At 42.9% G+C, this 57,748-nt stretch overlaps 1 protein-coding gene across 1 annotated transcript; it reads right to left on the bottom strand.

Annotated features, from left to right (window-relative positions):
- Positions 1-1,533: 1,533 nt before the first annotated feature.
- LOC126139243 (trypsin-like) lies at positions 1,534-47,520 on the bottom strand. Its single transcript, XM_049915226.1, has 6 exons — positions 47,455-47,520; positions 44,443-44,531; positions 38,495-38,630; positions 29,168-29,284; positions 12,299-12,454; positions 1,534-1,695 (listed from the first exon to the last, which is right to left on the bottom strand). The coding sequence occupies exons 1-6, from the start codon at positions 47,518-47,520 to the stop codon at positions 1,534-1,536; spliced, it is 726 nt and encodes a 241-aa protein (XP_049771183.1).
- Positions 47,521-57,748: the final 10,228 nt, after the last annotated feature.

The following is a 57,748-nucleotide window of genomic DNA, read 5'->3' as shown; positions in this document are numbered from 1 at the left end:
TTTACTGTTCAATGATTTTAAATATTTGACCGTTTTTGGTAAAGATTTAAAGTAATAATTTCATTGTAGACTTATGCTCTTGTGGAATTAATTCTTGTATTTTTTATGATAGAGAATACGGTAATAAATACAGAAGGTTTCCTATATCTTGATAGGGCGCCCACTTCCCGAGGTTTTCGTACGGCAGTTTTCTGCCAGTTATGTGTATGCGCCGCAACTGTGCATTTGCACATCATAATAGGTATACATTTATCTTGACATGGTTACTGTATTTTTGGTAATACCGTTTTAACTCTCTGGTACGTAAATCTTGGAAAGATACGTTCTGTACTTTTGGCGTGCGCTTAATAATTTGCTAATAGCTGTGCTGTACATCACTGTAAATTTGTTTTCTGTCGTGTAGGGTGATTTGAGTATGGTCCCCGGCCAGAAACTGGTCATCAAGTAAGTAAAATAGTGAAATTTGCAACTTTGGCTGGTTTTCCGTTGTACTGATTAACAGAAGGTGCTGCCCTGCAGTCATTCCAGGATGCTGGAAGTTCGTAATTTTTTAGGCACATGTCGGCAGTTGTGGTACGGTTTGGAATTCCTGCGTCAAAATACCGCGTTATGATGCTAGAGGGCCCAGAACAAAATGGCGCATCCTGTTGACGAAGTCAGGTACGGTTTGGGAATCCTCTTTCTGCATTTCAAGGGGAACAGCACTGATTCAGTCCATCATGTTGAGTTGGTGGAAGTACCCAGTCATCATCTGGCAAGGTGATACTGTAGCTTTTCTCTACTTTTTCTTTTTCTTTTTGAGAGGGAGGCGGGGTGGCAGTCGTGGTTTGACGGTGTAGGATTATGCTCGTAAAACATCGCAAGAATGTTCTACTGAAATCTCGTGATGATATTACGTGTGGCTGTCAAGGAATGGTGCCAAACGGAAATTTTTTTTCCTCAACGAGAACGATCCGTCTTTTTCTGCACAGGACACCGTCAAACATGCTGATTCTTGCGGCTATCAAATTTTGCCTCAGCCTCTCCTTGGTATTCTCTCAACATGGTATGAACGTGGTATCTCCCTCACTCCTCAGACGAAGAAACAGTTGTGTGACAGGTATTTTCACCATGACAATGTGTACAATATCAAGGAAGAATATTTCAGGTACAGTCCAAGTGCACACTTCAACAACCAAGTTCTCTTCCACATCATCCCACCTTGGAAAAAATTGAAGAGTAAATAACTACATATTAACTGACGTCTTGATCACGTTTCATGATCGCAGCTTGATTTTTCGAGGTAATGGTTGAAACCAGACGACAGACGCTCGTAATTGGATTTTTACCAGTGTTGTGTATGTTTAGCGTTGAATGAGAAATATTGTAATGCAGGATTACGATTTCAGAATGAAAGTATCACAGAGTACAAGACTACCGCCGAACAGAATTTTATTTTCACTTATAGACATATGTTGACATTTATGACATATCGTAGTAACAGTAATTTTGATCAGTATTTGAAAACTGTGTTCAAATACATGTCCAACGGTGCTAGTGCGGCACCACTGATCCACTAGTGGTCTCGGTGATCCAGTTGACGTAGCTGGAGACTCGGGTGTTAATCGAGGGGTAGGGAGGGGTGGCACACCTGTAGCCCCACGACACCAGCCCCACAAGCTTTCCCTCGTAAACCAGCGGGCCGCCCGAATCACCCTGCGCAGATCGTTGGGTAAAGTCAGTTGCGCTGCGTGTAGAAACTCGTATTTTAAAAGGCATCATTCTTACCATTTTTATCAGAATACACATTTGTTTTCCAGTTACTTTAAAGTGTTTGTGGTCAGACTAAACTGTAATTAGTATCCTTAATTATAAACTCTCAGTATTTTAATCTCCACTTTGAAAACGTCTACATTTTATGCAACGATATTTATGGAAATGTTGTATAATGGCATAATTATAAGAAACTGTCAGTTCAGTTAATACTGCAGATTAATATAGACTTACATGTAAGCTACCTTTGCTACAACAAAAAATTGGAAATTTATGGTAGGGACTATGGGACCAAACTGCTGAGGTCATCGGTCCCTAGGCTTACGCACTACTTAATCTAACTTAAACTAACTTACGCTAAGGACAACACACACACCCATGTCCGAGGCAGGACTCGAGCCTCCGACGGGGGAAGCCGCGCGAACCGTGACAGGACGCCCCAGACCGCAGGGCTACCCCGCGCGTCTTGCTACAACGCCTTTTTCTAACAAAATGTATTGCATTTGCTCCAACTGATCATTATTCTATTTTATATAGCTTGCAGATGTTGTACAGTGGTCTAGGGGTAGCGTCTTTGATTAGTAATGAAAACATCGTCGGTCCTGGGTTCCAATCCCACCACAATATTGTGGATAAAAATCATCAGCAGTCGCGGCCGAAGACTTCTGGGGTAATAAGTCACCCTCATTCTGTCAACGGCTTTGTCAAAGAGGGTGGAGAAGCGGAGAGAGGGTCAGAGCACTCTCTTGCCCTTGGAATGGGAAACTGCATCTACATCGCGGAAGAATCAGCAATGATTAACGGCATCAGCATGCAGGAGGCAACGGAAACCACTGCATTTAAGACACATAATGTGCATCCACAGGACACGTCGTCTGTAATTGAAAAGGTGTCATGATGATCTCTCCATTGGAAAAAGGTTTCGGACTAGCCCACTCTTGGGATATTCGGAAGAGGACCACCAGGGGGGAAGTCGCAATGAGAAAAAGATTGAATAACAAACAAGAGAATAACGTTCTACGAGTCGGGGCGTGGAATGTCAGAAGTATGGTCATGGTAGGGAACTTAGAAAATCTGAAAAGGGAAATGCAAAAACTCAATCTAGATATAGTAAGGGTGAATGAAGAGAAGTGGAAAGAAGACAAGAATTTCTGAGCAGGTGAGTATAGGATAATTTCAACAGCAGAAGAAAATAGTATAACAGGAGTAGGATTCGTTGTGGATAGGAAAATACACTCCTGGAAATTGAAATAAGAACACCGTGAATTCATTGTCCCAGGAAGGGGAAACTTTACTGACACATTCCTGGGGTCAGATACATCACATGATCACACTGACAGAACCACAGGCACATAGACACAGGCAACAGAGCATGCACAATTTCGGCACTAGTACAGTGTATATCCACCTTTCGCAGCAATGCAGGCTGCTATTCTCCCATGAAGACGATCGTAGAGATGCTGGATGTAGTCCTGTGGAACGGCTTGCCATGCCATTTCCACCTGGCGCCTCAGTTGGACCAGCGTTCGTGCTGGACGTGCAGACCGCGTGAGACGACGCTTCATCCAGTCCCAAACATGCTCAATGGGGGACAGATCCGGAGATCTTGCTAGCCAGGGTAGTTGACTTACACCTTCTAGAGCACGTTGGGTGGCACGGGATACATGCGGACGTGCATTGTCCTGTTGGAACAGCAAGTTCCCTTGCCGGTCTAGGAATGGTAGAACGATGGGTTCGATGACGGTTTGGATGTACCGTGCACTATTCAGTGTCCCCTCGACGATCACCAGTGGTGTACGGCCAGTGTAGGAGATCGCTCCCCACACCATGATGCCGGGTGTTGGCCCTGTGTGCCTCGGTCGTATGCAGTCCTGATTGTGGCGCTCACCTGCACGGCGCCAAACACGCATACGACCATCATTGGCACCAAGGCAGAAGCGACTCTCATCGCTGAAGACGACACGTCTCCATTCGTCCCTCCATTCACGCCTGTCGCGACACCACTGGAGGCGGGCTGCACGATGTTGGGGCGCGAGCGGAAGACGGCCTAACGGTGTGCGGGACCGTAGCCCAGCTTCATGGAGACGGTTGCGAATGGTCCTCGCCGATACCCCAGGAGCAACAGTGTCCCTAATTTGCTGGGAAGTGGCGGTGCGGTCCCCTACGGCACTGCGTAGGATCCTACGGTCTTGGCGTGCATCCGTGCGTCGCTGCGGTCCGGTCGCAGGTCGACGGGCACGTGCACCTTCCGCCGACCACTGGCGACAACATCGATGTACTGTGGAGACCTCACGCCCCACCTGTTGAGCAATTCGGCGGTACGTCCACCCGGCCTCCCGCATGCCCACTATACGCCCTCGCTCAAAGTCCGTCAACTGCAGATACGGTTCACGTCCACGCTGTCGCGGCATGCTACCAGTGTTAAAGACTGCGATGGAGCTCCGTATGCCACGGCAAACTGGCTGACACTGACGGCGGCGGTGCACAAATGCTGCGCAGCTAGCGCCATTCGACGGCCAACACCGCGGTTCCTGGTGAGTCAGCTGTGCCGTGCGTGTGATCATTGCTTGTACAGCCCTCTCGCAGTGTCCGGAGCAAGTATGGTGGGTCTGATACACCGGTGTCAATGTGTTCTTTCTTCCATTTCCAGGAGTGTAGGTCAGAGAGAAAGTTACTGTGAGTAGTTCAGTGATGTGGGTGTTCTCATCAGAATCTGCCGCAAACCAACACCGACTACGATAACTCAGGTACACAGGCCGTCGTCGCAAGCTGAAGATGAAGAGATGTGAAATTATATGGGGATATAGAACGGGTAGTTCAATACGTAAAGGATGATAAAGGGTGATGGGGGACTGGAATGCGGTTGTAGGAGAAGGCGTAGAAGAAAGGGTTGCGGGATAATATGGACTTGGTACTAGGAATGAGAGAGGAGAATTACTAATGAGTCTGCAATGTATTTCAGACAGTAGTAGGAAATACTCTGCTCAGGAATCACAAGAGGAGGAGGTATACTTGGAAAAGGCCAAGAGATACGGGAAGATTTCAGTTACATTACATCATGGTCAGGCAGAGATTCCGAAATCAGATAGTTCATTTAAGGAGACGCAATTTAGTGATGATTAAGTGCAGGATGAAGTTTAAGAAACTAGTCAGGAACAATCAATGCGCAAAGAAGTGGGATACGGAAGTACTAGGAAATGAGGAGATATGCCTGAACTTCTCCAAGGATATAGATACTACAATAAGGAGAAGGCTAAGTAGGCAGATCAATTGAAGAGTAATGGACAACTCTCAAAAGGGCAATCGCAAACTGAAAACCGTAGGTACAAAGAAGAAATAATGTGTAACAGAAGAACTAGTTCAGTTAATCGATGAAAGAAGGGAGTACAAAAAAGTTTGTGTCAGTATATGTATACAAAAATATAAGTCACTTCGGAATTAAATAAATCAATGTGAATATAAGGCAAAATGTTTCCTTGGAAAGTCTGAAGAAATCGAAAAAGATATGATTGTCGGAAGGACTGACTCAAAACAACCTTCGATGAAATTAAAAGCAAAGGTTGTGACATTAAGAGTACAATGGGAATCTCACTGTTAAATGCGGCAGAGAGAGAGAGTGGATAGGTGTAAAGAGTACATTGTAGTCCTCTACGAGGAGGAAGACTTGTTTGATGTGATAGAAGAAGAAACAGGAGTCGATACAGAAGACGTAGGGGTTCTAGTATTAAAATCAGAATTTAAAAGAGCTTTGAGAGACTTAAGATCAAATAAGACAGAAGTGATAGATAACATTCCATCAGAATTAGATGTCGATCAGTTTGGCCTTAGGAAAGGTGAAGCCACCAGAGAGGCAATTCTGCCGTTGCGGTTGATAACTGAAGCGAGAATAAAGAAAAATCAAGACACGTCCATAGGATTTGTCGACGTGGAAAAAGCACTCGATAGTGTCAAATGGTGCAAGATGTCTGTAATTCTGAGAAAAAGAGGGAGAAGCTATAGGTAGAGACGGTTAATATGCAACTTGTGCATGTACCAAGAGGGGATAGTAAGAGCGGAAGACAAAGATCGAAATGCTCGGATCGGAAAGGGTGTAAGACCGGGACGTAGTCTTTCGCCTCTATTGTTCAATTAATACATCTACAAAGCAGTGACGGAAATAAAAGAAACGTTCAAGAGAGGAATTGAAATTGAGGATATGCTGAATGGAGTGAACAGTCTAATGAGTACAAATTATGGGCTGGGAGTAAATCGAAGAAAGTCGAAAGTAATGAGAAGTAGCAGGAATGAGAACTGCGAGAAACTTAACATCAGGATTGAGATCACGAAGTAGATGAAGTTAAGGAATTCTACTACCTAGGCAGCAAAATAAACAATGATGGACGGAGCAACGAGGACATAAAAAGCAGACTAGCACTGGCAGAAAAGGCAGTCCTGGCCAAGAGAAGTGTACTAGTCTCAAACATTGGTCTCAATCTGAGAATATACCTTTGGAGCACAGCACTGTACGCTAGTGAAACATGGGCTGTGGGTAAACAGGAGCAGAAGAGTATAGAAGCATTTGAGCTGTGGTGCTATAGACGAATGTCGAAAATTTCCTGGACTGATAAGATAACGAATGAGGAGGTTCTCTGCATAATCGGTGAGGAAAGGAATATATGGAAAACACAGGCAAGAAGAAGGAACAGTCTAACAGGACATGTGTTAAGGCAACAACGAATAACCTCCATGGTACTAATGGAAGCTTTAGAAGGAGAAACTGTAGAGGAAGAGAGAGATAGGAATACATCCAGGAAATAATTGAGGACGTAAGTTGCATGTGCTACTCTGAGATGAAGAAGTTGGCACAGGAGGTGAATTCATGTCGGGCCAAATCAAACGAGTCAGAAGACTGACGAATGAAAAAAAAGAAAAGTTCGCAATTTTCAAAAAAATTTTTTGTCGTTCTCTTTTTCCAAGATAGAGACAAAAGATAAAACTCTGACTTTCAAGCGATTTTGTTCATTACTTTAGCGTATTTCAGTAAGATGTATTGAAATGTTTGCTTCAATGTGTGAAAGTATATAAGAAGTGAAAATGTAGTTTAAGTAGAATACGCACTCATATATACTGAAGGAAAAAAACAATCACAAAATCAACAAGAAGTTGTGCGACATACACGAAAGCTGGTACGCGTGTTTCCACATGTGAAGTATGACGTCTGTTCAAATTTCGTGCCAGTCGCATAAGAGTGGCGCTAGTAGAGCCACTATGAGGATGCAAATCAGGTTTGTTTCAAATAAACGTTGTAAAGCACGCGAGCTTTAGTTAGCTTTGAGATTGGACGTGGTGAGTTGATGTTAATCAAAGAAGCCATTATCAGCATCTCACTGAGTTTGAACAAGGTCGCCTAATAGGGCTACGAGCGGTGATCACGAGAACGTACGGTGAGAAGAAGAACGGGCTCCAGACGACCACGTGGCACTGCCAAGAGGGAAGAGCATCTACATCTACATCTACATTTATACTCCGCAAGCCACCCAACGGTGTGTGGCGGAGGGCACTTTACGTGCCACTGTCATTACCTCCCTTTCCTGTTCCAGTCGCGTATGGTTCGCGGGAAGAACGACTGTCTGAAAGCCTCTGTGCGCGCTCTAATCTCTCTAATTTTACATTCGTGATCTCCTCGGGAGGTATAAGTAGGGGGAAGCAATATATTCGATACCTCATCCAGAAACGCACCCTCTCGAAACCTGGCGAGCAAGCTACACCGCGATGCAGAGCGCCTCTCTTGCAGAGTCTGCCACTTGAGTTTGTTAAACATCTCCGTAACGCTATCACGGTTACCAAATAACCCTGTGACGAAACGCGCCGCTCTTCTTTGGATCTTCTCTATCTCCTCCGTCAACCCGATCTGGTACGGATCCCACACTGATGAGCAATACTCAAGTATAGGTCGAACGAGTGTTTTGTAAGCCACCTCCTTTGTTGATGGACTACATTTTCTAAGGACTCTCCTAATGAATCTCAACCTGGTACCCGCCTTACCAACAATTAATTTTATATGATCATTCCACTTCAAATCGTTCCGCACGCATACTCCCAGATATTTTACAGAAGTAACTGCTACCAGTGTTTGTTCCGCTATCATATAATCATACAATAAAGGATCCTTCTTTCTATGTATTCTCAATACATTACATTTGTCTATGTTAAGGGTCAGTTGCCACTCCCTGCACCAAGTGCCTATCCGCTGCAGATCTTCCTGCATTTCGCTACAATTTTCTAATGCTGCAACTTCTCTGTATACTACAGCATCATCCGCGAAAAGCCGCATGGAACTTCCGACACTATCTACTAGGTCATTTATATATATTGTGAAAAGCAATGGTCCCATAACACTCCCCTGTGGCACGCCAGAGGTTACTTTAACGTCTGTAGACGTCTCTCCGTTGATAACAACATGCTGTGTTCTGTTTGCTAAAAACTCTTCAATCCAGCCACACAGCTGGTCTGATATTCCGTAGGCTCTTACTTTGTTTATCAGGCGACAGTGCGGAACTGTATCGAACGCCTTCCGGAAGTCAAGAAAAATAGCATCTACCTGGGAGCCTGTATCTAATATTTTCTGGGTCTCATGAACAAATAGAGCGAGTTGGGTCTCACACGATCGCTGTTTCCGGAATCCATGTTGATTCCTACATAGTAGATTCTGAGTTTCCAAAAACGACATGATACTCGAGCAAAAAACATGTTCTAAAATTCTACAACAGATCGACGTCAGAGATATAGGTCTATAGTTTTGTGCATCTGCTCGACGACCCTTCTTGAAGACTGGGACTACCTGTGCTCTTTTCCAATCATTTGGAACCTTCCGTTCCTCTAGAGACTTGCGGTACACGGCTGTTAGAAGGGGGGCATCGTGTTCGCCATATGATTCTGGCGCATCGTGCTGCATCTGCAGGAGCAATTTAAGCAACACTTGGTACCACAGTGACACAACGAGCTCTGACAAATCGGTTACTTCAAGGACAGCTCCGAGCCAGACGCCTTGTAGCGTGCATTCCATTGACCCCATACCACCGCCATTTAGACTGAAGTATTTTCAAGCGAGAGCTCATTGGAGAGTAGGCTGGAGGTCTATTGTGTTTTTTTGTGAAATCTAGTTCTTCTTCGGTGGTTGTGATGGCCGTTTGTCGGTTAGAAGGAGACCAGTTGGAGGCCTGCAATCAATCTGTCTGCCTGATAGACAAACTGGAGTTATGGTCTGGGTCACGATTTCGCATGAGACAAGGAGCACTCTCGTGGTTATCCCACCTGACTTCAAATTTGTGCGACAGTCTGGTGACCCGATCTGTTTTTCTGCCATTCGTGAACAGCATTCTAGCGAGTGTTTAACAAAAGGAGACCACTGGCCCACATACCGCTGTTGTAACCCAACATGTTTTATAGAGTGTCGACGTGTTGCCTTGGCTTGCTCGTTCACCAGATCTGTCTGCAGTCGAGCACGTTTGAGACGACTTCGGACGAGAACTCCAGCGTCATCTGAAAACACGAACAAAGTGCAAAAGGCATAGAAACTCATCCCACAAACAGACAACTGTCACCTGTACAACACATTGCATGCACGTTTGCATGCTTGCATTCAACACATTGGCCGTTACACTGGTTATTAACGTTCCAGCATTTCACATTTGCAACAGATTATCTCGCGATTACAGTAACTTGTGATCTTTTATGTTAATCAATCAAATACGTTACCTAGACAGATGTATTCCCAAAATTTCATTTTCCGTCTTTGTATTTTAGTATTTTTTGGATATTTATTAAAATCATACAACAAAACTCATAAAATGAAGGTTTTATCTATTTAATCGTATGGCTAGGGCCTCCCGTCGGGCAAACCGTGCGCCAGGTGCCGGTCTTTCAATCTGACGCCACTTCGGCGACCTGCAGTCGATGAGGATGATAGGATGACGATGAGGACAGCACAACACCCAGTCCCTCGGCGGAGAAAATTCCCCGACCCAGCCGGGAATCGAACCCGGGGCCAGAGGATTGACAATCCGTCACGCTGACTATTCAGCTACTGGGGACGGACATAAAAACGAATGTAGCTTTATGCCATAGAATTAGTGTCAAACTTAAGAAGGTATCCATCATGTAGATGCAGGAGAAAGGGGTATACTTCTTCACCGAGAATATTTATAAAAAGTCCTGGTTGATGTTTACAGTAAACTGTAAACATCAAACAGCCAGCCCTCCGCACCAATTAGTATCTTTTTACAATTATTGTTGTTTCCAAATACGATAGCTCATTTGTGCCATTCTGTCACGTCTCCATTTCACTAACGTGATTTTCGTTAGCAGAGGAATGTCTGGTACGGCCTAAACCATCTACAGTGGTCCAGAGCAAGCACAGTGCTCTTTCAAGCATAGAGACTACTATACTGTCCACTCAGCTTATTTAAACGTTGCGACCTAGTGTAACAGTATAATTAGTAAGAAGTCAATCGTCACAGTGAAACGCGTATGTATTCAGTGTATTCATTGACAGCGATGGCGAGGCATGACAGAATCTCTGACCAGAGAGTTATTTATCGTTGCTAGTCTGCGCTTGACCGTGCGAGAGTTCAGTTGCGTGTAGCGAGCTGGCAGGAACAGTTGTTGTACGTAGCGAGTTGCGAGATGTACAGGGTCGGAGTCGGCGGGCGTCGACATGGGTCTCTGGTCACCATTCAGGACGAGGTATATTATTAAATAAGGTAATGAAGCAGCATTGCGCTCAGCTAATAATGTATTGTAATTGTAATTAATTTGTTCAAGAAATGCCCCAATAATAATTCTGTTTTCAAAGCAATCGTTATTAAAAAGAAAAAAAATCATTACAATTGAATGTTCATTTGTCAATTTTTGTGTCGAGTTTACATTGGGCCATTATTTTTCAATATTTTTGTAGCGAAGGTACTGTCGCTTTTATTTCAATTTAACGATGTTTTGTGGGACCTCAACAACATTTGGGTCATTATTATTCAGTAATCTTGTGGGGAAATAACTTTTGGCACGTTTTCATTATCATAGACTTTTCCTTTTATTTTTTGCTGGGAAATCACACTTGGTTCTATTCACATTAACATTTGTATTATCTTGTAAGAATTTGCTGGGAAGTTACACTTTAACACGATTCCTATTAACATTTAATTATTGTCCTTTTCAAAATTTTGTGGGGATGTTACACTTAGTACGATGAGTATTCACATTTAAATATTTTCCTTTTTTATTATTTCTTGGGAGGTTACAACAGACAAAAATGCACACACTAAGGAGACGAAAGTCATGCGATACCTCCTAATATCGCGTCGGATCTCCTTTTGCCCAGAGTACCGCGCCACGGCACCTCGACGTGGCATGGACTCAACAACTCGTTGGAAGTCCACTGCAGAAATACTGAGCCCTGCTACGCCTACGGCTGTTCATAATTGCCAAAGTGTTGCCGGTGCAGGCTTTTGTACACGAATTGGCCCCTCGATTACTTCCCATAAATGTTCGATGGGATTCGTCTAGGGCGATCTGGGTAGCCAAATAATTCACAGGAATTGTTCAGAATGATCATCAATCCAAAGTCGAACAGTTGTGATTCGGCGACTTGACATCTTTGTTTGGGAACAGGAAGTCCATGAAAGGTTGCAAATACTCTCCAAGTAGCCGAACATAATCATTTCTGGTCAATGATCGGTTCAGATGGACCAAAGGGAACAGTCCATTCCATGTAAACACAGCCCACACAGTTATCGAACCATCACCAGCTCACACAATGCGTCGTTGACAACTTGGGTCCGCGGCTTCGTGGGGTCTGCACCGCACTGGAAGCCAACCATCAGCTCTTACCAGCTGAAATCGAGACGCATCTGACCAGACCACGGTTTTCCGGTCGACTAGGTTCCAGCCGATATGGTCACGAGCCCAGGAGACGCGTTGCAGGCGATGTTGTGCTGTTAATTAAGGCCCTTGCGTCGGTCGTTTACTGCCGTAGCCATTAAGGCGACATATTGCCGCACTGTCCTGTTCGTCGTACGTCCCACATTGACTTCTGCGGTTATTTCGCGCAGTGTTGCTTGTCTGTTAGCATCGACAACTATGAAAACGCCATTACCTTTGGTTATCAGGTGAAAGCCGTCAGTCACTGCGCTGTCCGTGGCGAGAGGTAAAGCTTGAAATTTCGTATTCTCGGCACACTGCCGACACTGTGGATTTCGCAATATTGAATTCCCTAACGATTTCCGAAATGGAAGGTCTCATTCTTCTAGCTCCAACTACTATTCCGTCTGCAAATTCTGTTAATTCTGGTCCTGAGACCATAATGACGTCGGAAACTTTTCACATGAATAACGTGAGTGCAAATGATAGCTCTGTCTTTTCAAATCTGTGTATGCGATACTACTGACATCTGTATATGTACATATCGCTATGGTTATCCCATCTTCGCGTATTTCTGCATAGGACTTTGAGCTGCCTAATGTGTGCTCCTCTCCCAGACAGACTTTTCACCACCAACTTGCTCTGTACTTACGGTGCAGGAGTCGTAGTTTATGTCTTCAAAACGAGTGACGCATAACTGCCTGTCGTAGATGGGGTCGTTCTCAGTAGCCCACACGGCCTGGCACTCCTCTTGGTTGACTGTCGTTAAGTCCACTTTGCGTAGGGAATATGGATGCGGCCCTCCAGCCTGTGAAAAAAAGAAAACAATCTTCTTTATGCCAGAGCTATGATAACATGTTCCACCCAGGATTTAACAAATGGAATAGGAGGGGATAGGCAAAAATATAGAAACACCGACAACACAACACACTGCCGTGCCTTGTACGACATGGGAAAACCGTTGTCATTCAAAAAGAGTTTCCAGTCGTTTAGGAATGGAAAAATACTGGTCCTGGGTGATTTTGAAAGGAATTTTGTATCATCCTTCTCGCAATATAATGTCAAATCAAGGTAACGACAACCTTCTGTCCAAAGTAGACCGCAAAGGTTCGTTGATACTGAGATCTTGTGACTGTGGTAGCCAGGAGATACGATAAAATTCATCATTTTGCCCATAAAGCCAGTCCTGGTTGATGTAAACTGTGTAAAAGGGGCCCTGTCTTCTTGGACACAGAATCACCTTTGGTGAACAAACGTTGTACCACGGCATTTGGAATTTTACCAGTATTTTCTCATACGGGGTGTTCAAAAAGTCTCTCCGCAGTGCCATAAGATAGTTAGCCGCGCGTGCCGTATGCCGCAGTAAATATACCGAAATTAAACTCAGCGAAATACAAGTTATTAATTTATTGAATATTCATTTTTACTTAAAAATTTTCACATTAAATGTTGAAAGTGTCCCCCTTGTGGTTGAATACACAATTCAATTCGTCTAATCATGTTTCCAAACACAAGCTGAAACATTTCTTCTGTAACAGAAGCACTGAAAGTGGATACTGCAATTTTCAATTCATCGATGGATATTGGACGGTTTTTATAGACAGTTACTTTCTCTGCACCCCACAAGAAAAAGTCAGGAGGTGTTGGGTCAGGCGATCGTGGAGGCCAAAGTCCATGTGAAATTATGCGGTCACCAAAAACATCAGCAAGCAGTAACATTGAAATACGAGCTGTATGCGCGGTTGCACCATCTTGTTGAAAATAGCTGTTCAGTATTTCACTTAACGCAAGTTCTCCTATGAATGGGTGTAGAATATCACTGCAGTATCGTTGTGCGTTTATTGTTTCGTTGAAAAATATTGGACCCACAATCCGACGTCTAGCAATTGCGATCCAAACTCCTATTTTCACAGAATGAAGTGGTTTCTCATGATTACGCAATGGATTTGCAGTACTCCACATACGATAATTTTGCGAGTTCATGTACCCGGATAAATGAAACCACGCCTCATCAATGAGAAACGTTTCATTAAGAATATCCCTTCCATTTGGTTGAACGAAATTTTTGAACCATTGACAATAATGCAGTCTCTTGCCATTATCAGCATTTTTCAGTTCTTGCACGACTGTAACTTTGTGTGGGAAAAGTTCTATTTTTTTCTTTACAGCTGTGTGCTCCGTTCCGACACTAACATCGATTTCCTGGGCGAGTTTTCTTACTGACTTCTTCGGACTCATGGACATTTTATTGGAAATATCCAGTAGTTTATCCTCAGACAAAACGCTAGGACGACCATTTCTCGGTACATCTGTCACTGAACCCATACTTCGAAATTTGTTAATCAAGTCTCGCACAGTATCGCGGGAAAACTGAATTAAATGTTTGATGAACTGAAACTGTGTATTTACTCCCAGCTTTGAACACTTCTTCGACGAAAAACAGACGTTCTTCAATGGTTAGCATTTTAACAGTGACAAAAACGAAACAAACGAACAAAGGAACCAAATTTAAACGTTCACGTCAACACGTAACGGCACACACCAACGATACTACTGACGCTGGCTGAGATAAACGAAACATTGGAATGTTGGGAGAGTCCACTTGAAAAGAAGGAATCCAGGAAGGCGAACAATCATACGGCACGCGCGACTAACAATCATACGGCACTGCGGAGAGACTTTTTGAACACCCCGTGCATGTGTTTTCAAATGTTATTGCACGACCTTTGTATATGACGTGAGTCATCTGTAACAACCACTCTTTTACACGTGCCACAAATTTTAACACAGTATAGACAGAAATAATATATAATATCATGAATTACAGTCTATTTTAAATCAGATATCATCTGACATTCAAGGTCTGAATTTGGAACGTTGTCGCAGTGAGTATCATCTGCAGGCAACCAACTAGGAACTCAGTTCTACAAGCGACAGAAAGTAGATTTTCTGGTTCCACAAATATAAATTGAAAAATCTGTAATTCAAATATGGAATACTTGCCTATAATGCCTCTAAGCATCCCAGATACCTATTCCTAGTTAGTTACATAAATGTTTTTGAAACACATGGAAATTTTCCTATCCGGATACCATTACAAAATTATCACGTCAGAATCGCGAAAACTAGTGAAATAACTGAAATAGTTAGTTTCATTGCGTACCAAATACCTCACTCGACGACAGATTTATCCGGGATTACAGATTGCACTCCCTTTGTTGTGTATAAGCTTCGGAAAATGGACTTTTTCCAATTTTTTCAGTTTTCTCGTACATGTATGAATTTTGAGATCTGTATCTCCTACAGCAATATCGTAGAAATTATGAAATTGACATATTGTGTTGTAGGGAAGCAGCCTACTCACGCCGTATAAAATTCACATCAGTCTTTCCATTGTGTGCCAGCCAGTCCACTGTAACTACCTCTGACGTCATAAATGTTGCGCAATACTTTAAAAATCAAGTAAATAACCTGAAACGTTTCTAGCATGTCAGGAGTAATACTACATCAATATGTGTTGGATATCAGTTGAATAACTTTAACCTTTTTCGAAATTTGGATGTTTTTCTGTAAAAATCATTGGTGCAACAGAAAAGAGCTAGAAACTAAAAAATTTATATTTAGATTCCTTTTTCATAATAATTTAGTAGAAACAGTATTCTGGATCTCACAAATTAAAATTTTAGTTGAAATTCATGATTTTCTGGTTTTTGTCTTAAAAATTAAGGAAGCAAGATAGATTAAGTAGGCGAATAAATAAAGCTAGGATGTTTAAATTTACGTAGAAGGGAGATCCGCTATAATCATAAAGATGTGAGACGTTTCAACTGAATAACTATAAAACTATAGCAATAGCGTATCTCCAAAGGGAAAGTTCAGAGCTCGTCTACTGCGTGTAGTGTAATTAAATTAATTCTCTCGCCCAAAATATTTGACTTAGCCACGTCAGACTTTAATTATGATTACTTACCTGTGTGCTGATTGCACATTTAAATTGAGAGCTTCATCGGCCATCAGCAAAGGAAGCAATGATTTATTCAATAACTTAAAGTGGTGCATTATTTGCCCAGCGGCTAGTCGGGAGAGCGGATTTGATCAGGCGTTCCCTTAGCCGTCCGCACCGCGGCTTTGTATATAAGAACGCTGCGCGAGAAAAAAAAGGCCCCAGTTCTCTCCAGACGCTGATTAGCGCACCACCTGTGCCGGTAGTCGCGTCGCGTCGGTATCATTGCTATAAAAAGCCTGGGATGCCGTAATAAGTTACTCGGGATACGCGTAACCATGAAATGGCTATATAAATGATTTGGGAGACAATCTGAGCAAACGTCTTGCGTTGTTTGCAGATGACGCTGTCGTTTACCGACTAATAAAGTCATCAGAAGATCAAAACAAACTGCAAAATGATTTATAAAAAATATCTGAATGGTGCGAAAAGTAGCAGTTGACCCTAAATAACGAAAAGTGTGAGGTCATTCACATGAGTGCTAAAAAGAACTCCTTAAACTTCGGTTACACAATAAATCAGTCTAATCTAAAAGCCGTAAATTCAACTAAGTACCTAGGTATTACAATTACGAACAACTTAAATTGGAAGGAACACATAGTAAATGTTATGTGCACGGCTAACCAAAGACTACGGTTTATTGGCAGGACACTTAAAAATGTAATAGACTTACTAAGGAGACTGCCTACAATACGCTTGTCTGTCCTCGTTTAGAATACTGCTGCGCGGTGTAGGATCCTTACCAGATACGACTGAGGGAGTACATCGAAAAAGTTCAAGGAAAGGCAGCACGTTTTGTATTATCGCGAAATATGGGAGAGAGTGTCACAGTAATGATACAGGATTTGGGCTGGACATCATTAAAAGAAGAGCGTTTTTCGTTGCGACAGAATCATCATCATCATCATTATCATAATCATCATTTAAGACTGATTATGCGTTTCAGCGTTCAGTCTGGAGCATAGCCCCCCTTATACAGTTCCTCCATGATCCCCTATTCAGTGCTAACAAAAAAAATGGTTCAAATGGCTCTGAGCACTATGGGACTTAACTTCTAAGGTCATCAGTCCCCGAGAACTCAGAACTACTTAAACCTAACTAACCTAAGGACATCACACACATCCATGCCCGAGGCAGGATTCGAGCCTGCGACCGTAGCGGCCACGCGGTTCCAGACTATAGCGCCTTTAACCGCCTGGCCACACCGGCCGGCAGAGTGCTAACATTGGTGCCTCTTCTGATGTCATACCTATTACTTCAAAATCAGTCTTAACCGAATCCAGGTACCTTCTCCTCGGTCTGCCCCGACTCCTCCTACCCTCTACTGCTGAATCCATGAGTCTCTTGGGTAACATTGCTTCTCCCATGCGTGTAACATGACCCCACCATCTAAGCCTGTTCGCCCTGACTGCTACATCTATAGAGTTCATTCCCAGTTTTTCTTTGATTTCCTCATTCTGGACACCCTCCTGCCATTGTTCCCATCTACTAGTACCTGCAATCATCCTAGCTACTTTCATATCCGTAACCTCAACCTTGTTGATAAGGTAACCTGAATCCACCCAGCTTTCGCTCCCATACAACGAAGTTGTGCACAGACAACTTAGTCTTGGTACTGCCTTCCTTCTTTCAGAAGAGAGTAGATCGTAGCTGAGCGGTCACTGCATTAGCTTTACTACACCTCGCTTCCAGTTCTTTCACTATGTTGCCATCCTGTGAGAATATGCATCCTAAGTACTTTAAACCGTCCACCTGTTCTAACTTTGTTCCTCCTATTTGGCACTCAATCTGTTTATATGTCTTTCCCACTGACATTACTTTCGTTTTGGAGATGCTGATCTTCATACCATAGTCCTTACATTTCTGATCTAGCTCTGAATTATTACTTTGCAAACTTTCAATCGAATCTGCCATCACAACTAAGTCATCTGCATATGCAAGACTGCTTATTTTGTGCTCACACATCTTAATCTCACCCAGCCAGTCTATTGTTTTCAACATATGATCCATAAATAATATGAACAACAGTGGAGACAGGTTGCAGCCTTGTCTTACCCCTGAAACTACTCTGAACCATGAAGTCAATTTACCGTCAACTCTAACTGCTGCCTGACTATCCATGTAAAGACCTTGAATTGCTTGCAAAAGTTTGCCTCCTATTCCATAATCTTGTAGAACAGACAATAACTTCCTCCTAGGAACCCGGTCATATGCCTTTTCTAGATCTATAAAGCATAGATACAATTCCCTGTTCCACTCATAACACTTCTCCATTATTTGCCGTAAGCTAAAGATCTGGTCCTGACAACCTCTAAGAGGCCTAAACCCGCACTGATTTTCATCCAATTGGTCCTCAACTAATACTCGCACTTTCCTTTCAACAATACCTGAGAAGATTTTTACCCACAACGCTGATTAAAGAGATACCTCTGTAGTTGTTACAATCTTTTCTGTTTCCATGTTTAAAGATTGGTGTGATTACTGCTTTTGTCCAGTCTGATGGAACCTGTCCCGACTCACAGGCCATTTCAATTATCCTATGTAGCCATTTAAGACCTGACAGTCCACTGTATTTGATGAGTTCCGACTTAATTTCATCCACCCCAGCCGCTTTATTGCACTGCAATCTACTGACCATTTTTTCCACTTCCTCAAATGTGATCCTATTTCCATCATCATTCCTGTCCCATTCTACCTCGAAATCTGAAACATTACTGATCGCATTTTCACCTACATTGGGCAACTCTTCAAAATATTCCCTCCATCTGCCCAAGGCATCCTCAGGATTCACCAGCAGTTTTCCTGACCTGTCCAAAATACTTGTCATTTCCTTCTTACCTCCCTTTCGAAGACAGCTAATTACACTCCAGAATGGTTTTCCAGCAGCTTGGCCCATAGTCTCCAACCTGTTTCCAAAGTCTTCCCACGATTTCTTCTTGGATGCTGCAATTATCTGTATGGCTTTATTTCTTTCTTCAACATAACTTTCTCTGTCTACCTGGGTTCTAGTATGTAGCCATTTTTGATACGCCTTCTTTTTCCTCTTACAGGCTGCCTTGACTGTATCATTCCACCAAGCTGTTTGCTTCATCCTACTTTTACACACTACTGTTCCAAGACATTCTTTAGCCACTTCTAGTACTGTGTCCCTGTACCTTGTCCATTCCTTTTCCAATGACTGTAATTGACTACATTCAACTAACTGGTACCTTTCTGAGATCGCTGTTATGTACTTGTGCCTGATTTCCTTATCCTGAAGTTTCTCCACTCTTATCCTCCTACATATGGACCTGACCTCCTGCACTTTCGGCCTCACAATCCCAATTTCGCTGCAGATTAAATAATGATCAGTGTCATCAAATAATCCCTTGAATACACGTGTGTCCCTCACAGCCTTCCTGAATTCCTGATCTGTTATTATATAGTCAATGACAGATCTGGTTCCCCTGCCTTCCCAAGTATACCGGTGAATGTTCTTATGTTTAAAAAAAGGAGTTTGTGATTACTAAGCCCATACTGGCACAGAAATCCAAGAGTTGTTTCCCGCTCCTGTTGGCCTCCATATCCTCTCCAAATTTACCCATAACCTTTTCTTACCCTTCTGTTCGATTTCCAATCCTGGCGTTAAAATCACCCACGAGGAGAACACTGTCCTTGTCCTTTACTCTAACAACTACATCACTGAGTGCCTCATAAAAACTACCCATCTCAGCTTGATCTGTCCCTTCACAATGCGAATATACTGACACAATCCTAATTTTCTTGCTAGACACTGTCAAATCTATCCACATCAGTCGTTCGTTTACATACCTTATTGCAACTACGCTGGGTTCCATTTCTTTCCTGATGTAAAGCCCTACACCCCATTGTGCTATTCCTGCTTTGACTCCCGACAGGTAGACCTTGTATTCTCCCACTTCCTCTTCTTTCTCACCCCTTACTCGAATGTCACTAACAGCTAAAACGTCCAGCCCCATCTTACTTGCAGCCTCTGCCAGCTCTACCTTCTTCCCAGAGTAGCCCCCATTGATATTAATAGCTCCCCATCTCATTACCATTTGTTTGCCAATTCGTATCTTAGGAGTCCCTGGTTTGTCAGTTAGAGGTGGGACTCCGTCACCTCCAAAGGTCCGAGGCATTTTGCTCTGATTGTTGCCAGCATCATATTTAAAGTACCAGGGAAGCAGGTTGCTAGCCTTACTTGCCCCGAGTCCCATTGGGTTTTACCCCTAACGGCTGAGGGACTAACCGGTGGAGTTGGTAGTCTTTGCCGTATGAGCACAAAGGTGACCACGACTCAGAATATGTCCGAGATGCCCAGCCTTATTCCAAAGTAACTGGTATCCCGACTGTCGGGACCACTTACTTGGCCACTCATACGTTGCCCGTGGTTCATGAACTAGGACATGACTACAGGAACCCACACCATGAACCACAAAATTCCAATCACCAACTTTCTTCTCCGAAAGCGAAAATATTTTGTTGAGGAACGATCACCATGATAAAATAAGGGAAACCAGAGCTCGTACGGAAAGATATAGGTGTTCATTCTTTCCGCGCGCTATACAAGATTGGAATAATAGGGAATTAAATGTGATTTGCAGAGATGTAGATGTAGCTATAGGAACACGTACAACAGTGACAGAAACTTAGCGTTTTCCTAATAGAACATAATAAATATGCGTGTGACATCAAAACGGCGATAGTGGAAGAGATAAGTGTTTCACTGTGTAAAAATAAAGGAACCGATTCAACAGCATAAAAGTCCGTAGGCAATACACTAATTAGCGGGATATTATATAAAGGTTTCCAGTCTCAACTGGACGAAGAGCGGAAAAATAGAATATGTTTCGTTGTATGCAGATGACAAATCGTTAAAGGAATCGTAAATATTAAACTACCGGCATAAATATCTAACAGTGTTACATGGTTTATCAAAATTAGACATAGTTGTCTCACTGGGAATTCCGCGATCGTTCATTAAGTAAAATATGGAGTTTCAGTCTTCGATTGCTATTCTTTATTTTCAATTACCGGTTTCGGGCTAGCTGCCCATCTTCAGATCATATGTTGTAGTTACAGAGTAACTTGTCCGTACAGAACACACAGTTCACTGTCACTGACTTATGACAGTGAACTGTGTGTTCTGTACGGACAAGTTACTCTGTAACCACAACATATGATCTGAAGATGGGCAGCTAGCCCGAAACCGGTAATTGAAAATAAAGAAAAGCGATCGAAGACTGAAACTCCATATTTTACTTAGTGTTACATGGGTTATGTAAACATCTGTATAGCTTTTTTTTCGAAATTTGCATTGTAGGCCTAATTTTCAATTGAGTATAGCTGTATAACATATACTGAGGCAACTCTTGACAAGTGTCTTTAGTAAAATGCGTAAACTACCATAACATTTGACGTCTAGTTATCGGTCCTTTGTATATTTAAATAGCTTTAAGCCAAAATTCATATAATCTCCATAAGATGTTAATGTGTAATAATAATTCATGTCTATTTCTATCAGGAAACTGCATGCCGCACGAGAGCATTTATGAGGTCCAAAATAGGACGAATTTTTTTCTCTCTCGCTCAGTAAGCGAATGGAGCCAGACAGAAAATCACTAAATTGACCTGCCATTCTCGCCAGTGGTTCGCGAAGTGTATTTATAGATATACACTCCTGGAAATGGAAAAAAGAACACAATGACACCGGTGTGTCAGACCCACCATACTTAGTCCGGACACTGCGAGAGGGCTGTACAAGCAATGATCACACGCACGGCACAGCGGACACACCAGGAACCACGGTGTTGGCCGTCGAATGGCGCTAGCTGCGCAGCATTTGTGCACCGCCGCCGTCAGTGTCAGCCAGTTTGCCGTGGCATACGGAGCTCCATCGCAGTCTTTAACACTGGTAGCATGCCGCGACAGCGTGGACGTGAACCGTATGTGCAGTTGACGGACTTTGAGCGAGGGCGTATAGTGGGCATGCGGGAGGCCGGGTGGACGTACCGCCGAATTGCTCAACACGTGGGGCGTGAGGTCTCCACAGTACATCGATGTTGTCGCCAGTGGTCGGCGGAAGGTGCACGTGCCCGTCGACCTGGGACCGGACCGCAGCGACGCACGGATGCACGCCAAGACCGTAGGATCCTACGCAGTGCCGTAAGGGACCGCACCGCCACTTCCCAGCAAATTAGGGACACTGTTGCTCCTGGGGTATCGGCGAGGACCATTCGCAACCGTCTCCATGAAGCTGGGCTACGGTCCCGCACACCGTTAGGCCGTCTTCCGCTCACGCCCCAACATCGTGCAGCCCACCTCCAGTGGTGTCGCGACAAGCGTGAATGGAGGGACGAATGGAGACGTGTTGTCTTCAGCGATGAGAGTCGCTTCTGCCTTGGTGCCAATGATGGTCGTATGCGTGTTTGGCGCCATGCAGGTGAGCGCCACAATCAGGACTGCATACGACCGAGGCACACAGGGTCAACACCCGGCATCATGGTGTGGGGAGCGATCTCCTACACTGGCCGTACACCACTGGTGATCGTCGAGGGGACACTGAATAGTGCACGGTACATCCAAACCGTCATCGAACCCATCGTTCTACCATTCCTAGACCGGCAAGGGAACTTGCTGTTCCAACAGGACAATGCACGTCCGCATGTATCCCGTGCCACCCAACGTGCTCTAGAAGGTGTAAGTCAACTACCCTGGCCAGCAAGATCTCCAGATCTGTCCCCCATAGAGCATGTTTGGGACTGGATGAAGCGTCATCTCACGCGGTCTGCACGTCCAGCACGAACGCTGGTCCAACTGAGGCGCCAGGTGGAAATGGCATGGCAAGCCGTTCCACAGGACTACATCCAGCATCTCTACGATCGTCTCCATGGGAGAATAGCAGCCTGCATTGCAGCGAAGGGTGGATATACACTGTACTAGTGCCGACATTGTGCATGCTCTGTTGCTTGTGTCTATGTGCCTGTGGTTCTGTCAGTGTGATCATGTGATGTATCTGACCTCAGGAATGTGTCAATAAAGTTTCCCCTTCCTGGGACAATGAATTCACGGTGTTCTTATTTCAATTTCCAGGAGTGTAGATATAATTATGAAGGTCTAGTTGCTTAATCAAACCATGTCGTTGGAAACACATGTATTTCCACATCCACCAAATTTTAAGCAACAGGAAAAGCAGCAGATTTAGTGTGCAACATTAGAGAAAAATTCCACTGTTTGATTATTATTTTTTTACCCAAACACTTTTCACTGATTTCTGTGCTTTCGTCAGTTGATTTCGATTATTTTCATTCTGGAAACTATTATAACAGGATGGGAGTAAAGGCAGCATCGGTCGTAAATTTTTAATCTTTTATTGCAGGTCGTTATCAACTAGGTCGTTTTCGACTACTGTGTAGCTATCTTCAGTGCACTTATATCCGAAATCATTGTGACTCATTGTAAATATAATCGCACGTGGAACCACATTGCCATTACAAATAACAAACGGTTGAGTTTAACTGTGAGTTTAACTGTGAGTTTAAATGTTTGTTATCATCGGCCGACAGCCTGGTCATAGTGCATCCGATCTCCTTCGTCCGTTTATGGCGGGATCAAGGAGGTTAGGTTAGCTTAGGTTAGAATCTATTCCATGTATAAAGTAGGTTCGATTTTAACCTCTTAGGATGGGATGCTCACCACTAAGTCTGTGTGCTTAGAAACGAGTGTTGCACACCGGCTTTTGATATTAAAAAGAAGCGGACTGCGTGTGAATCAGCTTTTCTGCCTCGAAGAGAACATGGCGAGTACTGTACACTCTGTCCACAGTTGCCGGAATAACCAGATGAGTTTTATGAATATATGAGACGACGGAAGAAACGTTCTGCTACATACTCGAGATAGTTCGTGGTGAGCTTGAAAAGCAGGTTACAAACACTCTGCTTCGCTGTATTTATTTAAGGTTGTGAAGACATACGTCAAGTTAACTTGAATGACTGTCAGTCAGCATGCGTGTGAAAGGCAAGCATAAAGTTAAGCATAAGGTATCCTGAACTCCTAAACTCAACAGAACCAGCACCAGTAAGCATTACTAATAATCTGTAGACAACTAAAGCCAATCTACCACCAAAAAAAGTCCAGTACAGTAGCTGTAAGCATATAAGATACACCATCCGTCTCACTTCAACAAATTATTTTTTGAATTTGTAATCTCTGTCTGTGGTTCATGGTGTGGGTTCCTGTAGTCATGTCCTAGTTCATGAACCACGGGCAACGTATAAGTGGCCAAGTAAGTGGTCCCGACAGTCGGGATACCAGTTACTTTGGAATAAGGCTGGGCATCTCGGACATATTCTGAGTCGTGGTCACCTTTGTGCTCATACGGCAAAGACTACCAAATCCACCGGTTAGTCCCTCAGCCGTTAGGGGTAAAACCCAATGGGACTCGGGGCAAGTAAGGCTAGCAACCTGCTTCCCTGGTACTTTAAATATGATGCTGGCAACAATCAGAGCAAAATGCCTCGGACCTTTGGAGGTGACGGAGACCCACCTCTAACTGACAAACCAGGGACTCCTAAGATACGAATTGGCAAACAAATGGTAATGAGATGGGGAGCTATTAATATCAATGGGGGCTACTCTGGGAAGAAGGTAGAGCTGGCAGAGGCTGCAAGTAAGATGGGGCTGGACGTTTTAGCTGTTAGTGACATTCGGGTAAGGGGTGAGAAAGAAGAGGAAGTGGGAGAATACAAGGTCTACCTGTCGGGAGTCAAAGCAGGAATAGCACAATGGGGTGTAGGGCTTTACATCAGGAAAGAAATGGAACCCAGCGTAGTTGCAATAAGGTATGTAAACGAACGACTGATGTGGATAGATTTGACAGTGTCTAGCAAGAAAATTAGGATTGTGTCAGTATATTCGCATTGTGAAGGGACAGATCAAGATAAAATGGGTAGTTTTTATGAGGCACTCAGTGATGTAGTTGTTAGAGTAAAGGACAAGGACAGTGTTCTGCTCATGGGTGATTTTAACGCCAGGACTGGAAATCGAACAGAAGGGTATGAAAAGGTTATGGGTAAATTTGGAGAGGATATGGAGGCCAACGGGAACGGGAAACAACTCTTGGATTTCTGTGCCAGTATGGGCTTAGTAATCACAAACTCCTTTTTAAACATAAGAACATTCACCGGTATACTTGGGAAGGCAGGGGAACCAGATCTGTCATTGACTATATAATAACAGATCAGGAATTCAGGAAGGCTGTGAGGGACACACGTGTATTCAGGGGATTATTTGATGTCACTGATCATTATTTAATCTGCAGCGAAATTGGGATTGTGAGGCCGAAAGTGCAGGAGGTCAGGTCCATATGTAGGAGGATAAGAGTGGAGAAACTTCAGGATAAGGAAATCAGGCACAAGTACATAACAGCGATCTCAGAAAGGTACCAGTTAGTTGAATGTCGTCAATTACAGTCATTGGAAAAGGAATGGACAAGGTACAGGGACACAGTACTAGAAGTGGCTAAAGAATGTCTTGGAACAGTAGTGTGTAAAAGTAGGATGAAGCAAACAGCTTGGTGGAATGATACAGTCAAGGCAGCCTATAAAAGGAAAAAGAAGGCGTATCAAAAATGGCTACATACTAGAACCCAGATAGACAGAGAAAGTTATGTTGAAGAAAGAAATAAAGCCATACAGATAATTGCAGCATCCAAGAAGAAATCGTGGGAAGACTTTGGAAACAGGTTGGAGACTATGGGTCAAGCTGCTGGAAAACCATTCTGGAGTGTAATTAGCTGTCTTCGAAAGGGAGGTAAGAAGGAAATGACAAGTATTTTGGACAGGTCAGGAAAACTGCTGGTGAATCCTGAGGATGCCTTGGGCAGATGGAGGGAATATTTTGAAGAGTTGCCCAATGTAGGTGAAAATGCGATCAGTAATGTTTCAGATTTCGAGGTAGAATGGGACAGGAATGATGATGGAAATAGGATCACATTTGAGGAAGTGGAAAAAATGGTCAGTAGATTGCAGTGCAATAAAGCGGCTGGGGTGGATGAAATTAAGTCGGAACTCATCAAATACAGTGGACTGTCAGGTCTTAAATGGCTACATAGGATAATTGAAATGGCCTGTGAGTCGGGACAGGTTCCATCAGACTGGACAAAAGCAGTAATCACACCAATCTTTAAACATGGAAACAGAAAAGATTGTAACAACTACAGAGGTATCTCTTTAATCAGCGTTGTGGGTAAAAATCTTCTCAGGTATTGTTGAAAGGAAAGTGCGAGTATTAGTTGAGGACCAATTGGATGAAAATCAGTGCGGGTTTAGGCCTCTTAGAGGTTGTCAGGACCAGATCTTTAGCTTACGGCAAATAATGGAGAAGTGTTATGAGTGGAACAGGGAATTGTATCTATGCTTTATAGATCTAGAAAAGGCATATGACCGGGTTCCTAGGAGGAAGTTATTGTCTGTTCTACAAGATTATGGAATAGGAGGCAAACTTTTGCAAGCAATTCAAGGTCTTTACATGGATAGTCAGGCAGCAGTTAGAGTTGACGGTAAATTGACTTCATGGTTCAGAGTAGTTTCAGGGGTAAGACAAGGCTGCAACCTGTCTCCACTGTTGTTCATATTATTTATGGATCATATGTTGAAAACAATAGACTGGCTGGGTGAGATTAAGATGTGTGAGCACAAAATAAGCAGTCTTGCATATGCAGATGACTTAGTTGTGATGGCAGATTCGATTGAAAGTTTGCAAAGTAATAATTCAGAGCTAGATCAGAAATGTAAGGACTATGGTATGAAGATCAGCATCTCCAAAACGAAAGTAATGTCAGTGGGAAAGACATATAAACAGATTGAGTGCCAAATAGGAGGAACAAAGTTAGAACAGGTGGACGGTTTAAAGTACTTAGGATGCATATTCTCACAGGATGGCAACATAGTGAAAGAACTGGAAGCGAGGTGTAGCAAAGCTAATGCAGTGACCGCTCAGCTACGATCTACTCTCTTCTGCAAGAAGGAAGTCAGTACCAAGACTAAGTTATCTGTGCACCGTTCAATCTCTCGACCAGCTTTGTTGTATGGGAGCGAAAGCTGGGTGGATTCAGGTTACCTTATCAACAAGGTTGAGGTTACGGATATGAAAGTAACTAGGATGACTGCAGGTACCTGTAGATGGAAACAATGGCAGGAGGTTGTCCACAATGAGGAAATCAAAGAAAAACTGGGAATGAATTCTATAGATGTAGCAGTCAGGGCGAACAGGCTTAGATGGTGGGGTCATGTTACACACATGGGAGAAGCAAGGTTACCCAAGATACTAATGGATTCAGCAGTAGAGGGTAGGAGGAGTCGGGGCAGACCGAGGAGAAGGTAAGATTCGGTTAAGAATGATTTTGAAGTAATAGGTATAACATCAGAAGAGGTACCAATGTTAGCACTGAATAGGGGATCATGGAGGAACTGTATAAGGGGGGTTATGCTCCAGACTGAACGCTGAAAGGCATAATGTCTTAAATGATGATGATGATGATGATGATGATGATGATGATGATGATCTCTGTCTAAGATTTCCAATAAAGATTTTGCCTGCTTGTGATTTTCAGCAAACCTATGATTTTAGTCCATAGATTCCGAAGTATGTCCCGGTTATGATATTTTCGTTCTCAAGATGCCACAAATACACTCTTTCTTAGACTAAACTTATCAGTTTCTCACACTCCATATTTTTCGTGTGACAACGTCGGTCGATTTGAATGGGCTCTAGGCACTATGGGACTTAAAATCTGAGGTCATCAGTGCCCTAGACTTAGAACTACGTAAACGTAACTAACCTAAGCACATCACACACATCCCTGCCCGAGGCAGGATTCGAACCTGCGACCGTAGCAACCGCGTGGTTCCAGACTGAAGCACCTAGAACCGCTCGACCACGGCGGCCGGCCCTCGGTGGATTTGAACGAAGAAAACAAACTGATATGAATTTCACCGATTGTTGTCCGAAGTCTGTATGTTCTGACTATAACATCGGTTACAGTGTGGCTGCGCAAGTAATGGCGTACTGATTCGAAAAGATCGGCGGTCTTGACCGATGTCGGTCGTCGCCGGAATCCAGCGATATCGGTGCTACTGCGACAGTAGCCTTAAACTACCAGTGGAACATTCGTCGCATCGTCGCTCTGTCGAGTTTATGGCGGACTTGTATTTTCAGTGTGTTCAGTTGTGTGTAACGGAAAGTGTTTGTAGTAAATGCACTTAAACCTCTCGAGTGCAAGACCTACAGGTGTGCCTTAACATACAGCTCAGAGTCTTCGATTGCTTCTGTGTTTACATTGGAAATAAAGAGTTATATTGGTACAAAATTCCAGGGTTTCTCACGTCAGTCACAGCAGGGGAGAGCTCTAAAGATGTGTGTCATTAAGAACTAAATAAAGACTTGTTTTATCTGACTGTAGTTGTTAATCGAGTGTTCTCCTTTCCACCTGGGTATTGTAATGAATCCTGCCTCCTCAGAACTTCCGTACTTCAATTGAAATGTTCGATTCCGTATAAATTTCGGCCTGACTAAATGAGTCAAAAGGCGCTTTGCACTGAAACTAATATTATTGTGCTTTATTTTTCATGTAAAAAATTCTCTTTTCATTTCTATTTTGTCTAATTTTATTGTCAATAGTTCAATCAACTATTATACAAAGACTGAAAGCTGATAATTATATAAATAATTATTTCCAGACAACATTATGCAAATTTTACCTGAAAAGTTATTTCAGATAAGACTTTCATCTGGAAAGAATGTACTTAATACTTACAGAAATTTTAGGGCCCATAATAGTTTCAGTTAGTGTCGCCATTGGTCAATGTAACTGTCAAGTTCCTTGTGCTGTGTTGTAATGTTGCAAAATTCATTCTCTTAACAGGCGCTGTTGTAGAAAGTGGCCGGCCGCGGTGGCCAAGCGGTTCTAGGCGCTTCAGTCCGGAACCGCGCGACTGGTGCGGTCGCAGGTTCGAATCCTGCCTCTGGCATGGATGTGTGTGATGTCCTTAGGTTAGTTAGGTTTAAGTAGTTCTAAGTTCTAGGGGACTGATGACCTCCGATGTTTAGTCCCATAGTGCTCTGAGCCGTTTGAACCATTGTAGAAAGTGTCAAGAATTTATGATGATGTCAAAAAGCAATAATATTCGTGGGGATTTTACTGAGACAAAAACCTCCCACCCAATTGTTTGGAAATCATCAATAGAAACCGGTAACTTAGACAACAAGGCAGCCGTAGGAAGATAAGTAACACTTGTCTGCTAATATGTGTAATGTTTCTGCCCTTATGAAAGTATATGAACGTTGAAAACACTAGAGTAGTTAGTAACAACGCAGGATATTTACTTTCTGTACTTCTACGAACATTTTGATAGTAAGGGATACGTAATATTATAGCATGTAAAGGAGAAGACAATAGAAAATATTGGATTTTATGATAAGTTGATAGCAGGAAATATAGATTAGGTAGACGGTACTTACCCAGAGATCTCCCCAGCGCATGACAGTGATGTTGACGCCATCTGGAAGCAGTTCCCCCTGCTCTGGCAGCGGTATTGGCGCCACTGTCTCGCCATCAAATTGAAAATCTGGCGTCACCTGCAAGAGCATGAACAGTAATACTTAGTTGAAAAGGGATTTTTGTAAATAAACGTAACGAAATGCACTTGTATTAAATCAGGCAATTAATTTAGAAAAGGAGACACTAGGAACAGTAGACGAGTTTTACTATTTGGGCAGAAAAATTACTGGCTATAGCGGAAGTGCAGAGGATATAAGGTGTATATTGACAATAGCAAAAAATAAGTTTTTGATTAAAAAAGAAAATATACTTTTAATGTAAGAGAAATGTAAGTGTTCGGAAGTGAATTCTGAAAATATTTGTCTTGAGCAGAGATGCCCAGACGGAGGCGTTCCCCTACTCGACATTCGTTATTGTAATTGTTTTATTTCGTTCCCTCCCAGAAAGAAGAGGATGGGTCCTTGTAGAACTTAGTTCTTTTGAGAATGCAGTGTTTCAACTGTATGTGTGGAAAAAAGTGAATATTTGGAAAACAAATAATTCGAAGTAATTGTACACTACTTCCCTCGTATAGTCATAGTAAGGGCTTTGCGGCCCTTTGTACCAGCAAGTCTATACGGCCCTGTCTAGAGTATAGTCTTATATGGAAGTGAAAATTGGACGGTAACAGCATAGACAGTAGTAAAATATAACTTGTGATATATGATGCCACAGCAAAGTGATCAAGATTAGATGGGTAGGTCGGGTAACTCATGAACAGGTACTGAATACAGAAAATAGGCGGGAGAACTTGAATAAAAGGAAATATTGCTTGATGAGACACATTCTGAGACATTAAGAAATGTCGAGGCAAAAATTGTAGGCATCATTAAGTGGTCGATTGTTGTGAGGTGTCTCATGAATGGAGAATGCAGGGGTGCTTGAGAAATATCATGAAAAGCCAGGATCACCAACAAATCGGACACTGTCATTGTAGTAACAGCAACTTTATTCCGTTTCTCAAAAACAAATAAATATAATTTTTGGAAATTTGTGGTAAGGTCTATGGGGCTAAACTGCTGAGCTCATCGGTCCCTAGACTTACACACTACTTACACTAAATTAAACTAACTTACGCTAAGGGCGACACGCACACCCATGCCCGAGGGAGGACTCGAACCTCCGACGAGGGGGAGTCGCGCGAACGGTGGTAAGACGCCTCAGACCGCACAGCTAGCCCGCGCGGCGAAATAAATAAAAGAAGTAGTGAAGTCACATGAAGATAGAGAAAAAAGGGCAATACTTCATAATTTAGAATGTTGATAAAAAAAGCAAACTTCATGTTAACGATAATCTGAGTGAGCGAAGTCATAGTCCAAAAGATCACAGGCCGCATCCAGTGTGAACAACATCATCCACACACTGCGGGTTAGAGCCTCATCTGGCTGTTGATGAACTCGCCTCCCAATCCTAACTTGTACTTTACACTAAACTATTATGATTGGAGCCTATGCAGTTAGTGAAGATGAACCAGATGATATCAAATATACCTTCTTCAACAAATTTAATGACATAGTAGAAGACATAGGAAACAACAGAGAAATTTTATTGTTGATTTAAATAGTAGAGCAGGCAGGCAAGTATGAAATAGTCAACGGCCGTGCTGAGGTGGGCAGCAGGGTTTCCGTCAGTTCACCGACATTAAGCATCATCGGGCGTCGCCAGTACTTGGATGGTGACCCTCCAGGTATGCCGCGTCCTGTTGCCATTTGCCCCTTTGCCATTGTGGTAGAGGTGGCAGGAGGGGTTGTGGCGTGGGATCCCTGATTTGCGCCAAATGTCCTGGATTAAATTCCAAACCTCTCCACAGAGATTCATGAAGTGAGAGTATGCGATCTGTTGACGATGATCCGTCTGTCGGATGGGGAAGTTAAGCTCTGTGAAACCCCTGGTGCTATTCGAGAGGAGTAGGTCAAGTGCCAGCAGTGGGTTTCACCTTTTCCCTTCTCCCATCGCCTCCAGTATGAACATGACACTAGATTAAACACACACACACACACAAACCTGCCACAATCACCTACCCTTACCAGATATGTACGTAGCTCTCATGTTTCATGAAGAAAGGTGTCTACAAATGTGAAGGATAGGGAAAAACTTTCCAAATGGGCGGCTTAATCTGCCCTTCACGGTCTTCCAGTCATTCACGCCATATGACTTCCCTTTACTTTAGATGGAAATAAAACAGAAAAACCTCATAGAGAAAATACGAGGGCTATTCGGAAAATAAGTTCCGATCGGTCGCGTGATGGATACCTCAGATAAATCTGAAGAAACTTTGCACAGATGTGTTGGGCAGTGTCTCCAGTATGCTCATTGGTCACGTCAAGTCGCTCTTTTCAGTTCGGAGCCCACAGTGAGCACGTAAAGATGCTTAGAACAGTAGTATCTCCCGCCAAGTACGAGGGCATGCTGAGAAATTTCGCTGGAAGCTATGCAGCCCGCATAGCGTAACTGTCATGCGTTTCCTTCTTCAAGACGATTCTCAGCCGCATTCTGCAGGGGCAGTGAAGATGCTCCTGCAGCGTTCTCGATGGGAAGTGTTCCATCACTCACATTACAGTTCCTAAATGGCTCCATCCACACCTCGTCTGTGTTCACATGAGCCGCTGGCTATGAAGACAACATTTTGGCACAGGCAACGAACTGTAGACCAGCGTAGAGAACTGGCAGAAAGCACAAGCGGCCGCCGTGACGAGGGTGTTGAAAGTTGGTACAACGCTACGAAAAATGGCTAAGGCGGATCAGCGACTATGTAAATAAGTAGCTGGAAGTTGTAGCTAACTGTTGCAAATAAAACATTTTTCACAGTGGTTTTCATTTCGCGGCCGATCGGAATTTACTATCCGAATACTCCTTGTATAATAAATGTAATGGCGTTGGATCAATTAATATAAATGAACAAAGCAGACCATTATTGTTAAATCCCTATAAATATCAGTAATAACCCCTATAGAAAATGAATGAAATGTGGATTTTCGAGGTTACATGTTTTTAGTTTCAACAAAATTGTTATGTACAGAAACTAGTCAGGTGACGATCGCTGATTTGGTATTTTAATGACAAGTGTGCAGCGAATTGGAATATTGTTGCTGCTAGACACAGTAAAATCTCTAGCATGTGTGATTGGAATAAATTTGAGACTTTGTGGCAGATTAAAACTGTGCCGGATCGAGACTCGAACTCGGGAGCTTTACCTTTCGCGGGCAATTGCTCTACCAAAGCATACCAAAGCACGACGACTTACTGGCAGAATTAATAGCAGTGAGAAGAGGTCGTGAGTCGTGCTTGGGTATCTCAGATGGTAGAGCACTTGCCGGCAAAAGGTAGAGGTCCCGAGTTCGAGTCTCGGTCTGGCACACAGTTTTAATCCGTCAGGAAGTATCATATCAGCGCACACTCCACTGTAGAGTGAAAATCGCATTCAGGAATAAAATTATTTGATACATTTACATCGACGATTAAGGAGATAACTGGCCAGTAGTCTTTAATAATCATCAGCATTTAGGTCCCGTGACATGTTTATGTAATATATCGAATAAATATTTACTGTGGTAGTAACATTCTCTTAGCAGGTAAGAACACAAAGCTTTGCTGTTGTGGCATGTTGAGTTCACTTTGCTCACAGCTTGTGCGAGATAACCTGGCCCCTGCACAGAAACACACTCTCGTTCTCAGCGGTCGTTGAGTCCACCCCTCTTTTCTGAAGGGATGGCGGCTTAAGTTTGCCGTCGCCTTCTGATATGTCTACTTCATCTGCTAAGACCCAGACAGTCCCTTTCTGCCTTGGCTACAGTGTGGGAACGGAGGGGTGTGCACAGCGGCTACAGTGCAGCATTTCTTACACGGTTTCAAGAAACTATTCAGTACGAAATTTTGACTCTCTCACATATCATAGCCTCATCACCAGCTTCAGGAGGAACCACGTATCACTTCGTTAATGGTCATATTTACTGTGATATTTCTATATTAAGCAAGGCACTGCGCGATATTCGAATAGTTTGCAGTGAAAAATTGGGGCTGCTATGATTTTACGCTTGATAGATAATAAGTAATACATTTCAGCATACGGAGTGTAGATAACCTAATAAATTTCTCTTTGAACTTGAGTCGAGATCTATATCTATCTTCAGTCTTGAGAAACTGGATCGTATGTAGTGCACTCACTTCAAATCGCTTACGCAAACGATACAGTGAGAGTAAAATGTATGTAACATTCTTCATGTCCAAAAGAACACATACCATTTTGATTCAGCAGTCACTATGAGTTAAGACAAAAATGAATTACACACATTAGCTGCGAGCTCACATTGATTTAAATCAGTGAGGAAAGTTGAAGATTTGTGCGAGACGGTATTCGAATCCAGGTCTCCTGTATGCAGATGCGCTGACTAATGGGCCATCTGGACACAGTGATCATCCCAACTGCACGGACTATCCTAGCGCCCCTAACGTCAGACCCAAAGTCTAAACTTATCCATACAATACTAATGTAGGGCCCTTCTCCACTAATATCATTACTCGTGGCATTTCACCAATCCCCCTAAGAGTTCGATCCGGATGTACATCTGCACTGGAGAGATCATTGACTCCAGGCTTTATATATATATATATATATATATATATATATATATATATATATATATATATGTGTGTGTGTGTGTGTGTGTGTGTGTGTGTGGTGGGAAAGTTGAAAATCTGTGATCAGTAGTGTGTGGATAAGGTGAGAATTTGGGTCTGATAGGAGGCGTGCTATAATAGTTCGTACAGATGCCATGATCACTGCTGTATCCCACAGTGGTCGTGAATCTGCCCAGTAAGCAGGAGACCTGGTTTCGAATCTCGGTCTGGCAGAAATTTTCAACTTCCTTCGCTGACTTAAGCCAATGTCTGTATTTCCTTTATGTCATATTTTATATCTCGCAAATGGTTAGAGGTACCGAAACGAGTTTTTGTCAACTGACAGCATGCAAAGTGGAGAGTATTTTTCCATGTAATTAATATGCAGAACTTTCATACCTACTGTGATACACAACGAATTACAATTGACTCAATGAAATAATGTCATTATTTTAAAGGTCATCGACAGGTAGGGGAATGAAAGTTAGTATGGATTTGTAATAATGTAAGTGAATGAATCATACTTTTATTTTTATATGGAGCATGTGATTTTCATAAGCTATTGACTTAACTTCTCCCCTATAGTGTATTTAATATTTGGCTGTTCCAGGAGTCTGTCACAATTCCAATTGCTTTAGCAAGCTACCTGGCTGAAATTGAGTAAACCCCACAATTCCTTTTTTTTTTTTTTTTTTTTTTTTTTTTTTTGCAAGGCAGTCAAATTTAACATGGCAACAAGAGGAAAAAAGTTTGCAAATCAGGAGAAAAAAATTGCTCCTTCTCTCCCGTTTTAGAGTAATTAAATTATCCATTGTGTTTTCAATAACACACAGTTGACTAGTCGATTTGCCGGCCGGTGTGACCGTGCGGTTCTAGGCGCTGCAGTCTGGAACCGAGCGACCGCTACGGTCGCAGGTTCGAATCCTGCCTCGGTTATGGATGTGTTTGATGTCCTTAGGTTAGTTAGGTTTAATTAGTTCTAAGTTCTAGGCGACTGATGACCTCAGAAGTTAAGTCGCATAGTGCTCAGAGCCATTTGAACCATTTGAACTTGTCGAATTATTGGTCATTTTGCCGTAACCTGTTAATATTATCGTTTGCAGACTCGCTAGCTGTAGCTTAGAAGTTGTCCAAGATAGGCGTTTGTGTGAGGGCTCAAGATGCAGAACTACACCTCCCCAACCGCGCTGTTCTGTCGGCAAGGGCGCTCGCAGCACTTCCGTTGTCCGCTCCCTTACCGCGCTACCTTCGCAGCTAGGCACCAGGTGATATACATGTACTCTCCTAGAAGTTCTTTTTTAGAGTCAGCAGTCTTCTGACTGGTTTCATGGGGCCGTCACGAATTCCTCTTCTGTGTCAATCTCTTAATCTCAGAGTAGGACTTGAGGCCTACTTCCTAAATTATTCGCTGGATGTATTCTAGTTTCTATCTTCTTCTACATTTACCCTCTAAATTAGTACAATGAAAGTTAGTCCCTCATGTCTTAACAGATGTCTTGGTGTCCTGCCCCTTCTTCTTGTCAGTCTTTTCCATATATTCCTTTCCTCACAGACTCTCTGGAGAACCTCCTCATTCTTTACCTTATCAGTCCACCTCTTTCACACTGCTTGGAACTGGCATCCAAACTCTCTCGTGTGGATGGGTAGACGCTAACACATTCGCAACCAGTGAACTTTGCAAACGCGAAACCACCGTGAAACAACAAGACAACTTCCAACAACTGCCGGGGGCTCAAGTGCAGCGCATCAATACAAAGGGCTCGAGGACCACCGTCAATCTAACTGGAAAGGAACTGGACGAAGCAGCAACATCCGTGCTGTCAAAAGGATTAAATGACATTACCTAAATGGGAGGTCATCAGTAGCGTCGACCAGGCTACCAGCGGGTTTCCCTCTGACACCACCAAAGACGTCAGAAGGGAGACATACAGACTCATGGAAAAAGCAAAAACGCGGGAAACCAACACCTCCATGGTAGAACGCAGGGCAATGCACAACTTGCGACAAGACGAAGATACGGTCGCCCTAGTGGCGGACAAAGGCAGTGCGACGATACTGTTGTGATCAGTTGACCACAGGCAGAAGATAGATGCCTTTCTAAGATCCAAATGAAATACGATCCTACATCAGCTGTGACGAGTAAGACCATCTCACTGCTAAAGAACTCAGGAATGGACAAGTATATGGTTCGAATGCTGAACCCCAGAGCACTGATACCACCACACTTTCATGGACATCCGAAGTCACACAAGAAGGGAGTTTCATTACATGCAATAGAGGACGCAAAACATTTGTCAACTTATAGAATAGCCAGACACGTGGTGCAGCTATTGAACCTCTCGTGGGTCATTGTCCTCACCCTGTGAAAAACAGTACGGACTTTGTGAAGATACTTCGAGGGACATCTTTGATGTTACGTCCTTCTTCACACGGCTACCTTCTGAGGACTCCTTGAATTTACTAAGGGACCACTTCGACGAAGAAACAGCGGAACTCTTCCGCCACACAGTGACTACCACTTACTTCCAATGTGGTGGTAAATTCTACCGACAGGTAGACGGAGTTACCACGAAGAAGTTTGACAGAAGAGAGGAATTCATGGCAGACTGCAATGAACCACTCATATGATTCATGACTCAAAGAAAAGCAACCTAAAGTTTCATCAGTCAATTTTATTCCTGTTTCCCTTGTAGTTCCTTTCTCCTGCAGCGCTTCTCATTTGTCAATTTTTTGTCAGTATGGATTTCTGGTTGACATATCTGGGGAATTTGTCTTGGAACTTAACTGATTTATTTTATTTATGGAATATATATTTCAGTCGTTCCGTGTATGTTAAAAATTTTTGTTGAAGTCTTGTTGATGGAAGTCTCTGGAGATGTCCATAAAATTTAAATCTAATTTTTGGGATGTCTAACAAGAGGTGGGAAAATTCTTCTGTTGTTTCTAGGGTTTTAGTTTGCAGCCATCTTCTGTTCTATTTGAACCAAAAATCTTTCTCATAATCTTGCGTTCCTCTTTTAGAATATTTTCCATCTCATCTTTTATGTGAAGTGTGATAGGTTCATTATCTTACAAGGCTTCTGGTTCGAGTAGTTACCGTTGGTATGGCAGTCTCTCGATTTCATCATACTTGTGGACAGTTTTTGACTGTCGTGTTCTGCACACATGAATTGAGTAATAAGGATAAAATTTGAAATGATAATGTTATTACTGTAGGTTTAATTATTTTGATGTGCTTTCAAGCCTGCCCGTAGCTGTCTCCTACGTCTTACAGGCTTCTGGAGTCTTTTCAGTAGTCTGACCACCCTTAAGTCAGCTGTCTCCAGTGGGGGACCATGGCCCCACACGAAACGAAAGGTTGGAAATTTTGTCCTTAATTAATATATTCTGAAACTTAGGTGAACAAGTATCACTGCCAAGCCCATGCTAGTCTAACACTGTCACTCATAATCCATTTCACTCACGTTAGCAAGTTTATGGTGTTGCGTTTCCAGAAAACGTAATAGCTACAAAAATACGGATTGTTTTTGACTGAGAATACTCGACAAATATCAAGTCTGTCGGTACCTAATGCAGTCACAGTTTTTAGCCACCAACCTACTCAATACACGACGCGGAATTTATGTCTTTCTCGTCCAAAATTCACTTAAAAATTCCGAAATTTCTACACACCCATCGGAATAATTATGCCGTCACTTTACAACACTTTTGATGTATGAAACACTTCTAGATCCGGCAACTTATCATTTCCATTGGAACTACTACTACACACGTCCGAACTGTTTCATGGCTAGGCTCCGACTCCTCTCTAGAATGCTCTAAGTCTTCTCTACCAGCAGAGAAAGGTGCGCGAAGAATATTGCTTTGCCATTGGTCAGTTTACTCAACAGCCAATAGCAAAACAACATTCTGCCGCGTCAGTCCGCGATTTTCAACAATAACCAATCGCAAAATAGTAAACCTAACGACTGCACTTTTTACCGACGTAATTGTCTAATATGCTGAAGTTTTGTTTATTCATAAAGTAATTTACTATTGTTATTTATACCTGAATTACCTTTCCCTTTACCATAAACTTACTTTACAAATCTTTTCTGCAAAAATCCCCTTTGTCCACATCCATACTTCTTCGAAATGTTCCCACACTAAATCCAACTACATAACTCGTTAAACAGTTATCTTCATATTAACCTTAAACCACACTCACGCATCATTCATACTGCTAAAACACATTTATAACATTTTACCTACACAAAAAGACATAATAACACTTTATGAAAATACTAGAACAATTTATGAAAAACATTCTATTACTTTTGTGCACTCTAGTGGGCACAATAGAAACTAAATGACAGTTTCCTATTCAGTACTGTCCTCTATCGGCTGATACATAAACTACATGCGCGTTCAGTTTCGCTTCACCATCTGTCACTATCCAGCTCTGAGACACATTTCCCACTTAACCACCCCCAAGGCAGGATCGGTATACGGCGCTACGCCTCACCTTCTCAGTTTCACATTTTTCTACGTCTCTGTGTGCTGAATCTTTGAATCTGTCCAGTTTGAATATTTTCGAAATTTATTGAGCACTCATGACATGAATCACACTACAAAAAATGTGTAGTACTTACCCTGAATACCCCTATATCATTGACATAGGAATCAGAGGCGTTATAATCTGCATGAATGTAGATCTCTGTCACGTTGTGTCTCGTGCCCCCTTCTTTCAGTTGGATGGTACCAGCCAGCACCCCGTATGGGTTGACCCTATAGCCAAAAGAAAACAAAACTGTATCAGAAATATTCAGAATAGAAATAGGTGCAACCTGTTACCGTTACATAGAGCTATTTTCAAGTGTACAGCACTTAGAGAGATGTGTTGTCGGTTAATATAACAACATACAGTATTTCATGTAAGTATTTCATACAAATAGCGACTAAAACTAAATCTGTTAACGAGAAGGTTCGTTTGAACACCACAGACATTTACCAAGTACTAGCGCATACGCTCTTGACTCACTGCGACTATTAACATTTACCTCGTCACTGTTCGGAAGTGTAATATTCAATTTAATCTTTCACCAGATGCACGTAACTTCTCCTATTGGAACTTGTAATTAATTGTGGGGACTATACTTGCCAGTTTCATTGGCTGTGAATAGTATAAATGTGCAGTTTTATTTGATGTGATTGGCAAAAATTTATTACAGGTTGCAAAAGGTAAGATTGTGATTACTCATGGTCTCTGTTCTACAGAAGAAGAGAATTATTGCTACGTGCGTTCAATGTTGCTCATATCTGAGATCTCATTTATTACTTGTATTGCTGCGCGTGGTTATATTGTGCTAAAGTTCTGTTTCTTCATTCAGTGATCTTGAGAGAACTGCGGGCACAGTGTACTCTAATCAGTGTAAACGCAATCAGTTGATTTCTTGTGTTGATCTGATGTTGAGAGAAGAGTGGAGAGTTTGGTCAGTAATTATTAATACTGAAAATAATAGAATCAACCATTTTTTTGTGTGCTTGCAAAGTTAATGCCTCTGTCTCTAGTAGTTCATGTAGGAACTGGGATTGTTCTCGGAACAGTTGAATGGTTAATTTTAATTTCATTTGTGTGCTACAATGGAGGTAATCCTCCATTAATTCCGTGCAAGTATTGTGATTTGAAGCTTCACAGCTGAGTGCATTAACACATTCTCTTATTTATTAGATCTTTCGATCTGAAATTAAGGCTGAAATAAATGAAACTGTAATTTGAGAATTAGCTTATGATATCTTAATGCTTTATTATAGTTTTGAATGTATAAAAAAAGGAATAATACTTGTCCGTTGCTGCTCTTATACACTCAGTTGCTGTTGAATTTTGAAACGCAGAGTTGAGACTGTTTGAAACACCTCTGCAGTTTGTTTTTTCAGTGTGAAGGTTATGAAGTGTGACTGGATTAGTATACAGGGTGCCCCATTTATCTTGACCACCATAAATAACTGTTTATCGAGATGCAAATTACAAATTTTTTCAAGCAAATGTTCTTTAGCTGTCAGGGGGACATCAATCAGCATGATTGCCTTCGTTGTAGCTTTGTTTTTACAAAGATATGAACAGCGGTATGACTTTTTTTATATGGCACCAGCCCTAACGTCGGTATGCAGCAAGATTTTGGAACATATATTGTGTTCGAACATTATGAATTATCTGGAAGGGAACGGTCTATTGACACATAGTCAACACGGATTCAGAAAACATCGTTCTTGTGAAACACAAGCTCTTTACACAGACGAAGTGGTGAGTGCTCTTTAGAAGGGATTTCAAATCGATTCCTTATTTCCATCCATTTCTAAAATTTATTCCAAAATGTATCACTTAAGACGCTTGTAGAATATGCAATATAGTTTCAATTATGTGACTGTATTCGTGATTTCCTGTCAGAGAGGTCACGGTTCGTATTAAGTGATGGAAAGTCATCGAATAAAACAGAAGTGGTTTCTGGCGTTGGCAAAAGTAGTCTTATGGGCCCCTTGCTGTTCCTTATCTATTTAAACGATTTAGTAGACGATCTGAGCAGCCGTCATAGGTTGTTTGGAGACGATGCTGTCGTTTATCATCCAGTAAAGTCATCAGAAGATCAAAACGAATTGCAAAACGATTAGGGAAGATATCTGTATGGTGCAAAAATTGGCAATTGACCCTAAATAACGGAATGTGTGAGGTCATCCACGTGAGTGCTAAAAGGAATTCGTTAAACTTCGGTTACATGACAAATCTGTCGAATCTCAAGGCCGCAAATTCAACTAAATACCTAGGAATTAGAATCATGAAAAATTTTAAATTGGACAGTACACATAGAAAATATTGTGGGTGAAGCAAACCAAAGACTGTTTTATTGTCAGAATCATTAGGAAATGTAACAGAGCTACTAAAGAGACTAGGCTAGTCCGTCCTCTTTTGGAGTATTGTACTCGGTATGGGATCCTTATCAGTTAGGATTAACAGAGTACATCGAGAAAATTCAAAGAACACCAAAACGTTCTGTACTATCGTGAAATATGGGAGTGAGTGTCATGGACATGATAGGGGGTTTGGGATGGACATAATTAAAACAAAGGCGTTTTTCATTGCGGCGGAATCCTCTCACGAAATTTCAGTCACCAACTTTCTCCTCCGAAAGCGAAAATATTTTGGTCACGCCGACCTACATAGGGAGAAATGATCATCATAATAAAGTAAGGGAAAGCAGAGATCGCATGGAAAGATACACGTGTTCGTTCTTTACGCCCCCTGTACGAGAGTGGAATAATAGAGAATTATTGTAAAGGTGAGTCGATGAAACCTTTGCCAGGCATTTATGTTTAATCTATTTAGATGTAGATGTAGATGAGTTGTTAATGGGATATGAAGTGAATGACATTGATTTACGTATTTTAAAGTCGAAAACAGTGATGTTCTTCAGTATTCAAATGATTGTGTTGTGAGATTACTGTTGATTAAGACCCTGAATGTTTCGTGTATTTTTTCCCTTTACATTGATAAACTGAAAGAACCAGAGGTTGTAGAGAGTTTCAGGGAGAGCATAAGGGAACAATTGACAGGAATGGGGGAAAGAAATACAGTAGAAGAAGAATGGGTAGCTCTGAGGGATGAAGTAGTGAAGGCAGCAGAGGATCAAGTAGGTAAAAAGACGAGGGCTAATAGAAATCCTTGGGTAACAGAAGAAATATTGAATTTAATTGATGAAAGGAGAAAATATAAAAATGCAGTAAATGAAGCAGGCAAAAAGGAATACAAACGTCTCAAAAATGAGATCGACAGGAAGTGCAAAATGGCTAAGCAGGGATGGCTAGAGGACAAATGTAAGGATGTAGAGGCTTGTCTCACTAGGGGTAAGATAGATACTGCCTACAGGAAAATTAAAGAGACCTTTGGAGAGAAGAGAACCACATGTATGAATATCAAGAGCTCAGATGGCAACCCAGTTCTAAGCAAAGAAGGGAAGGCAGAAAGGTGGAAGGAGTATATAGAGGGTTTATACAAGGGCGATGTACTTGAGGACAATATTATGGAAATGGAAGAGGATGTAGATGAAGACGAAATGGGAGATAAGATACTGCGTGAAGAGTTTGACAGAGCACTGAAAGACCTGAGTCGAAACAAGGCCCCGGGAGTAGACAACATTCCATTTGAACTACTGATGGCCTCGGGAGAGCCAGTCATGAAAAAACTCTACCATCTGGTGAGCACGATGTATGAGACAGGCGAAATACCCTCAGACTTCAAGAAGAATATAATAATTCCAATCCCAAAGAAAGCAGGTGTTGACAGATGTGAAAATTACCGAACTATCAGTTTAATAAGTCACAGCTGCAAAATACTAACGCAAATTCTTTACAGACGAATGGAAAAACTGGTAGAAGCCGACCTCGGGGAAGATCAGTTTGGATTCCGTAGAAATGTTGGAACACGTGAGGCAATACTGACCTTACGACTTATCTTAGAAGAAAGATTAAGAAAAGGCAAACCTACATTTCTAGCATTTGTAGACTTAGAGAAAGCTTTTGACAATGTTAACTGGAATACTCTCTTTCAAATTCTGAAGATGGCAGGGGTAAAATACAGGGAGCGAAAGGCTATTTACAGTTTGTACAGAAACCAGATGGCAGTTATAAGAGTCGAGGGGCATGAAAGGGAAGCAGTGGTTGGGAAAGGAGTAAGACAGGGTTGTAGCCTCTCCCCGATGTTATTCAATCTGTATATTGAGCAAGCAGTAAAGGAAACAAAAGAAAAATTCGGAGTAGGTATTAAAGTTCATGGAGAAGAAGTAAAAACTTTGAGGTTCGCCGATGACATTGTAATTCTGTCAGAGACAGCAAAGGACTTGGAAGAGCAGTTGAACGGAATGGACAGTGTCTTGAAAGGAGGATATAAGATGAACATCAACAAAAGCAAAACGAGGGTAATGGAATGTAGTCAAATTAAGTCGGGTGATGCTGAGGGAATTATATTAGGAAATGAGACACTTAAAGTAGTAAAGGAGTTTTGCTATTTAGGGAGTAAAATAACCGATGATGGTCGAAGTAGAGAGGATATAAAATGTAGACTGGCAATGGCAAGGAAAGCGTTTCTCAAGAAGAGGAATTTGTTAACATCGAGTATAGATTTAAGTGTCAGGAAGTCGTTTCTGAAAGTATTTGTATGGAGTGTAGCCATGTATGGAAGTGAAACATGGACGATAACTAGTTTGGACAAGAAGAGAATAGAAGCTTTCGAAATGTGGTGCTACAGAAGAATGCTGAAGATAAGGTGGGTAGATCACGTAACTAATGAGGAGGTTTTGAATAGGATTGGGGAGAAGAGAAGTTTGTGGCACAACTTGACTAGAAGAAGGGATCGGTTGGTAGGACATGTTTTGAGGCATCAAGGGATCACAAATTTAGCATTGGAGGGCAGTGTGGAGGGTAAAAATCGTAGAGGGAGACCAAGAGATGAATACACTAAGCAGATTCAGAAGGATGTAGGTTGCAGTAGATACTGGGAGATGAAGAAGCTTGCACAGGATAGAGTAGCATGGAGAGCTGCATCAAACCAGTCTCAGGACTGAAGACCACAACAACAACAACATTGATGTATTCACGAATTGATGTAAACTATTAACTAATTTCTTTTTTAACTAGTAAATCGATGTATTTACGTGTTAGAACTAAGATTAATATAGTCGTGGTTAATATATAATAACTCTTCTTCCAGAGGTGTTGCCTTGGTGACTGTTGTATTATATTTGTATACCCCAGTAACAGTTTATTTTTTATTGTGTTTGTAGTAGATGATGAAGATGTATCGAAGAGGTGCCCAGGATAAGTTATTGTACTTTGTAATTGCTAATTGCCTTATAACTTCTATTTGACAGTAATTTTTGAATGATATATACTGTGAATTAATACACAGGATGTGACGTTTTGTAACTGTTTCTTTCCTTCCGTCAGATGGAACTGTTTATTGTTTCTTTGCTTGTATTTTTCGCTACATAAAGCAGATGTAACACATATTGCCTCACTGATAAATGTTTACAGATTGCTGGTTTGAAGTAGACATGTTTGAAAACAATTATCCTTTCTGTCTAACTTGAGCTAATGCTTTTCTCAACAGATTGAGGAATGGTTTATGTTTGACGACCTATGTAAGATGGCATGAACTTGTGTTTCAGGTCGAATGTCTGACGAATAATAAGTGCATCACATGAAGAGTAGTACTCGAACTTCACGCCAAAAGAGTGGCCTAGATCAGTCGTACTGTGGCATACTGCAGTTGGTCTTGTGTAGTTTGAGTATGTTCAATAGCATTCAGTAGCTTCGATGTTGATCAGTGATTAATATGGGTTACTGTGGAAAAAAGTGGATGTTGCGTGCCAGACATTTCTGAAATGGCAACAAAAGGTCCGCTCGTGTATCTATGGAGAAACATTAACATAACATGACACCATACCAATTGTCGTACCCACTCTGTCGTTATTGTATCGCCTTACTTAGACGTGTTAACTGACTAGTTCTATCATCTGCCACAGACGACCGTAATGCCACAATTACTCACTGTTTGAGACAGTGGGCTGCGGTGATCCCCCACTGCTCGTTCAAGATGGAGGCGCCGCACCAGTGAGCCTCACCCTGCTGCAGCGACAGCTGAAACACGACACAGTACTGCTGAGTCCCCACTGCTGCGGACATCCAAAAACTCGTCTGATCTACATCACACTCAGCAAGCCACCTAACAGCGTGTGGCGGAAGGTTTCCTCCCCCTGTACTGTGAGCCATACGGGCTGCGTCTGCTATTAATTTCACCCATCGTTACAATCTTTGTCTGAATAACTGTAGAAGCGTGCATGTGGCGTTATCGTTGGGGACAAAAGCCACTAAGCGACAAAGTTTTGGTCAGTGAGTGTGTGGTGTGCGGAGGGAGTCGGCTGGGGGAACAAGATGTTTGGAGTTCTGGACGGTACACGAGAGAGCCAATCGGCTCCTCTGAAGGCACCGAGCCTGATTTTGACTGTGGGTTATCACCTGCCCAGCGCGTCGGTTTCCTTGATTGGGCATGATATTTTGGGAAACACACCAGCGACTGGGAGGTTATACGGCCTGTTCGACGCTAGTGAAGGTCCCTTCCAGGCTTAAGGAGTGGACGGACAGCGGCCATCCTGTCCAATGTAAGTAAATTCCATGTATGTACTTACATCTCGCTCTTCCCGCCACCCGACCCCCCACCGCGACCCCCTGCGGGGCTTATGCAACCACCATTTATAATTAATAGCAGCTGTTTAAAGGTCATTTGGTTAAAAACTGATCAGTGTGTTGTGGATACCTGTAGCTGCCTGTTCAGTGACTGTTAATTGTTTTGATAATTCTGTAATTAGCATTTGTACAGAAAGACAGGGTTTCAAAATTAATAGCAACTCTTTTTTAAAAAATTATTTGTATAATCTGATCAGTGAATTTTTCATAACTTTAGTTACTTATTCAGCGACTGTTAATTGTTTTTTTTAATTCCGTTTTGATGTCTACTGAATGACAGCCGGTTTATAATTAATAACAGCTATTTAAAAATCACTTGCTTAAAATCTGATCAGGGAATTTTGGTTAACTGTAGCTAACTATTCAGTGACTGCTAATTGTTTTGATAACGCTATAATTAGCATAATACTAAATGAAAAGCATCAAACAATATTACTTTTGAAACTTCCTGGCAGATTAAAACTGTGTGCCCGACCGAGACTCGAACTCGGGACCTTTGCCTCTCGGTCGGGCACACAGTTTTAATCTGCCAGGAAGTTTCATATCAGCGCACACTCCGCTGCCGAGTGAAAATCTCATTCTGGAAATATTACTTTTATTGTTAACCGGTTTTCGGCTTACAAGGCCATCTTCAGACATTTACTATAATTAGCCTGTGTACAGAATGATGGTGGCTTCAAACTTAATAGCAGCTGTTCGATAATGCTTGAATCAGGGAACTTCTGTTAACTGTAGCTAACTATTCGATGACTGTTAATTGTTTTTAGGATTCTGTACTTTTGGTGTATAGTCCAAGGATATTAAAGGCTCCGAACGCTGAAGCAGCTATGTGTGAACCCCAGTCCTTCCATTAGTTTTACCATATCCGAAACCCTTCCACCTAAATTCCTAGCTATCAACTGCTAACCCAGAGCGTAGTTATTTTTCTTTTTCTAGAAAGGGGCAGGGGGAGGGCGGGGTCGCCATCCTTTCCTTCAGACCAGCTGGTGCCATGCTCACAGCAACAGCTTTGCCAACTGCCGCCATCACCTGAGAGGAGATGCAGTGCTCTATCCTTCCAACTGCCCGCTGCTGACGTCAGCACGCCTCACCAGCTGAGACCACCAACGTCACAGAGGGCACTGGCCGCCTGCTCAGTTCTTCCTTCGCCGATGTACTTGTTATGAAATAAACGGATTACTCAACCAGTACCGTTTCCATGAAGGGTCACCGTCCGATACCTGCCACTACACCGCTGCAGTCAGTCCTCAGGTACTGAACTGCAAGACATACTGACCTAATTCAGCCAGCCTCACCTCCTCGTAGCGTCGAGGTCACACTCCAGGCCTCTACATCTTATAACATAGGTACACATTAATGTTATCATACCTTTATGGTCGCCGGAACCCTCCTCCACGATAGCGAATCCGAAATGTTGACCTCATGAGTTAGTTCTCTGTCTTCTCGAAATAATAATCGGACAAAACATTCAGAATAATCTCAGAAAAATCACTCTCCCATTCTATAGCTCGTAATATTTCAATATAATGATCGGGAAATTTGTTCAAGTTCCACTTCAAAGTTTCCCTGTAATGCTCCGCCAGTGACGATTCTCAGCCGGCCCTCCTGTTGACACTGTATGAAGCGTAACGTATGCTTCTGCACAGATAGTGTGACTGTGACGGGCGGTTTTTCTTGTCTCGCTATGGAGAAATATGGAAGGCAAAGAAAGGGAGAGCCTTGAGCTGCTGGATCATAGCCAGCTTCTCTCAAATAAGGCTAATGGCGTCTGTATTTGGCGTCTCCATCCGATGGCTGAACCACCATAAACGATTACACATATCCTAGCTCCATGAAATTCTGCCGAGTGCATCCATCGACTGCCTGAGAGTATGCCATTGTACACAGCTTCTCGTAGCGTGTACACCTACATTAAAAATAACCTCTAAAAGTATTAGGAGTTCTTTGTGAACCTCTGCTAACATCTATAAATAGGGTAAAATTTCTGGTCCCTTGAAATCTCACTTATCGTGGTTTGCCTGTATTGGATACGAGTCCATACCAATGATTTCCTGTTATTTTGTTACATTCGGTTTCCTACTTCAGAGTATATAAACGAGGAAAACAATACTGAAGTTCCAGAGATATCTTACTGTAAAAGACCTACAGCAATAGGCAGGTACCTGAAGAATCCTTTTCTCCTTTCCCCTGTAAAGGACTCATTAATGTGTAGAGAGTTACTGGAGGGCAAAATAACTAAACCTGATCGTCACCATATGATTTTCCTCTTTTTAGTGAGTGAAATTTACACCGTCAAGCTTTTTTTTGTAGTACTTACCATGAAAGGAAATTCGCCTGGTTCGGCTTCTTCGCCGTTGACTATGCGTCCCTGTGGTACCGACATCTTTCGCTGCACTGCGCCACCTATAGAAGGTCGTATATTTACCGTGGATGCTTCGTACAATGATCCTACAGGCATTGTTGACAGTCATAGGAACCAGGATTTATCACTAAGAATCAGCAACACTTATTCTGTATTATACGAATGGTCACTCGTGCGGCGGTTACCATGTCACATCAGTGAAACCTGTTTTTGGAAAATATTTCCGCGACACTATTGTCAGTACTCTGCTCTGTGAGATATCTGGTACCAGATCAAGGTAATCAGAGCCTCACTTTTTACATTCCTTCTTTAGTGCCTGCTAGCCACCCACTTTAAGTTGCGGAAAGTGTGTCCCTGTAAAGATACGTTTGATTCTTCCTACTCTTTCCCTTCTTAACTAAAGCCTGACCCTAACGAATTCCACGTTTCTAGTACTTCATAGTGTCTGACGACGTTCACAGCATCGTCGTCCCACGAGAAAATGGATTCATGTGTGGTCTCCTCCGTCAGGAAAATCACTTGGAACTTGATCAGAATCATATGGCGGTTTCTCCAGCAGCTCAAAAAAAGGATTTAGAATTCACTGTATTTTTCCAGTTGTACAAAAACAGGCATTTTCCTAAAGCAAATCTAAACGTTGGAAAGCTTCCCTCTCGTTTCCCGCTATAATTTTCGGTTCAAGATCTCGTAGTAGCTATCACTGTGAAATGTGACAATGTGCTGTGCACGAATGACCATGCTTCAGAGAAAGTTTTAACAACTTCATTCGATAGCTAAGAATTTGAGGTTGCTTCAGAAAGAAACCCGGTTGTTGTACGGGCGATGCAAGTAAAGTTCTAGCCCTTTTAATTAAGCGAGCGTCGATTAGAATGCAGCGGGATGGCAGACAGACGGACGGCAAGAGTACAGGTAGCGTGCCGAAGAGTTACGATAAGAGCCGAGTCGGGTGCAGTAGGCCAGCACGGTGACTTGCAAGAACATGAAGGTGGAAGGACACAGAAAAGACAGGGGTAGCTTAGAAATACGACGCAGCATCCACAGGCGGACACCCCTTGGGCGTGGAGAAGGTGGACTGGTCCGACCAGAGGCTGCCAAAGGGTAAAAAAGTAGTTAGTTTGAAAAAAAAAACTTTAAATTACAGCAGAGGGCCAGGGTGTAAATCAAAAGTGTATAAGCGCAGAAAGCAGTAGTGAAAGTATAAAGTGAAATGTGTCTGTTTCAAGGCAAACGAGGGTGTTGATGTCAAACGATTTAGTGGGGGAGAAGGGGAGCACGGCACGCCATTGTTGACGACTAGCTGTTCGACCGGAGAGTCGACAGTTGCGCTGCCGCAAGATTACGAACTAAGCTTTGATTTTTAGCTAAATCTGAGTAACACCGTGACAAAGTAACGTTCGCGTAGGTGGTGAAGTTATTTTGACTGTGAATGGCCGGCCGGAGTGGCCGAGCGGTTCTAGGCGCTACAATCTGGAGCCGCGCGACCGCTACGGTAGCAGGTTCGAATCCTGCCTCGGGCATGGATGTGTGTGATGTCCTTAGGTTAGTTAGGTTTAAGTAGTTCTAAGTTCTAGGGGACTGATGACCACAGCAGTTAAGTCCCATAGTGCTCAGAGCCATTTGAACCATTTGACTGTGAATGAATATTTATCTTAATATGTGACAATTACCGAGACACAGACGCAAATAGTTGATTGGGCAAAGCTTAGTGCATACAAAACACGACTGTCATTGAACACTGTAAGTCAGCTACTGTGCTCGCTCCTGCTGTTTCAATTCTGTTTTTGTTTTCTGACAATGATCCTTATGACCGATTGGTTATGATCATGCTTATTTTTATGTGAGGTATCAAGTGTAAGAAAACACCGAGTTCCGTGGCATCCAGTAATACAAGATCGTGGCCTTTTGCATTAAAAGACCCACGTGGCAGCTGAGAGAATTATATTAATACGATCACAGCTGAGATTAGCCTGATTGAGACAACCACCAAATGAAATTAGTATCCGACAGCGGTCTTAAACCCACCTAGAGGGGCAATTCCGTTTGACCGCTATCTGGCTGGATTCTGGCGTGAAAATTACGATTTTGCAATTTGTTTGTAATAAATTGTATCAAAGGATTTTGAGGCCAATGTGTCTCTAGAATATAATTACTTTTATCAGAGCTACGTTGCATTATTAAGTAGCACCGGAATTCCTCTCCAAAACCTTAGTTCTACGTACTTGCTAAGTCCAAAACCCACAGGGTGCCGGATAACGTACGAGCGGCTGAACTGCAGGTAAGGGCAGGTAAGATTACAGGTCGAGAAAGAGCAGAGGCTGACTACGCTGCCACTGTGCAGGTAAGTCACAAAGAGGACCTGCCACATACCCGTGTAAATCTACCGCTTACCGTACCAGACAGTCAGAGGGGTCCATTACGTTATACGTTAGGGTTTGTCATTCTGCAGAGGGGATATTACAAGGTGATACATCGGCCTCAGAATGTTCGACCTGTAGGAGTGTGTTGAATCAGCAGTGGACATTTAATATCCTAAAGTACCGCCATCATCGTCTTGCTTGGAGAAGTTAGGCTTCTGAATTTTTCTGCTGTAGGTGAAGATGAATAGATGAATGTTTCTAAGCCATGCTTCCGCCATTTTTATAATTTGTGCTGATGCATGCACATGTCGTCAACGGTTACTATTGTTGTGTATGAGTCTGTACACAACGGTAAGGAGAGGTGGGTTACAGGGTGGTATGGCAACTGTCGTCGTAGGAAAGCTGGACTGGAGAGAAATGATTAGTTAACAAGTTAATACAGCAAACACAACATCTGCTTAACTTTTATTTCCCCAAACATACGAAGACTCCTTCTAATACGAAGACTCATTACAAATGATGCAACAAGAAATAGAGTCCGGCTAGCACAGTGTTAGAAGGAAGATGCTCCAAGCGTGTGTGGGGCTGAGTCGTGCCACCGGCCCTCCTGTGTTGCTGGGGCAGAGGGCGCTCGTGGCACAGAGCAGCCAGGGGTGTGGCCCAGCGGGCATGTTCCACTGGGTCCACTGGATCCCCCACGACCGCTATCGGCGTCTTACGGAAACTTGCAAGGCCGTTGCTATGACGCCCATGGGGTAGTATCGACATGTGATGCCACAATTAAGCGAGTGAGAAAGTCTTCAACTCTCTCTGGAAAATGTCTTAAATCTGATTATGAGTTTCAAAATGTTCCTGTGTGTGTTTATTTGTCAGTTGATGTGATATATGATGAGCACAAACTTTCGGGTTATTTAGAAATTCAAGGATATTGCAAATTCTGAAACCGTGGCTACATCTACATCCTTACTATATTAGCCACCATGAAGTGGTCGGTAGAGGGTAATTCCCATTGCACCAGCTGTCACGCCGGCCGCGGTGGTCTAGCCGTTCTGGCGCTGCAGTCCGGAACCGCGGGACTGCTACGGTCGCAGCTTCGAATCCTGCCTCGGGCATGGGTGTGTGTGATGTCCTTAGGTTAGTTAGGTTTAAGTAGTTCTAAGTTCTATGGGACTTATGACCTAAGATGTTCAGTCCCATAGTGCTCAGAGCCATTTGAACAATTTTTTGCACCAACTGTCAGGGCTTCTTCCCATTCAATTCTCGTATGCAGCATGGGTTGGTTGATTGGTTTAAGGATTAAAGGGACCAAACTGCAGAGGTCATCGGTCCCTATGGAGCATGAGAGATGACTGCTTAGATGCCTCTGTGGGAGCTGTAATTTTATAATCCTGTTTTCTCGATCCTTGCAGGAGCGATATTTGGGGCATTTTAATATAGTCTGGTATTCATCACTTATAACTGGTTCCTGAAAATTACTGTAGTTTTCACAGGGTGGTTTCCGTCTGTCTTCAGCCATTTGTCCGTTCAGTTTTTTCAGCGTCTCCATGACACTCTCTTACATGTCGAAAAATTTTATTGCCCTTCGTGCTGTCTTCCTCTATATATGTTAATATACCCCGGTACTCCTATCTCGTACGAGTATCACACATTTAAAAATTGGTTCAAATGGCTCTGAGCGCTATGGTACTTAACATCTGAGGTCATCGGTCCTCTAGAACTTAGAGCTACTTAAACCTAACCAACCTAAGGACATCACACACATCCATGCCCGAGGCAGGATTCGAACCTACGACGGTAGCGGTCGCGAGGTTCAAGACTGTAGCGCCCAGAACCGTTCGGCCACCAGCGGCCGGCTCATACTTTTAGCGGTATTCTTGGTCTCACGAGTCTTTCATAAGCAATCATCTTTGTAGACTGATTGCATTTCCTTAGAATTTGCCAATGAATCGAAGTCTACCATCTGATTTACCTACAATTGAACCTATGCGAGTGCTCTATCTGCTATTCGTACGAACTATTACACCTAGGTATTTGGATGAGTGGACTGATTACAACTATGATTTATTGATATCGTAGACATAATTTCGTTTTTTTTTTTTCCTTTTTTGGTAATGTGCTAAGTTTTTCATCTCTGGGCATTTAATCCACTTTAAAATATTAACTGGGATGGATTGAAAATTGATGTTTCTTTTAGACTAGTTAAAAATGGATAAATGTAACCACACTCAAGTCGTAACCCAAAAGTAGGATCGTCAGTGAAATACAACGCTTACAGCTGAAAGGACGTTCGTCATGAACACCAGCGTACACGCCGGAACGGAACTAATCTGCCGGACGTAGAGCGCAACTCGCGGTACCCAGTATGTTCCAAAACGCAGCGCATTTTTTTCCCTGGAATCATACCTCAAGTTTTATTGGCGATAGAATGGTAGAGTCAAGTGTTCTGGATAGCCTTTGAGGTAGGAACCACTTGTATATCCAACATTCTTCAATGCAGTGCCAAAATTTGAAAATTTCACACTTCCTCCAGCTTAGCGTGAGATGTAGTCTGTCGTGCGCCTTAAGGGGTGCACCATTTAGTTCGTGGAAGGTTCCTGAGGAAACCCGAAAGACGTAGTTTTTGGGTAGCAAAACCCAGAGCCCCGAATTCCAAGAGGCTTGTGCACAGCAGATGGCTGAAGTTTTTACGGGGAGGAGGAGATTAGTGTTTAACGTCCCGTCGACAACGAGGTCATTAGAGACGGAGCGCAAGCTCGGGTAAGGGAAGAATGGGGATGGAAATCGGCCGTGCCCTTTCAAAGGAACCATCCCGGCATTTGCCTGAAGCGATTTAGGGAAATCACGGAAAACCTAAATCAGGATGGCAGGAGACGGGATTGAACCGTCGTCCTCCCGAATAAGTTTTTACAATCTGTTCCTAAGATACCGATCTCGAATAATGATGAAAATTTCCTTGATATCCTTATTCGTTTCCGACGTACAGAGGTTCAAAGCTACCCTACTTGCACCCGTAATATGCACACGTGAGGTGAAAGCTAAATAGTAAATAACCACAGAAAATTGCTGAAATTTTGACGGTATACCACTATTCTCTAGGTGTCATCTTCCAGTTCTCAAAAATTGTTATCTGTTATCGAGAAACACCTCAAAAACAGGTTTTGGGTACCAAGATCGAGTCACGGATTTCAAGACAGCTATGCTCAGCAAATGACTGTAATATTTACGATATATTCCTAAATTCCCGATTTCGAACAACGCTGAAAATTTTTTTCGTATCCTTATCCGTTCCCGAGATACAGATTTTCGAAGATACCCTACTTGTACACTGAAAATACGGCCTTAAAATCCGGTGTGAAGCGAAAACGTACCTTATGAAATGACGTAACGCGGAGCAATATGCTGTAAAGTGTCCCCATTATCATCAGAAGGGTTCCGCGAACCCCATGTTGTGGTACTGAAGCAAATCGAAAATTTTTCGGCACGTGGAGCCTGGTCTGTGGTGTAAAATTAGTTTAGGTTATTTCAGTGTCATATACGTGAACTATCAGCATATTACTAGAAGAGACAGAAGTAGTGGGAAGAAAGGAATTTCGCAGTAGCAATGACAGAGAGCGAGAGGAACACAGTGTCAGTGGGGGGAAGACAGCAGTGGTGGGGCAGAACGATGGAGACTGTTGCTGTGATACATGGTATAGACACACAAAGAGGAAATAGCAATGGATTGGGCTCAATGAGTGAGTAAGAATGAGCTGATGGGAGTGGATGGGTATGAGAGAGTTACAGCTATTGATTACGGCGTAAGGGAAGCTTGTGTGAGTGAGAGATGAGGTTCGGGTTGGAACTGGTGACACGCGGCACACCAACAAGCGACACCACCCGTTACTCCACAAGACAAGCAACACAACTAGCAGCGCCGCTCCCTCTGCTGGAGAAACAGCAACAAGCTTTTCCGGAATTTCGCACTGGAGCAGACTATACCACCCTGCATCCGGATGTTGTCAATAGTGTTGTGGACTGGCAAGACAGCCAATCCACTAGGAGGAAGCCGAAAGGCACGCGTTTAAGCTCACGCAGGCTGGCGTGAGGTCTGGAACAGTTAAAGGAATAGAGACTAGTAAAAAAGGTACGTAGCTTCTGGAATACTTAACTTTAATCCATAATTGGTGAACATCGCTCTTGACGGTACATGTTTTACAGCATCAATAGTAACTGGTAATGGCGCCTTGCTAGGTCGTAGCAAATGACGTAGCTGAAGGCTATGCTAACTATCGTCTCGGCAAATGACAGCGTAATTTGTCAGTGAACCATCGCTAGCAAAGTCGGTTGTACAACTGGGGCGAGTGCTAGGAAGTCTCTCTAGACCTGCCGTGTGGCGGCGCTCGGTCTGCAGTCACTCTGGCGACACGCGGGTCCGACGTATACTAACGGACCGCGGCCGATTTAAAGGCTACCACCTAGCAAGTGTGGTGTCTGGCGGTGACACCACAAATAGCCCACTGTGTCGCAGAGCTGGCGGATCCACGCGTTCTGATCGTGTTCAAACTTGCTCTGCTCTGTCATGAACGTCGAACGAAGGTCATCCCGTCGAAATCTCGCGATTCTCGAGCGAGTCTTCAGTTTCCTTGGATGAGAAGGACCAGTCGTCGATTTGCACCTCAGGACTGTAGTAGGGCTTCTGATGAAGCGCCTTAAACCTCGCCTTCGTTTGTGATAACCGACAGTGGACGAAGGGTACGATATGCCCCATATCACGGTTTTAGTAGCATTTACCACAGTTCCAGTTTAGCTCGGGTGTAAAAATCCATACCCAGTGTCTTGGGACGAATCTCAGCGGCCAATGGTTGGAGTTATGCGCGTTCGGTACTTCTCCTGGGCTACCAGGGTCTATATGAGTGCCAAATTTGTTTCTTTGGTCCATGATGATGAGGTGTTTCATGTAGCAGTCCTAAGTATTGTCCGGTTGAAACGCTAACAGTATAACCTCTGCCTTTTTGGACTTTTAACTTTGGAGGAAAACGAACAGTGTGAAGTCTGTACAGTCTTGCTTCGCTGCGTTATATGCGGATGTCTCGACGGACAGTATTTTGTCCCAATTTCTTTGTTAGAGATCAACGTACGTGGAGAGCATATCCGCTAACGTCTTGTTAAAGCGTTCGGTGAGACCATTCGAATGTGAGTGGTGACCAGCTCCCATCCTCGAGGAGGTACCACAACGTGAAATTATCTCTGATACTGTTTTCGACTGGAAAATGTTCTTGAGCCGTGTGTCGAGTTCGATAGCTCGCACCCGACGCACGGGACATTGGACGGTTAGAGAGTCTTTTTCTTTCTCTCTGGTGGTATATGGGACGTGGGATGAGCGAAAGGAAAGGGGCAGTTGGAACTTGGCAGATATTGTGGGTTGTGTTACGGTAGAATGTAGGGGCTTCCAGGAGAGCAACTGGTCAGCACTGCCGGCGCACCGTTTCTCTGGTGTGAACGTTGGGGGTCGGCGGTCTCCGTGGAAGGCGGCGCGGCTGTTGACGTAACGCGCCTAGTCCTGCCCTGCCTGTACTTGGTCGCGCAGTACCCGACGTCCACTCGTAGAATTTGGCGTGATTCGACGAAGCCCACCGGTCGTGTCCCCTTCTGCACTAGACGAAAGGAACCCCTTCACCACAGGATTTTGCCGGGCATCGAGTCAATGCCTTCTTCGGGTTCCTTGGTCGAGGAAAGATCCCAATTGTGCTTCCTTATGTTTATTGTGGTGTCACCGCCAGACACCACACTTGCTAGGTGGTAGCTTTAAATCGGCCGCGGTCCATTAGTACATGTCGGACTCGCGTGTCGCCACTGTCAGTGATCGCAGACCGAGCGCCACCACACGGCAGGTCTAGAGAGTCGTACTAGCACTCGCCCCAGTTGTACGACGACTTTGCTAGCGACTACACTGACGAAGCCTTTCTCTCATTTGCCGAGAGATAGTTAGAATAGCCTTCAGCTAAGTCCATGGCTACGACCTAGCAAGGCGCCATTAACCATATCTAGAGAGAGTCTCACTTGTATCATCAAGAACGCTGTATACAAATGATGGATTAAAGTTAAGTATTCCAGCAGCTACGTACTTTTCTTTATAGCATTCATTACGTATCCTGTTTCAGACCTAACGCCAGCCGGCTTGTGTAAACGCGTGCCTTTCGGTTACCCGTCACTGTGGACTGGCTGTCTTGTCAGTCCACAACATTTATGGTGAGCGTCATTTGTATGTTCTCCAGAGATTTGTCTCCATTGGCTACTTTTGGCTGTGTTTGAAGCAATTGGCCTTCCGCTTTGTTTTTCAATACTTTTTATTGTGCTGTATTCCCTTATATTCATTTAATATGATTCTGAAAAGGTTTGCAGCATGTGCTAAATTCTCTCCCGTCGGGAAATTAGCTTACGTTTGGAGTAAATATTTTTTTTTTAAATTTTGGCACCCAGTTTTAAGTAAAGTGCAGTCTGTTGTTTATGTTATTTAATTTTAAGACCAAGAGGCCCGTGTTTAGTTGTAAGTCACGTCTTGTACCTATGTTGGACTTTGGAAAAAGCGATCTGCTTTATTTAGTGTCACTAACTTGTTTCTTGCGTCCAGTAAGTCTTTTTCTTTCCCCCTGGATACGACAACAAGAAAAATAAATTGAACTTTTCTGAATAATGCTTAAATGATGTCTGACTCTGTTAAATGATATGTAAATTGTGCTAGAAACAAATGAGGGCAACTGATGTATTTAAGAGCTTCTGATTTGACCATTAAGCTAATTATACGCCACGGGTATATCTTGGGTTGTGGATGCTACTTTCAAGACTGCTTCTACATTTAAGATACTAGTAATTTCGATCCTTGGTCGATAGTATTTACGACTTAAAGTGTGTATCTCGCTCATACCTGTTAACTTTAGCTAGAATCACTAGACGAGCTAACATTCAGTGGCGTTTTAATCTTAATATTAGTTATTGAATTTGTTTTAGAGCCGGGGCAAACACGATGATTTTATTTAACCTGTTCACTGCTCAAGAGAGGTTTGTCATGTATTTTTCAGTGCACTACCTACCTTCTCTTGGCTTGTTGTTGCCGGGGAATAGGTCCCGATGTCCGCACCTCGGGTCTGTGGGTTTTTGCCCTGATCTGACGTGGCTCGTTCTTTTGCTAGATTGTTATTTTCAAGTTAATGTGTGCCTCGGCATGACGTTTAATGTAAGTTATTAAAATTTAATGTTTTTAAGAGTTGGTTTTTGCCAAAAAACCTGAAAAGAATATCTAATTTGTTTGGTTCTGTTATTTCACATTTAATATCCTAAGATACAAGCTATTGTTGCCTGTGTCAGTTCCTACTATCCGAAATCATCTCATGGGGTGCTCCGTTTCAAAATTATGTGTTGTACAACTATCGTCGCAATTTCTGGAGCTGGCACAAGTTTGTTGACAGTTAATCAGTACAGATAATCAGTACACATCATTATCCATTTGGTTCCAACATGTCGACTTTGAGAGTCTCTCCAAGAAGCCGATTTCTTTTCGGTGGAATGACGCTGCAAGTGGAAATAGTACCAGACGTCCCGGAGATAGCAGCGCCTGTGCAATGACCTCAATACATTGCAAGGGTCAATCACGGTCAGAACAGTACTTGGTATCGTTGTGAGTGCATTATGTCGGAGCTAAGAGAATCCGAAAGTGAGCAAATTGTAGCGCTCGTATGGTGGGTGTTTCAGTAACCAACGAACCACGAAGGCAAGTCCGTAAAAGAGAACTGCAGAGTGAGCTGGGATTCCAAAACCGCTCACCAGTAATGCAGATCTCCGTAAAAGGAAAATGTGCTGCCGAAGTCATAAAACCCGGACTACGGACCAACGGAAGAATGTAATTCGGTTGGATG

The sequence above is a fragment of the Schistocerca cancellata genome, chromosome 1 (assembly GCF_023864275.1).
Source record: "Schistocerca cancellata isolate TAMUIC-IGC-003103 chromosome 1, iqSchCanc2.1, whole genome shotgun sequence".
NCBI lineage: Eukaryota > Metazoa > Arthropoda > Insecta > Orthoptera > Acrididae > Schistocerca > Schistocerca cancellata.
This window is presented reverse-complemented; position numbering and strand designations above follow the sequence as displayed.

Bases quoted from the DNA above. Each gene is read 5' to 3' on its own strand.
- LOC126139243 (XM_049915226.1), bottom strand. From the start codon at position 47,520: ATGTCGGTACCACAGGGACGCATAGTCAACGGCGAAGAAGCCGAACCA. The intron at 12,455-29,167 runs GTAAGTACCGTC...TTTTTTTCACAG, and splicing joins TGCGCTGGGGAGATCTCTGG to GCTGGAGGGCCGCATCCATA. The intron at 1,696-12,298 runs GTAAGTACAGAG...CGATCTGCGCAG, and splicing joins TAAACTACGACTCCTGCACC to GGTGATTCGGGCGGCCCGCT.